General features: G+C 38.1%; 2 protein-coding genes across 2 annotated transcripts; both read left to right on the forward strand.

The window, feature by feature from the left end:
- Positions 1-369: 369 nt before the first annotated feature.
- Positions 370-41790, forward strand: timm50 (translocase of inner mitochondrial membrane 50 homolog (S. cerevisiae)). Its single transcript, XM_065281306.2, has 11 exons — positions 370-616; positions 1254-1413; positions 3761-3792; positions 12666-12687; positions 26312-26370; positions 27651-27770; positions 30829-30933; positions 31991-32089; positions 40532-40688; positions 40772-40878; positions 40963-41790. The coding sequence occupies exons 1-11, from the start codon at positions 416-418 to the stop codon at positions 41059-41061; spliced, it is 1161 nt and encodes a 386-aa protein (XP_065137378.1). The 5' UTR covers positions 370-415; the 3' UTR covers positions 41062-41790.
- A 3924-nt stretch (positions 41791-45714) lies between these two features.
- dlc (deltaC) lies at positions 45715-50657 on the forward strand. Its single transcript, XM_065281305.2, has 9 exons — positions 45715-46004; positions 46094-46333; positions 46445-46505; positions 46619-46864; positions 47226-47584; positions 47702-47918; positions 48309-49011; positions 49103-49217; positions 49326-50657. The coding sequence occupies exons 1-9, from the start codon at positions 45954-45956 to the stop codon at positions 49329-49331; spliced, it is 1998 nt and encodes a 665-aa protein (XP_065137377.1). The 5' UTR covers positions 45715-45953; the 3' UTR covers positions 49332-50657.
- Positions 50658-72089: the final 21432 nt, after the last annotated feature.

Raw genomic sequence — 72089 nt, forward strand, 5'->3', positions numbered from 1 at the left:
GAAACCGAAGTTGACATGTTTAAAGCACAGGTTTTGAACAGTACATAACTTAAAAATTAAAAATCTATGTGTGACTTTTATTTTGAAACTTATGACAGAACACACAGAATGCACTAGATTTGTTATAATATACAATTCATATCTTCTTTAGATGACTTCTTAGCATTATTATTACTGCTTTACGCCTTATTAAAAACAGCTGTTAAATAATGAAAGCAGCTGTTAAATATTTTCGGGTACTTGCTTTTATCAGCATATGGAAGTGACTTTTATTGCATTTGAGGAACCGCCCTCGCGACGTGTTTTTATAGGCTCGATTGCATCCACTGTTTCTGTCAATCACCCCAGACGTATCCAATCAAAATCGTTTGTCCTTTCCACTCGTGCTCTGTGTACTAGCTGCATCACATTCAAGATGTCGGCGGTGTCCATGTATTCCATGTGTGTCCGGGCGAGCCGGGGCCTCTTCAGACTGAGACAAGCAGTCAGCGGCACCACAGCACCCGGAGTGCTTGATGTCGTTAGGACGCTATCCGCTGACACGGCTGGCAGTAACGGTACAGGAGGACTGGCACAGGCAATTTTGCAAGAAAGACTTCAACAGCAGAAAAGCCAGGTGAGTGAATAGTGTGACCGCCTGACATTCCTGCATGATAGGGGATTAAACAGCCAGTCGGTGTTTTATGTCAAAATATTTATTCTGTGTGTAAATATGAATGTGCTGTGTTTGCCGGCAGACAAAATATCCCAAAGATTAACAACTTTAGTGTTGCTTTTCATGCTTGACATGTTGTGGTTGAATGAAGTCTCAATCAGCATGTTATGAATGAAAGCTGCAATATTGGTTGTAGTTTCACATAAGTTAATTCGTTAAAATCAATGAACGCTATAACTTATATCTCAGTTCATTTTCTTTAAATGACATTTTAGAGTCTTTATCAATTTAGTTGTATCTCAAGGTCAGGAGCCTCTTACATCTGCAGATAAGGACTGAAGACAGAGTATCTGTCAATGGGTCAGTGGGTCTTATTTACTGACAGATTTTTTAAAACAATATAATTGGTCACAAAAATGATTAAAACTATCTGCAGTGTATAATAATCTAAATTTCGGTACCATAAGAGTTGCCTCCATTGTGAAGTTATTGGTTTGCTCTCATGGTTAGCTTTAAATAGTCTCGATCTACACATGTTGTCATTTAATAAAAAGTAAGGTCTCTGAAGTGGCATGTTGCTTTGACACTTTGTTCTCAGGACCACCCTCCTATAGAGGGAGATGACTCCGGTCAGAAGAAAGATGAACAGGGTGAGGAAAAGAAACAGAAGGAAAACACAGCATATGCTAAGAAGATGGTCCTTCGGTTAGCAGGGATTATGGGTCTTGGAAGTACAGTTGGCATTGTGTACATATTTGGTGAGTTTATTTAAGGGTGACTCGAACCACTAAAAGATTGACATGTTGTTGGTTTAAAGATTGTTTTGAATGTATTTAATTATTCGAGACTTTGGATTATCTTTGAAGAATTTCAGGTAGGCCTTTTATATGTATTCTTTATATGTTTCATGCTTTGAAAGACAATTCTTGTAATGATGATGTAATTAGAAATAAAGGGACAAAATCTGAACCTGTCTATGAAATCCAGGCTAAAGTCTTGAAACCTATAAAATATGGAGCATCAAAGTTTGATTTCAATTTTTGACATGACCCTACTCAGTCAATATTAAAGATATCAAGGTTATATTTTAGTGTTTTTATGATACAGAAATCACAGAAAAATGACTTTGGATTTTTACAGACTGGGTCACAAATTCTCACATTTTATTTCATGTTATAACAAATGCAATGACTGGACAGCATATGCATTTAACAACATTTTAACTTCTTTTAATGCAACATGTCTCAAGTGGTTTCTAATGAGTCTTTCATTCTTTTCATTTTTTAAATTTAGCATCTCTGTGTCTTTGAGTAATTAAATGGGATGTAATGTACAGTCTGTCAATCATTGCTACCAACTTAGTTCAATAATGTGATCGGTACAGGTCCTTATCATCCTGTTGTTGTTATTTAGTTATAATGACCAGCTGAATGCACGTTTTACACACAGTTTAAATTATTTAATGATGTGATGAGGCTGCAGAGTAATATGAAAAACATAAAATCGGCATAGCTGTGGTATCGGAAAATCAGAGGCAACATTTGCAGTCATTATTAGGGATGCACGATATATCGGCCGGCATATCATTATCGGCCGATAACTGCTTATTTTTAATATTATCGGTTATCGGTCTGATAGCAAAATTAGGCCAATGAATGAAAGCCGATAAATGATGGATTATTTCGGTTTGTTGAACCACTTCACTTGCTCATTGCTGGCCATGTGGGGTTTTGATTGGTGCTTTCTGTGACATAGCACGAAGATGACACATTTTGTGGGCTTAAGAAGAGTATGCTAGTCTAGCGCAAAGTAGTGTTGGGCGATATGCCCCATTTTGAGATCGTCCTATCGTCAGCCTGTGAGATCGGCGATACACGATAGTATCGGGGGGCGGGGCAGTAGTTTACTCATTTATTTATTTGTTCATTTATGACAAGACTTGATTGGTGGAAAAAAGAACAAGAGCAACACCGTCATGAATGCATCTTTCTTAAAACTAATGCCATTAATCTGAGTGCGTCATTAAAGCCCAGACGCTCTTTGCGTGCCAGAGAGGGAGAACAGGACACGCGCTGGTTTTAACCCTCTGCGCGCTAACAACCTCTCTAGTGCAAGGAAATGTCAGAGATAGGGCTGCTCAATTATGGGAAAAATCATAATCCTGATTTTTAACACGATTACTTAATGACTGTAAAAACATGCACCTGCGCAGACACACGCAGCGCACATAAAAATAATTAAATGCATTTGTTTAGTGCTGTTGCAGAAGGTTACACGTGTCAAGCAGTGGTGCTCTCAGAGGTGCCTTTTTAAACACACTGGTCCAGCGGAACACAATCATATTTTAAACACGAGGGATGTATTGCTAAAACTCCTTGAAAAGCATATCATAAACAGGATTACTATCTGACTTCAAGTTCAGACAGAGCGCAGCTCTGTGCAGCGGGTTATATTTTAAACAAAAGGAATAGTTTGCCTCAGCTCGCATGAAACGCATTAAACCGCACAAATACATAAGGATTACTACTTCAGTTTATGTTTAGACTTCGGACAGATGCGAGAGCGCGTGCATGTGAGACAGAGGGAAGCGTAGCTGCTCATCCACGCGCTGGATTTAGGTGCTAGAACGAGTCCGAGACGCGCGCATTAAGTGCATCTGCGTGCAAGAAGGAACTCTCTCTCTACAAGCTCTCCGCGTAAAGTGAAGCACAAACCCTCATGCGAGGAAAAGCATGCAAAACTATGATGATGATGATAATAACAACAACCATTCGCCAACTATCGTCATGACTATCGCCATGAAAGCCTGCCATTGGCGATATGTCGGACGATCGTCGATACACGATACTATCGTCTATCGGCACAACACTAGCGCAAAGACAAGATGTCCGCGGTCTAGGAGTTTTTCATTGTGAAATTAATATGAATATTTATCGCCCTATATATATATCGGTTATCAGCCCCCAAATATAAAGAGTCACCGGTTATCGTATCACCCAAATTTCCATATCGGTGCATCCCTAGTCATTATATAAAAATGTATTCGCTGAATCTCTCACAGTTTGACATCAAGTGACTAAAATACTAAATGTTTCTGCATTCTAGGTAGCAATTCTGTGGATGAACAGGGAAATAAGGTAAGCATCACAAAACAGTATTGTAATTGAATAGTAATCTGTATTCCATAAAATCTTTAAAAAATGTTGCTGTGTTTCTTAACATTTGCACATAACCTCCATCTAATGCCCACTTGTTAAGAAAATTAATTTAATATCAGATTAATGAACTGGATTTCATTAGCAGTTTGAAAAGATCTTAATAGCGATAGTTAACAATACGACACTACAGTAGCTGCCCATCTTAAAAAAAAGAAGTCCCTTAGCAACACCGTTTCCACCTGTGGCACACTTTCTCACCTGTCCACCTATGATATTGGTCTTGCTGTCCGACAGTTCAATGAGGTATCAGTGTGAAGATTTTCACTCTGTAAGGCACACTTCTCATAGTGCTGTGAATTTCTTTAAGTGTTTCACATTTGGAGGTGACCCACTTCAAAGGACTTGCTTTTGAAATGAAGTCTCACAAAAGACCTGAGTGAAGTGTGCCTTGCTTGTTGGCGTTGCATTTTGTACCTGTCTCCCCTATGTGAGAGACCTTTATTGCTGTAATTAGAGCATGTCTGTGATGTGCAGCCATTTTGTTTTACGAGTCATCTTCTATACGTATTGTTATAATACAAATTCAATGATATATTGACTTCTTATTACATACTCTTATTGTAATAATCATAATCCCTGAAGTGTTAAAGAATACGAATAGTGATTGGCTTATTCTTGGGATCTTATTAGAAAGGGTACTCTAATATATCTTTAAGCTTTTGCCACCCACCTTTTCCCACCCTCAAAGGCACACTTCTCAAGTAGTTGCAAAAAGCACCTATTCAGGAGGCATGTGCCAGAGGTATGAGGTGTGAATTCAGGAAGGTGGTCACTTCAAAGTAGTCACCACTGCCTTTGTTAGACATCTCGCTTTGACAGCTCACTTGTAAGGGCACACTTCACAGGTAAGTGTGACCTCATTGGTTTTCAGAGGGTTGTTGGTGTCTGATCACACACCTTGTGCACTAGATCAGTTGGGTTTTACTATACCGAAGCTTTGTGATTTTATTGTGAGCACAGGTCCTTCATCCTGTTCTCGTACTGTAAATTGTACTCTGTCTCAGGAAACGGCTTTGTAGTCGATCTCGCACATTTCATCTGTCTGCCTCCTACTTATTGTAAATCAATAAAAGCAAAATAGCATTGTACAACTGATCCTGTATAGCAGATTTTAAATCTTAAATGAATATTATATACTGTAGGCATAAATATCTGAGGTCCTTCTGTAAGAAAATATTTGTAAGACAAAAAAGACCAACAACCAAATTATATAAAATATTAGAATGACTTTAAACATTTGAACGTATTTTTTGTGGAAAATTTTGGTCACAGCGGTGTGTCAGATTTGCTGTCAAGAAATAATTACGTTTTATGTATTCACCTCTAAATTAATTTGACCCCCAAGGCCTGTTTAGTTTGGTTAATCGCACCCTGGCCCGCTTGGAAAGGTAGGCCCCTTGTGATCACAAATCTTGCCAGAGCGTGTTTCAAAACATGACACATACCTTGAAAAAAGCAGTATGATCCTGTTTTCGTGATATTTGCTAATTATTGATGTATCATCATACACATTATACACTGAAGACACTACTTGTATGCAATATAATACTATACAATACAATATGCACAATGCAATGTTCAATATACCCAATATGTTTATACAACACAGTACACAGAGCACCCATATTACAAGATAACAAATGTGCATTAATGTAAACGTGTATGTGTTTACATATATGCAGTATGTGTGTGAGAAATGTAAACATTGTGCAATTAAGCAGAAAGCGCGGAGGTAGTGTAGGTCAGGTCTTGACCGTGATAAATAATATGATAAAAGTATAGTTCAAACATGTAGTGTGATGTTTTTTTTTTTTGTGCAGAGTAATGCCGAGTTCAGACTGTATGATTTTCAAACTAGTCGGGTCACCTGTGGTTTCACACTGCGTGATTATCTGGGGAAGGGTTCAGTCGCTGCTGTTTCAGACTGCATGATGGATTGGCGACAGGGGTTTTCATACTGCATGACTTTACCATAAGAAGAATCGCCGATAACTGTTTCCCGGTCCGTCTCACAACCAAACGCACGCGAGAAGTGACGCGAATGAAACAACGCGAGGTCACGCGTGCAAGACCGGAGTTCTCACGTGAGACTGGGATTATTATTTGAAATGGTCACCCGCAAGAAGTTTACCATACAAATTGCATGTGCGCTCATTTGCAGCAGAAAGAAGAAGAAATAAAAATTATGAAGGAGGAAATGTTTTGAGAGACTCCTCCCCGAACTTCCAGCTGTCCTGTATGTTGCTCTCTCATTGGATGTAGGTCATCGCCGATGTTATTGTCAGTCAAAACACATTTCACACGGCATGATTTTGAATCGCCGACCGGTCCAGATATTTAGCATGCCAAATATCTCACGGGTGTTGGCGACTCGTCGGCGATCCTCTCAGAACGCGTCTTTTATAATTCACACTGTGTGTTTGTCACTCGCGTGCACAAGCTTCGATTTGCCTGTGATTTCGGGCATTTGTCGGCGATTTCTCAAAACCTGTCGGCGAGTCAAAATCAGGGCTAAAATCGTGCAGTCTGAACTCGGCATAAGAGAATATAAATGTCCTGCTGTAGACAATGATCTTCTGCTTCACGTCTTCCATATCTGGTTGAACTGGCAGAGTTTTATCTACTTTGACCATAACCTCTCTCATGACAAGGACCCCATTTTTTAGATCACCTAGATATAGTTTGCCAATCCACATTCAGTTGCAGAGGCTCTGAGTGAATGAATACTTAAGCCCGGTATATTCTGTGTTCTTTTACGTGTACGTGAATTCTTTTTTAAAATGTGACTTTCACCATAAATGCGCTGCTACCTAATGTATCCTAACTCAATAGGTTTATGTCACTGGCACTGTTGTAGTAAAAAGTAAACAAATTCCTAAATAGTTAGTTGCAACCAGCTTGCTACAGTGTAATTTAGGAATAAAATTGTCAATGGTAGTAAAAATATTAAATAGTAAAACTGCTAGCCTAGCAAGTTGTTACAAGTATATCTTCCACTGGACTAGCACTGTGTCAGCACCGAAGTTGACACTTGAGTATAGTGTGTTTTTTACGTGTACGGGTCGCAAATGTACGTGCATGGTCGAACGTACAGCCTTGCAAATTTTATATCAACCGTGTGTGTAGACCAGTGGTTCTCGAACTGGGGTCCGGGGCCCCCAGGGGGGCCGCGAGATGGTGCCAGGGGGGCCCCAGTTTTATGACATTTTATAAAATACATTAATTTATCATGAATTATGTGTAATTAAACCTAAAAAATAAGGCGTCTAACCAGCAGCACTACTTTGTATAACTTAATATGTTTTGTTAAATTAAAATGTTAAATTTTAGAACAGTTTTTGTCATAAATTTTCTTTGGGGGGCCACAAGGGGGGCCGCATGCTAAAAAAGTTTGAAAACCACTGGTGTAGACAGATGTTTGGTGTATGCGCATTGAAACAAAATGCAAGGCATCTTCAATAAATTTTCCAGTACACGTTTGCGTGACAAAGTACGCAGGTTACCAAAAATGTGCATAACACGCACTCTACACAGAGCCTTGTGTATGCTTAAAAATTATACTATACTTCTAGCTTTACTCCGTACCAGCTTACATTTACACCCAAAAAGTGAGCTAAATGCACTACATTACGTTACTAATCACTTGTTATTATATACTGCTAGTTTTTATATTACATAATGCTGTATTATGTAGTTGCATGTTTTATTCCTTGGGTCGTTTTGGAATTTCTTTACTTTTCTGTAAGTTTATAATGAACATTAACAACAAATCTGTTTTGTATCCTATATATTCTGTGTTGTACTTCGCTTTTGTAAAATATAACTTAATACATAAACAACAAATCTTTATTTTTTTGTTTAGTAACATGCTAATGTTTTTATTAGAATAATTAGGCAACATTTTATTAATTTCAACTTATTTTACTTGAGTACTTTTACTTCAGCTAATTTTAAACTTCAGCTATTAATGAACTTTTATTTTATTTATTGCTTTGAAAGACTTTACTCGTTTTACTATGTTTTTAATATTTTTTTTTTTATTGCGGTAGTTGGGCACAAAATAGGCCTAAAGCCCTATTCGGACTGGACTAGTTTTACAGGGGGACCTCTGAGAAAATCGTGCTTCTCAGAGGTCCTAATCCCGTTCGGATGCAAACGTCTGTGTTTGCCAGCAATATCTTTCGAAAACGCAGTTCTTTTCTTTCATTCAGATATGGATGTTTTTTTTCCATTTGGTGAAATAAAATAATTAAATCAAGACAAGCTGAATATTAAACACTGTTAAGACTGGCCACTGTAATATCAGTTTAAGATAAACTCAACCTTATTTTGTTCAACTCTGTAATGTTAATGTTAATTAATAAAGATAATCAATTGTTATTAATCATTATTTCTTCATTACTTCTTTGGGTTTATTATAAGCAGCCGGTTATATAAACATACAGACGCTGTGGGGGACACGTTGAAACGCAAACGTTGTTTGGAAAACTAATTCCGTCCGAATAGTGCTTAAAATATTAAGTAGCTATTTGAATTCTGAGGATGTTCTGCGGTCTGTAGTGAAAGCCTTGCCTACTGACCGGTTCCCTTTTCAAGACCAGCATAATTTTAGGGCAGATTCTGAACCAGGGCCGCAGCGCAGCGTGGTTCCAGTTTGCATGTTAAGCTTCGGTGCCAGCCCCGTAAGGAGGCTTAGGTCGGGTTAAAATACAGCTGTCATTTTGTGCTGTATGTTCCCAAGGGAAAAATCAACTAGCACTTTGCCTTTTGCAGTTTTGGAAGTTTCAAATGCATCATGAGTTTTTGGATGTCACCTGAGGTCTCATAGCTCTGGCCTCCTCCAAAATCAATCCCTGCACATTTACAAACTGCTGTTTGCTAAATATCATACAAACTTAGGGTAAAATAGCAGATACTTTTTTTTTTTAGCTTTTTTGGAAAACGACTTCAAAGGGAGACCCAGCTCCGTGGGAAGAACCGTGGGATTTTAGACCCCACATGCTTAGGTGTTCATTTTCAGACATAATCAGTTTAGTGTTCATCGCAGAGACACTCTTCACAGCTTTCTGGGTGAGCTCACAGGTGTCGCCTCATTGTCTTTCCAACACCTTGCAATCTGCGGCATGTGCTGCATGAGGTGTGCGCACGGGAAAATTACCTGATTGCCGGTGCCACTTCTTCTGGACCGTGCTTGCCACTTATTTCAAAGGCCACACTTTAACATGTACGTGCGACCCCATAGGAGACAAATGTGAAGTGTGCCGCTCCTTCACACCTCTGCCCAGCCTAATTGGATGTCCTTATGTGGCAGGGCCAGTGTGGGACAGGGAGCGTTGCTCTTTTCCCATGGAAAAGCTGTTGTTTGTCTTTATTGGCTCCCCTGCATCATGTAAATAACAATTCATAACCATTTGCTTAACATTTTGAGACAGAAAATTGTTCATATTAGCTTAAATAGTAGCACATGGTGCTAACACTGTCGAAGGCATGAGTTTGTTTCCCAAAGTATTCATATGCTTTAAAAGCATACCTATAGGTTAAATGTACTGAAAGTTATTTTGGAAAAAACCTTTGGTCAAATGCATAAATATAAATGCTGTGTTTGGTATCATTTTGATTGTGTATTTGCATGCAAAGGAATCGATAACCCAAAAATGGCAATTTATAAGCTCATAATTAATGATTAACCAAAACAAACATCCACGAGTGCTAATTTTACATATGAATGCACATTGATAACCCTAAATCCTATTGGTTCTTTTTAATGTGCCATGAGAAAACATTATTTGATGCGATTCAAAGTTATCAATGTGTCGCCAAATTTTTTAACACAATGTAGATATTTATTAATCCACTGGCATTTTCTGGATTAATTTAATGATGGATGGATGTACTATTTGGAGCGTCAACATTTTGAGTCCCATATAAGATGATAGCATGATGGCATTTTAATGAAAGAACTGAAAGAAATCTGAGATCACTTTCACTTTAAGATGTCATCCTGCCAGAGTTGTTTGGATGTTGTTCACACCTCAATCTTGTTTAGTTGTTAAAAGTTTGCAGAAGAACATAAACCAGTTTAACCTGTAATGCTAAGAAATTTTGGAAAGTCTGTTGTTGCACTGTGTTTGTATCATGTTTGTTGTCACCTGTTAAATACTTCTTACTGGAATAGGAACGGTATCTGTAATTTCCAATGGGCATTTGTGTTGCCGTCGAGTTTGGCTCAAGGACTATTTAAAAAAAAAAGAAAGAAAAACCTTCACTGATACATCACCTTGAAAAACAGACTGTTTAACTAGGTCATGTTATTGACCAATGTTATTGGTCATTTGAACTAAACCTTTTAATCATTCTTGATGTCCTAAAGCAGTGCTAATGACTTTGAGGACACACTTGGCACAGTGTTGTAATGTTTGTGGCTCTTTCTAAAGAGCACACTTTTAGTATAATGAGCCTTTTGGTTAGCTTTTGGGCAAGTGATGTATTAACTGGGCACACTTCACATGTAGTTAAGACCTTGTTGGAGACATATGTGGAGTGTGCCAGGCTTTAGGGTGCTAGTTTTCACAGCATCAGGGTACTTATAGGAGGTGAGAGCGTGTGACCAGAGCCCGAATCCCATTCTCATAGAGGAGAGTAGTTTAGAATTAATATTAACTTATTTTTGTTTATAACTATTACAGTTTTGCCGATTGTAAGGTAATTATTAAAAATAAGACAAAACATACATTATAGTAAGCTAAAACCACCAAAAATCAAGATATTTTTAATTGTTTGCTTATTTTTGTAACATTAACATTTGTCTAGTCATGCCAAGTTGTATATATATTTTTTGGCAGAAATTGGGAGTGGTGGGAGGCATATAGTTATGGAGAATGGTGGGGGGGTCTTAAAGAGAAAAAGGCTGAGAACCACTGATGTAGAATGACTTTATGTAGAAACAAACCATAAAGGCCGCGGTATACTTTTTTTCCGCGTCCGCGTCCGGCTCGCGCGCGCACGCGTCCGCGCAGCTTTTCGAGTATACTCCCCGCGGCTACACGCGGATGGCCGCGTTCGACACTATACGCAATACAAATGATTTCTTATTCAAATTATTAGTCTAACAGGCTGTCAGGGCAGCACTGATTTGGCGACATTTACAGTACATTAAAACATTAGGATAGGAGAAGAAAAGTAACTCATCCACCATTGCAAACACAGTTTAGAACAAACAAGAAGACAACAAAGAACAGGAATCAAACAAACATGCTCCAGAGCTTTCTGTTCTTGGAAGAAGTAAAAGTTAAAGAAGAAAAACGATAGTGTGTGTGCAAATGCTGTCTATTTCCTTTGTATAATTGTTTATAGTGGAGTGCACTGTCTAAATATTTTCACGCGCATGCGCTGTTGTACGCGGACTGTACGCGCACTGTCCGCGCGGTCTCAAATTTTGGGCTGCACGCGGACGGTCCGCGCGGCCGGCCGCGGACCCTCTTGATGACGAAAATGACGTCATGCGGACGGCGCGCATACGCGGACGTCCCTAGTATACTTTCGGCTTAAGTCACAAAAAAGTGACTTCAGCTGGGTTTTCACAGGCAGGTTGCATAGCACTATGCTGTAATACAGTCATGTTACCAGCAGAGGGCAGAGCTGTACATCTTTGGTATAAAAGTTTTTTTACAGTTGTTTACATAACATAAAAATGAAAACAAATTTACCACACCAGAATACAAATAGACATACTGTACAAACAACAATAGACATTACACACAATATACAGAAGATATGTACAATAAATATACACATGTGGTAAATTGTACACTATATACATTTTAGGTCAGTTTGTTACTTTTACAGATTTTGACTCGAATGCACAGTATGTGATTGCTTTTTCAACCAGTGGAGGGCGCTGGAGTTGTCTCTGTAAAATGAGTGATAACAGCAGAGAGAAACAGGACTTGTGCATCCCCTATATCAAGGGTTTCAAACAATTCACTTGGTTGTATGACACAAAAACAGTTTTGTCCTATTCGTGATCATTAATGGCTTGAGTGGTTTTGATATCAGGTATTTTGGTATTGCAATTAAACTTAATTTAATTCATACAATGACAATGAAAAAAAACGACTCCCTTCTAAAAGAGAACTCATTTCTTTTTGTATTTCTAAATGTATTTCTACATTTTTTACAAAAAAAAAAAACTTGGTGGGACCCATCTTAAAAGGTTTGGGAACCGATGTCCTATATTATGTTAGTGGCCCCATCAGGCAGCATGTGCTGGTCCTGTCCTGTTAGAATGGGTTAGGTCCCAAATAGGGCACAACCTGCTGACAGATGTAGCTGAATATTCATTGGTTTGGTCTTAATTTTACTGCTTATTGGTGGGCAGGGTATTGTTTTAAAAGGCCAATAAGTTATACATTTTCTTTAAATATAATGTAAATTATGTGGGAGCCATGTTGTTAAAACTGAAATAAATATTTAGATCAGTTTTTTTTAGATAGAGTTCCAATGGCAATATTATAATTTTGCAGTATATAGACAATATATATATTTTCTTTGGAAACCATTTTCTCATAGTTTCATGCAAGTTTCTACAAATCTGATCTGTTTGTTTCCTGCTACCTGTCAGTCTGAAAAATCTAAGTAGTTTCGTAATTTCTCTTTTTTTTTTCTGCATTTGTGCATTTCACAGTATTGCATTTCTTGCTTGTATACAGGTACTCAACTCTTACACCCACATGATGTGGTGACATGATGTACCAGCTCTAAATAAATTTAACGTCTCTATGTTTTGTTTCCAGATTCCAGATGAGTTTGATAACGGTAAGTCCTTCTCTTATCTGTACAAATGCCTTGAGGCATTTCTTTGGAGCTGTGAAGTTGCTTTTGACATGCTTACAGAGGCTGTTAACAATTTAATAATAATACAATTAAAATGCCCACCACATTTACAACTATGCATATGTACCTTGAAAAAGAAGTCAAATTGATACAATACATAGGTTTGACAAATGTCTCGTATTGCTGTAAACTTGCTATTTAAAAAAAAGCCCAACACAAGAGACACTAGCTTAGAGTTATTACAGTCTTTTTACTTAACATTTTGCTTTGCATAGCCAAAAAGTTTGACTCTTTACATTACTGCAATAAAATCAATAGCTTAAATTTAATGGAAGTTCATACGAAACAGCATAACATGATTTGAAATGCATCAGATATCCAAGTTTCAGGGTCATTAAATTGTGACTTTTAAATAAACTGCTAATTATCTCAAGTCCAGATCATAGACAAAAGGGATTTAATCCTGCAATATACCCTAAAATGATAGCTTTTTAAGCTTTGGTCATTTGAAAGGCTTTTGTGTCCAGAGATGTATTGTTTGTCCTAATATACAAGCCATTTTAGCAGATGAGGACCCATCTGGTCTGCCTGTATTTGTTTACATGTCTGGTTAGAAAGGCAAATGATGGATATGCCATAGCAACTTACCCTATACCCAGTGCCAGGGGGTGTCACCCACTTCTTAGCCAAATTCTCCATGGTACTGGACCCCTCCACATGTCCCCTGCAGGCATCAATCTCTCACACACCCTGATTGGCCCTTAACCTTTGGTATGTGGCGCATGTGCCACATGTGCCACCTACTAGTGGCAATTGTTATACCACGTTGCTGTCTTCTGATGTGTAGCTGAATTGTACAGTTAAAGTAATTTTAAAGAAACAGTTCACCCAATAATAAAAATTAGTCATTTTAACTCGCCCTCTTATCTTATTGTGGTCAAACATCTTTGGCAACAAACCTAAAGGTGGCATGATTGATTTGATGAGCCTTTATCATTTTGAAGCCATCCCAAAAGCCCCAGTCCCATTCACGTTTATTATACATTAGATATACATACTATATATATACTTTAATATTTTACAGAACAACATAAATCATACAAGTCTGGAATGGGTGCACTGTTTGTGTATCTTTGTCTACCTGTCAGTTGCAGCTTGGGTTTTATGGCGATGCATCTTGTGTGGCTGACATGTTTATATTATCATCAAATGAAGACACGCTGGCTTCACAGAAGTCATTAGCCTTATCAAGAGAGTAAAGGTAGAGACGCCACGCAAGCGGTTAAAGCAGGCCACCTGCGTTTTATTTACTTCTGATATCAATTGAGATAGCAGGCTGTTTTGGTTTCTCTGCGCTATCACTTGGTCTCATAATCGCGTAATTAATTTTATAGATTCCCTGATGTGTCCTTCTCTGCCCCCCACCTCAATTTATTGCCTCCGAGCCCTGAGCGCTGCTGTCCGACACTAATGCTTATATAGCTTTTAATGCTATAACGAAGGCTCATGATTACTTTAGGGACCGGGGTGAAACGCCCACTCCCTCAAGGGAGTGGAGAAGCAGGTTTTCTTTCGTCCATGGGCCCATACTCGCCCTCCCTCTCCAAGCAGAAGGCTAGCGTGGGGATGAAGAACGGACCCTTGATGAGCGCTATCCTCAGGGATACGGGTCTATTCAAACAAGCGTGCCTTGCCAAGTGTAGGCATTCAATGAGCAGGCCTACATGCAAATCCTGTGCCTACCCACCCCCTTATCAAAAGCTTCATAACTTAATTTGTACAGAATGGCAATTGGCCAGTTGCATAGTTGCCGATCATATTGAATGAGATCATCTGTCTTTATAACTTGTTAATGCTTGTTAATAATGCTTGTTATGTTTTTAACATGTTTGGAATAGAATTTAACAAATTCACCCATTGCCCAGGTTTATGAAATGACAAGTGTAGTCTTGTATGAGGTGTTACAGTGTGGATTGAAATGGGCCAGAAAGGGAGGTTGTATTTGCATGCAGCTAAACACAAGGAATTCATCACCAGCGAATAAAACGACAACAATTCGGAAAATAAACATGCCTTCGGTTTCACAGATAAGCCTTAAGGCTAGTCCCAGACTAAAACCGCAGTCTCAACCGAAAATAACTTTCGATGACAGATCTTAAAATATGCAATAGATTTTTTTTTCATACACACCAATAACATCTTTATCTAAGTATGTTTTATCATCAATATAAAAAAAACTCTTGCACAGTGACGCATGTGCGCTGTCGTTCAATTAATTCTTTTTCTGGGCACTTAGAGGATTCTGCCAACAAACTGATATTTCTGAATGACCAGAGGTCACGATTACCTTATTTTCCGGACTGTAAGTCGCACTTTTTTCATAGTTTGGCGGGTCCTGGAACTTATAGTCAGGTGCGACTTATACGTCAAAATTATTTCATATAAACCAAGAGAAACCATTACCATCTACAGCCGCGAGAGTCCGCTCTATGCAGTTCCTGTATTTATGTAATTCAATGGATTCAGTGATGCGGAATGACTTCGGGACCTTTTTGAACTTGATTTGGCTTGTCGTGTTAATTTAGCCTATTCAGCCTCCCAGGTATGTTCTGTATGCTACTGTGTATCGTGTAAATAACTGTTACTTATGTTACTTTAACATGTACCGACACCTATTCAGCCTGCTGTTCTGTGCTATTGTTTAATAACTTGCCTTTCCAGACTAAATGTCTGTTCTTATGGCTTGGATTTCATAAAATCATTTTCTAAATAAACGTGAAGTATAGTCCACTGTGACTTATATAGGTTTTTTTTCCTCTTTAAAATGCATTTTTGACTGATGCGACTTATAGTCCGGAAATTATGGTATGCAAATTTAAAGCGAAAATATTTGAGAATCGTATGGTCACTGGTCCTAATATGTTCCATTTAGATACAAATAAATACTTTTTATGCTATCATTATGTACAATTAATGTACTAACATACACCTTTTGGGTACAAGCGGGTTATTTTTATAAGGGCATTGCCTAAGTGACAAGCATTTGTATCTTTTTTTCTGAGAGTGGGGGTAAATGTTACATTAGTTAGAAGTGTGTCAGTTTAAAGAGTATATGTCCTCAGCACACAAAGCCTCCATGCATCAAATAAACAAACAGTGAGCTATAGGTCATCACGAGAAGGTTAACACCGGTCTGGTACACTATCCGCCAAGTGGTTAGATCCCAGCACTGAAGGAGGGGCCAGACCTAAAGACCACTTTTCACGGCTGGAGAAAGGGAACGATTGACGGGGAAGAAAAGCAAGAGGCCTCCAAAGAAAAGGAGGGAGGAAGAAAGGCAATTAAGTAATGGCCTTTGGCAAACTAGCGAAGCATATGCTAACCCAGAGCAGGATTAAAGGAGGCTTTTGTTGCGTCCAGAGGCCTAGCCATCGATCTTCATATCGCCTGCGACTCAATGGACGGATCCCTCCGGAGAGCAACAGGCCCTCTGTGAAGTAACAATGAGGCTCCATGCCTTTTACACTGACAAACAAGGTTAGGACGAGAGGCTCTTCAAAGCAGACCCAGTTGTTTAGCGCTAGTTTTTTTCTTCTCCGGTGTCGTCTCGGATCAAGGTTCAGTTGTAACGGTTCTTGCAACTGTTCACCCTTTGTATTGATCTTGGCCTAGTGGAGAAAGATGGTGTTATATTCGGACAGATGTGTGCCAGTTTGAAGTTAAACGGTCAACTATGAGCAATGAAAAAAGCTCTTTTAGGGCGCACTCACATTATCCAAACCAAACCAAGCCCCAGTGCGATTGTCACCCCTCCCTACTCCCCCAGATGCACGCACTCACACTGTACTTGTATCGATCCGAGTCCGGGCGCGCTTTCGTCATTAAGATGCGATTGTTTTGAAAAATGCAGGAAGTAAAGCTCTCTCTTAACACTGGAACCCACCGTAATGATAAGTCTGTGTTTTTTATTCAGAGGCGTTTGGTGCGCGATTACAGACAGCCCTCTCACATGTCATCATATTGCTTAGTTCATCTGTCACGTGCGCAGCTCGGACATTCACGTAACCCCGCGGCGCGCATCAAAAGGTTTTTACGGAGGCAGATGAAGGTGAGTGGTCGCGCAACTGACGTCTTCACCTTTTGAATCGCGCTCAGGCGCGAATGCGCTCACACCACAGACTTCCACGCCTGAGCCCAAGTGAACCGCGCTCCGGCCCACCTCTGCAACCCGGCCGCGGCGCGAATAGCCAATCCGCGCTCGGGCGCGGAACAGAGCGATCACACTAGTCAAACAAACCAGGCTTTGGGGGTCAAACGCGCCCGAGCGCGGTTTGGTTTGGATAGTGTGAGTGCGCCCTTATAAACTTTAGTAGTAGTAGTTTTAAAAAACATGTGAACATCAGATGCCACAGGTGTCAAAACAAACATAAACCCTCTTGAACATTTCTTGCACAGACTTGCTCATGTAGAAATCTGAGAGTTGCTTCCTTGATACAAAGGAAGGGGTTGTGTTTGTTTTAACACTGATTGAACACTGTGTGGAAAAGAGCCAGCAAATATGAATGAGAGAGAATTTTGGCGTTACATTTTCACAGGCTGTCATGCATTGCATCACAGTGGACACACTTGTTGGACTTGTTTGAAATCTATGGGGGTAATTTTAGGCCAATATTATTGAAAATGGACAGAGTAAAAGTCATAAATAAATATTACAACTTGTAAACACAAAACGCAATCTACAAATAGATAAAAAATCCACAAACACAGTCCTTGTGATCCGCAAATGTAAAACAAGATCTACGAATCGTCTTTGTGATCCACAAATATAAAGCATGATTTACAAAAAGAAATCAGTGACTTGTACTTGAAAACCAGAATTTGAATGAATGTAAAGTGACTTCTTTGCAGATGAATATCATTTTCTATTTGTAGATTGTGTCACATTTGTTTTCAGAATTCTGACACTATTGTTTCGCTTTGGTGACAAAATAATGCCATAATCGTTGAAAATGAAGAGACTACAATTTGTAAACACGAAACAAATCTGCAAATAGGTTCCAAATCTGCAAACAAACTCCTCATGATCCGCAAATGTAAAACGAGATCTACAAATATATAAAAATCCACGAACAGACTCTTCATGACATACAAATATAAAATGCGATTTACAAATAGATTTAAAATCCGCGAACCAACTCTTTATGATTCACAAATAGAAATCATCGACTTGTACTTGACAAACAGAATTTAAATGAATGCAAAGTGATTTGTCTGCGCATGAGGGTCATTATTTGTTTGTAGATTGTGTTGCATTTGTTTTTAGAATTTTGGCACAACTGTTTCGCTGTTTTCCATTAAAAAAATCTACAAATGCCCTCCTCACAATTTGCAAACAAACACAGTCTAACTTGTATTTTCCAACCATTGTAAAAAGACATTCTTACACATTCTGTGCAAAGTTCAGCATGCAAGTGTTGAAGCTGTGTTTGCAGATCACAGGGCATTCACGAATCCTTCTGCACAAGTCTACAGATCTTTTTGGCACTATCTTTCCGCAGAGTTTGTCACTACGATCCACGCGTGTAGTCAGCCAATCAGGGGTATTGCTTCAAAGTAATGCCACGCCCCCTCAATAAGCTCTTTTCAAAATAAAAGCTGGGCTCACTGCCATTTACCGTTGCCGGTGTTACAGCGCTGAAAGGCGGCCAGAACGCGTTATCGATATTATATTAATGATATTAAAGCATTTATGTATAGCATGGCAAATATGTAGCATTAACGTGAACTAGAACAACCCCTCGTTTAAGTTATTATCAGTGCCTGACAATTCAGCCGAGGTCATTAAATCGTTAAAAACACTGCATGAAGCGGTTTTATCCTTAAAACATCAGTGTCTCTTCAACGAACATTTGCCGAGCGTCAGCGAGCCAGCTGGATGGAGTGGAGCTGCTAAGGTGACGCAGCTAAAATAAAGCAAGCGGGTGCAACGATAATATTGGATGTAACTTGCCGTAATTAACAAAAACATGAGCCTTATTTGACAGCAGCACTAATTGAACTATTTGACCATATGCATTTGATATACATACCGTGACCGGAATGCACTTACAAATCGCGCTGTTATTAGAAACATTTAACTCTTTCCAGACTGAGCATGGAGACAAACAAGCGCAAGCCGTTTATAGAAGCAGCTGCCTGTCAGCGTGTACGGAATGAAGTCAAAACGGTCTCGGTTTTTAGACCGGCAGTCTGCCTGTGCCATTCCACCCTAATCCGGACTGCAAATTACATGTTAATATTATATCCACCATTTACAATCCTTCCTTTAAGGTCTGTTCTGCTTTTAACAGCTCAAAGCTATTACTCTCTGTAGCTTTCGAGTCCGTTGTAGGCTACAGGTAAATTTTGCAGTTGTTTTAGTTAACTTTGCAGAGCATTTTATTGTCGGAAATGGTCCTGGGCTGGGTTTTCCTATAACGATTGAACTTAGCACTCAAGGGTGCTTTCTACAAGGTAAAACGATCGCTCGCAGCTGGGTTTTAAGTGCTACTAACGAGTCGCTATCCCTTTGTCGAGTGCTGAAATGTCACTTACTGAATGACTCGTAATTGTAGCAGAAGCTTGTTTAGGCTAATGATCTTCAGCCGATGTGCACTAATATTTTTTAAAATATTATTAATTATTTTTCAATGACTTATTAAATGTTTTAATAATTTGTGCATCATGAAATATTCTTTTTTCATATTTAGTTAGGACTCGTCCCACTGCGCAATGCCTTCTGCATTTTATAATATAGTTTAGATTTTTCTTTTTATTTGTTGTTTATTATCTATGTTTATTTATTATTAAGGATTATTGCATTACCCAGTTGCGAGCGATCGTTATACGTGCATCTTTGGGAAACGCACGTAAATGAACAACGAATGTTCGTTAAGTAGCTCGTAGAAAGCGCTCTTAAGTGCTAAGTTTAATCGTTATCGGGAAACCCAGCCCTGTTCGTTTGGAATGTGACTGGCACACAGCTCTAGTCAGGACTGATTAGGCTATCCATTTATCAAGTATTGATTAATTATTTTCACTTAATCCCTTTTGCATTTTACAAAAAGTAGAATAGGCAGGCATATTCTGAATTTAATCAAAATTATGACTGTGGCGTTGAAGGAACCTTCCTTTAGTGATAAATAAATAAGTTATTTTGCTATTATTATCTAGCAAATATGACAGTTTTAAACAAACTAAGTAGCCTATTTATTTATTTATTTATTGGCAAATGCAGAACAACAAGGAACATGTAGAACATAGGCGACACGGCTCTACCTTGCGATGAGAAGATTAATCATGGGGAACATAAGCTAAATGTAATTTTAAAATGTATTTAATTTAAAAACAAATTTAAACCGAAAGCGGATTGTTTATGCTTGTCAAATTTATGCTGGCTCGGTCAAAAAATTTCGTCAGGCAGTATTTGATATATGTATTTGTGTTCATGGAAAACAATATAGGCTATAGAAATTCGTGCTGAGTGACAGGAAAAAGACAACCGTGCTATTGGCACAAGAAAAAAAAGGGTCAATGAATACGAACAAATAAATCGAAAAAAAATTAAGATATTGTTGATTCTGCATTTATCCAGCCCAGCATAAATTTGACAAGCATGTGCTTTCGTTTTAAAAATGACAGTTAAGCCTTTAATCATATAAGGGAGAAAGGCGTGTAGCCTACCTTTGCTTTCTCCTCATTGTTCTGCATTTGCCAATGAATAAGTCAGTCATATTTGTTATAAAAAAAATCAATGTATGCTACATAATAATAGAACTTGTTAATTTTTTACCAAAATAAGAAAAAGAAAGTCGGTAAAAATGTGCACCCAGCTAGACACTCAAAATGAGGGCCGGAGTGGGACTCGCTGACTATTAAAATAATATAATTAAATCCTCAGTAGCCATATCTGCTATAATGTTCTCTGCAGCCTTGAAAATTCATTGTATTTTTCTAATATATCATTTCAAATTCAGTGCAAATACAGTAGCCTAAACAATTATGATTTTGCCATAATTGTGCAACCCTATATTTTAATATTATTTAAGTAAACTTGTTAAAAAACTACTAAAAGGGAACAAATGTGTTTTCCCCTATATTTCTATAAAAAAATGTAGGTCTTGTAAATACGTATGGGGTTGCAATAGTTTGGAACCTACTGATATACAAAACTGGCTAATATGTCCTGACTGGAGCTGTGCGCGTCTGCGAAAAAAAAAAAAAAAACGAAATAGGCGTCAGCTCATTTAATGTCATTGTGCTTTCAGTTAACCTGTTTAGAACTAGAAGTGTTCGCCCTGCCCTCGACTTTAAGCGGTGCGTTCAAGTTCATATACAGCGTGCAGACAGCGTGCCCGAGCGCGAGGGGGAAAAGTCCGCGGGAGAAACTCAACAGCTTTAATGTACAAAAACCTTACGACAAACGAGAAACGTTCTAACGGAAGCCTTCAGTCAAGCAGGATTAAAAAGAGGATGAGAAACGTGCAAAATATACAATGTACAGTATATGCAGTTATGTCATTAATAACTACTGCTTTTAAAAGGACTTTTAAGTTATTGTTTTTGTTTCATTTTCAAAGTTTGATACATTGTGCATAATGACATACTTGGAAAAAGGGATAATTCAACAATAATTTATAATTGTATATCTTTTATTAATTTTATGAAATACATCAACTATATTTCAATGCACATTTAGGCCCTGAACAAAAAACAACTCGCGAGGGGAGGACTAGGGATTAACCCTTAATTAACTTTAAGGAATTAACTTTAGTGTTTAGAATTCAGTTAAAAACCAAAAAAAGAATTCTGTGTGCTTTTTGTTTAAAGTGCTTGTTTTTATTTAATGTATTTATTTATTCACTGGTGGTAGGGTTGGGGGACAATGAAGGGGAGGGGGGGAATAATTTGATGTAACGGGTGGAATAATTTTAACATGTCACCTGCAGTCCGGGTGAGGGTGGATTGCAGACTGCGGGTCTAAAAGCCAAGACTGTTTTGACTCGATTTGAGTGCCTAGCTCGATTTGAGTGTCTAGCTGGGTATGCGGTTTTATCTACTTCGTTTTTCTTATTTTACACTGTAAAAAATGTTTTGTGGCTTAGTAAATTTAACTAAATAAAATTAGTCAATTATATAAAAAATAGGTTAAAAGAAAAACTATTTTTGAGTAGAAAATAATGCAAAAATGTGAGTAATTCTAGATTAACACATTATTTAGTTAATTCCTAAATTTTATCATGTAAAATTTGTGAAAAGGAAATTAAATAATTATAAAAAAATAATAGGCTGTATTAACTTAAAAATATAGTGCATCATTTTTGCATCCACTTTTTAAAGTAAATTTTACATGGAATTTTTAGTAGGCCTAATTGCTTCTCCATGTAAAACTTACTTAAACATTGCAATTGCTTAAATTGCAAAGGCTTAAATTCAATGTAAAACTTACTTTTAAAAAGTGTATGTAAAAATGATGCACTGTATTTTTTTTGTATTTAGTAAATCCAGCGTATAATTTTTTTCATATTATTTTTATCAGTGTACTTAGTTTGTTTAAAACGGTCATATTTGTTATTAAAAATCATCAATATATGCTACGTAATAATAGCAAAAGAACTTATTTATTTTTCACTAAAATAGGAAAGTTTCTTCATGCCACAGTCATAATTTTGGATAAATGCAGAATATGCGTGCCTATTCTACTTTTTGTAAAAAGCAAAAAGGATTAAGTGAAAATAATGAATCGATACTTGATAAATGGGTGACTTGTTCATTATTGTAGTATCAAGAAATGCATTACATTTTTTAAAAACAAAGCCCGCCTTTTAATCTTTCTGACTAGAGCTGTGCGCCAGGCAAATTCCAAACGAGCAGGGCTGGGTTTCCCAAAAGCATCGCTAAGTAGATCGTAAAAACAATCTTAAAATTCATCTTAGAATTATGGGCCGTTTCCCAAAAGCTTTGTAGCTTAAGTAGCACTCGAAAATCATCGTAGATCTACGAGTGCTCTGGAGTAATCGTTAATTTATAAGTGCATCGTAAGACAGCAGTGTTACAAGGTCACCTGCAGGACAACCAGCAAATTGCACTCCTGCAATAACGATAATGTGATGTTTTAAATGTAGGCTATATTTATTTATTGGGTTTTTTTTTCTTTGTTTATTGGTTTAAATTACTTTAATATAATACATTTAAAATTCAAACGAGAAATGAAATTTAAATGACTAAACATAAATTAATTAAGAAGGAAAACGTATTTGGTACAATTTTGGTAAAAGTTGGTACTAGCAAATTGATAAATGGTTCCTACCAATTGCTGCTATAATTCATCTAGGCTACAGTAAAAAAATATTTTTTTGAAGGGTATGGCATCTGATTAAAGAAACCAAATAAATATTTACGGTACAATGCAATAATCCTTAATAATAAATAAACATAGATAATAAACAACAAATAAAAAGAAAAATCTAAACTATATTATAAAATGCAGAAGGCATTGCGCAGTGGGACGAGTCCTAACTAAATATGAAAAAAGAATATTTCATGATGCACAAATTATTAAAACATTTAATAAGTCATTGAAAAATAATTAATAATATTTTAAAAAATATTAGTGCACATCGGCTGAAGATCATTAGCCTAAACAAGCTTCTGCTACAATTACGAGTCATTCAGTAAGTGACATTTCAGCACTTGACAAAGGGATAGCGACTCGTTAGTAGCACTTAAAACCCAGCTGCGAGCGATCGTTTTACCTTGTAGAAAGCACTCTTGAGTGCTAAGTTCAATCGTTATAGGAAAACCCAGCCCAGGACCATTTCCGACAATAAAATGCTCTGCAAAGTTAACTAAAACAACTGCAAAATTTACCTGTAGCCTACAACGGACTTGAAAGCTACAGAGAGTAATAGCTTTGAGCTGTTAAAAGCAGAACAGACCTTAAAGGAAGGATTGTAAATGGTGGATATAATATTAACATGTAATTTGCAGTCCGGATTAGGGTGGAATGGCACAGGCAGACTGCCGGTCTAAAAACCGAGACCGTTTTGACTTCATTCCCTACACGCTGACAGGCAGCTGCTTCTATAAACGGCTTGCGCTTGTTTGTCTCCATGCTCAGTCTGGAAACAGTTAAATGTTTCTAATAACAGCGCAATTTGTAAGTGCATTCCGGTCACGGTATGTATATCAAATGCATATGGTCAAATAGTTCAATTAGTGCTGCTGTCAAATAAGGCTCATGTTTTTGTTAATTACGGCAAGTTACATCCAATATTATCGTTGCACCCGCTTGCTTTATTTTAGCTGCGTCACCTTAGCAGCTCCACTCCATCCAGCTGGCTCGCTGACATTCGGCAAATGTTCGTTGAAGAGACACTGATGTTTTAATGATAAAACCGCTTCATGCAGTGTTTTTAACGATTTAATGACCTCGGCTGAATTGTCAGGCACTGATAATAACTTAAACGAGGGGTTGTTCTAGTTCACGTTAATGCTACATATTTGCCATGCTATACATAAATGCTTTAATATCCTTAATATAATATCGATAACGCGGTCTGGCCGCCTTTCAGCGCTGTAACACCAGCAACGGTAAATGGCAGTGAGCCCAGCTTTTATTTTGAAAAGAGCTTATTGAGGGGGCGTGGCATTACTTTGAAGCAATACCCCTGATTGGCTGACTACACGCGTGGATCGTAGTGACAAACTCTGCGGAAAGATAGTGCCAAAAAGATCTGTAGACTTGTGCAGAAGGATTCGTGAGTGCCCTGTGATCTGCAAACACAGATTCAACACTTGCATGCTGAACTTTGCACAGAATGTGTAAGAATGTCTTTTTACAATGGTTGGAAAATACAAGTTAGACTGTGTTTGTTTGCAAATTGTGAGGAGGGCATTTGTAGATTTTTTTAATGGAAAACAGCGAAACAGTTGTGCCAAAATTCTGAAAACAAATGCAACACAATCTACAAACAAATAATGACCCTCATGCGCAGACAAATCACTTTGCATTCATTTAAATTCTGTTTGTCAAGTACAAGTCGATGATTTCTATTTGTGAATCATAAAGAGTTGGTTTGCGGATTTTAAATCTATTTGTAAATCGCATTTTATATTTATATGTCATGAAGAGTCTGTTCGTGGATTTTTATATATTTGTAGATCTCGTTTTACATTTGCAGATCATGAGGAGTTTGTTTGCAGTTTTGGAACCTATTTGCAGATTTGTTTCGTGTTTACAAATTGTAGTCTCTTCATTTTCAACGATTATGGCATTATTTTGTCACCAAAGCGAAACAATAGTGTCAGAATTCTGAAAACAAATGTGACACAATCTACAAATAGAAAATGATATTCATCTGCAAAGAAGTCACTTTACATTCATTCAAATTCTGGTTTTCAAGTACAAGTCACTGATTTCTTTTTGTAAATCATGCTTTATATTTGTGGATCACAAAGACGATTCGTAGATCTTGTTTTACATTTGCGGATCACAAGGACTGTGTTTGTGGATTTTTAATCTATTTGTAGATTGCGTTTTGTGTTTACAAGTTGTAATATCTATTTGTGACTTTTACTCTGTCCATTTTCAATAATATTGGCATCATATTACCCCCATAGAAATCTGCCTTACCAGTCCTGACCAGTGTAAAAAAGGCATTACAACGGGCACGATCAGGCTCTAATCTACGCCTTTTTACTACAGACTTGTCATTGATATAAAACAGCCCGATGACTGAACCACGAGTATAGTTTGTCTATACTTGTCTATAGCCTTCAACACATGCGCATTGCGACAAAATGCAACTCCTGGGCTACATAATACGTTCTCCTGTGGGTGCACGCGCAACCTACACATACAATTACCAGGGTTTTTTGGACCATACTTTGGCCTTAATTCTTGCATAGATCTGTAGAGGCCTGATGAGGAGATCTCCATCCTGTGTCACTCATTAGTCTCGAGGGAGAGCTTATTTCATCGGAGGCTGCCAACAGGCACATGCTCCCTTGAAGAGCTCAAACACTCCCCCTTCAAACTAATCAAACAACGAGAGGAGAAAGGGAGGGAAAAATCCAAAGCGTGCAGACGAGAGGGTGTTTAAGCAGTTAGTACCCTCCCTCCCCCACTTCTCCCAATCAGCCTCCTTCCTTGTACCCTGATGTTGACGGCCCCTTGGCGGGCGCCTGCTCTAACAGACGCCCAGCGAGACGGGCCGGAGGTCGGGTAAGCTGTGTGTTGCCACTTTATCTGCCCTTTTGCCTTTTGAGGTGGCATATGGCACGTGGCAAATGCGAACCGTTAAGTGGTAAAACAAGCGAATTGCGTCAGTTTCAGTAATGTGAAGATGACTTTATTATTCGATGTTGTAACAAAAATATTATCTGGACTTTGATGCAACTTACGTCTCTTTTGCTGTATGAAGGTCTCGCCTATAGGCTCTATGCAGCCTGTTTAAATAAATGCAAATATTAAAATGTTTTGTGAGGGTGAAAAAATAATGCTTTTACTGTTAAAGAGGATTTTGATCTTCTGATTTTACAAATGTGTAATTTTTTGTACTTCTAGATGTTCCAGTTATGCAACAGCTCAAAAGAACCTATAAATACTTCAAAGATTACAGACAGGTGAGAGGATGCAATAAACATTTCTGTATTAAAGGTTTTGTTCAGGTTTGCCCTCATGTTGTTTAAAATCTTTATGAATTTGTGTTGCTGTAGCCTTTTTGTTGTTGGGGCGTTGTAACTTGTCACCATTAGGGTGATTCTCACAAAATCCAGATTTAGAATGTCTAGCATCAGATTTTTTTAAAAAGCCCTTAAAGCTCTTTTTTTGCACATGAAGAGTTTCGTTGCAAAATGAGATAAATCTGTTTTTAACATTTTTGTCAAAACATGTTTATTATTATGTTATCATGTTATTATTTTGTTTTATGGTGCTACTTAGCTGTATTTTTTAAGTTATGAAGGTCAAAACCAATTGCAGTTGAATTGATATTAATTGGAATGCACAACCAAAAAACAAGATTTCTAAAAAAAAAATGTAAAAAACGGAGTTATCTCGTTTTGCAACGAAACTCTTCACATATAAGATTAAGGTCTAAACTTACTATAACCATTATTTTTAGAGGATTTAAAACATATTTTTCTATATAATTATTTACATTTTTTTGATTATCATTATCAAAAATTATCATTACCGCAACAAGATATTACTTTAAATATATGCATTTACAAATTTCTTAAAAAATAAGAACTGCTTTCCTGGTAGCCATCTTGAGAGTCACAGTCAATTATGTCCCTTCCAACTTTTTTAAAAAATGTTAGTTCCTTGAGGGCTTAAACAATGATTGAAAATTGTTGCGGAGGATGAGAAAATTGGTCTTGGACACATTTATATTCCTTATTATTGTCTCTACATTTGACAATATCACCAAATACCACATGTTTCTTTACTGTTAATGTTTATAGGATAACATGCACTGAAGCTTTTTATTTTTTTTTATTTTTTTATTATAAATATTTCCATGTCAAAGAACCCAAATCCAGTCATGGACATGTTGCGGTAATGAAAAATGTCCCCTTAAATGTGGGAAAAAAAACAACAAAATTGGTTTGTATGATGTCATTTGAATTCATGGGCAAAATAGTACATGAAGAGATGTTTGTAACTGTATGCTTCTTATTTTGAATTTACTTTTTTATCAGAATGTTACATGACACCTCATAAGTCTACTTTCGCGAGAATCACCCATTAAGGTCAGGGGTTCGATCCCCAAAATGTATAGCTTGAAGTCGCTTTGGATAAAAGTGTCTGCCAAATGCATAAATAAATATAAGTGATATGACAAAATAAAATAAATATAAAAAAGTATGTGGTTTGAAAATATCTTTCTGCTTCGCTGTAGATGATCATCGAGCCCACAAGCCCGAAACTTCTCCCAGATCCTCTGCGAGAACCCTATTACCAGCCTCCATATACTCTAGTGCTGGAGCTCACAGATGTCCTCCTGCATCCAGAGTGGTCGGTAGGTGTCAAAGCTCAATATCTGTGTAAAGAACTATTCGCACAGGATAAGTATTATCTGGGGACCTCGTGTGATTTTAGAAATTACCAGAGTTTCATGTTGCCCATTCGCACGGGATAAGGAGCTGCGCTCCTCAGCTGCAGTGCGAGAGGTGCAGAAACCATAGACTGTAAAAAGAGATTGACGTAGTGTCCATGACATCACCCATAGGTTTCTGAAGATCGTTTTTGAAGCCAATAGTAGGCGTTGCATCACTCGCGGATATCCGAAAATGGGTAAAGAGGTGGGATGTGGGTGAAGCTGAGGTGGCTGGTTGCTGAAACTACGCCCGCCTAGCTCGACTCTAGTGACAGCAGTGGCTGTTCAACTGTCACTCTAGTGGCCACGCCCCAATTATGCAGAACGTTAAGGCTTAAAATAATGTAAACGGATGAGTTACAAAATTAGCTACTTAGACCAAAAAATATTTTTGTACCAGGCTGTAAAACATGGGGGTCTATGGGAATTGACTTCCTTTTGGAGTCAACCTCTAGCCGCCAGTTGATGAATCTCAGTTTAAATCACTTTTGTATTGGCTTCATCAGAAAGATCGGAGGATTGCCCCTCTGCAGAAACCGATAAAAAGGAAATTAAAAATGGCACAGACTTAAAAAAAATATATACAATCCTACCAAATCCTGGCCAAGTTTTGGGGATGCCACTTCACACTGAATTAATATTATCAGGACCTCTGTGTTGGGTGAAAATATGGTAGGTCATTTGCGGAGAAATCTTTACTTTACAAATTACAGATGCGGCAGAACCGCAAGAGATAAAAATCACAGAGAACATCCGCAGTTATTACAAATCACTTAAGGTCACCAGGTAATACTAATCCTATGCCAATAGGGCTCATGAGTCACATATAATCTAGTATTGTATCCAGTCCTAGAAACCAGAATTGTGTAATCCAGATTTCACATTCCCGGACGCCCACTTGGTTCCCGCAATTTCTTTTTTTTTTAAGAGTTTTGTTAGATTGTTTCAATCTGCTGACTGCAGATGCAATCTATACTTTAGTGGACAGCAGCTGCTTCTGTTTTCGTGTATACTTTATGTGAAAACTCCACATACACGGTGTGTATCTTATGCGTTCAGTTAGATCCCTCCTGCTGTAAAGTGCTACCTCTTTGATTTGCTATTAAGTGACCTTGGTTGTTTTAACAGTTTATAAGGTTTTCCCCCTTTTGCCAAATAGTCCTTATCAATTCTTGTTAATCACATGAAGCCATCTGGATGGCTGTTTTGGGCCAACCACCTGTCGTTCTCTCCCTACCTGTTTTCTCCCTCCTCACCTGGCCAGCTGTGAGGGTAGGGCCACACACAGGTGACAGGTGGAGCGTAGCCCACCTGCAACCTGACACTCCTCAGCAGACTGTTACCGTAGCGTACGGCACAGTGATTTTTCTTTAAGCTGAAGTGATGCTTTGTTTTTTTTGTTTTTTTTTTTTTTTTTTTTTTACTTAATGTTTATTAATTTTTAACAAAAATAACATACACACATTAACACATATAAAGGAAAAAAAAAAAAATACATAATAAAAGAAAAGGGGGAAAAAAATAAAAATGCTTTGTTTTTTGACTGTACTCTTACTTTTTGTCTTGTACTCGGGTATAGGTGTACCTGGTCAAAACACACATCTTTTACTCTAGACTACTTTAAAGGTCTCGTTCTTTCTGTGTTTTTGAAGCTTTGATTGTGTTTACAGTGCACAATTTTCACTGTCCTCAAAACAGGCTGATGTCTTCCTTGTTCTATGAAGTCCCTCCTTCAGAAATACGTATCGAGTTCTGATTGTGTAGTTTGTTTAGTGTGTTGTGATTCGACAGCAGCTTAGCTTGCCGTTAGCTTAGCTGGCGACTGAAGTATTCCTGTGGGTGGAGTTTAGTCAAAAAACTGTTTTACTGACGTCATTAGAGCAGGAAGTAGAGGGCTGTAGGCCAAACGGGGGCCGTTTGCTGTAGGCTTTGAAAGAAGAATTTTATTAAAGAAAATATATCGCCTAGCAGTGAACTTAAAGCTTTATAATTTTCAGGTATTATTCATGCTGTGACAGCAACATTAGACACTAACTAAAGTTTGAAAAATGGGATCAGAAAGAACGCGACCTTTAACTTGGCTGTTTAGTTTATTTACCCCAGTGTAATTAAGATGGATAACACAAGTGGATGCTTTATTTTGCTTTGTTTTCTGTTCTGAAGACTGGAAAACTGGAATAGCCTGGCTCTTATTTACTGGTAATGACTGAGAAAGACCTAACAGCAATTATCTTTTTCAATGTAATCCTGATGGATCCTGAATAAACACAAAATATTGGCAGTCTGCGTGCTTAAATTAAATTATGGCAACTTAAGAAGTCAGTAATGTCACCTGTAAGCAAACTTACGTAAAAAAGGGGCAACATACTGCTTGATTTGCCTAAAGGAAAAAATCTGTTGCATATTAATCTGCTTCCTAGAAAGGAAATGACCACATTTAAAAGGAATGTACTGTGCTTTATATTTGTAGTCAAAGGTTTTATAGATATTTATACGTATGTGTGTAAAATATGTATGTATATGTGTGTGTATTTATTTATTTATTTATTTATTCATAATTAAAACAAATTATGACAATATTTTGTACCCGTCTCTTAGACCTACACATTTATTCACTTCTATATTAAAGTTTTGAAATGTTTTATAACTTTTTGTGAAGCAGCTGTATGGTACATTTTAAACATCTAAAAACTAAATGATATAATGTAAATAACAAATAATTATGGGAGTTATGTTGTTAGTAAAAATCTAAAATGAATAGCTAAAGGACACTTCAACTAATCAATCTTAAAATCTTTGATTCACCGCTGTATTTGGTGCCCAAACATACTGCCAGAAATCAGAACACATGGGTAGCTGTAATTGAGACACACGTGGCGATTATGTAATCGTCTCACACGTAATTGTAATGCCGATTAGTTTTTTGTGTATAAAGTGTGTACATTGTGTGTAAATAATGATTTGTGGTTCTTCTCTCCAGTTGGCAACAGGCTGGCGTTTTAAGAAAAGGCCTGGCATAGATTACTTGTTCCAGCAATTAGCCCCGCTGTATGAGATAGTTATCTTCACATCAGAGACAGGCATGGTAAGTCACTTCAGTTTACTATTTACCACAATAATGCCAATGTGATGGGCTGCTTGTTTGTTTTTCAATACACTAACTGGTTACGGTTGCAAAAAAGAATGCTTAGCACTGAACTCGCCCACAATAGTTGTTTATGTTTTGGGTACTGTGGCACACCTTCACATTTGTTGATTCTACAAACAAATAGTACATACTTGTGTTCAAATATAACATTTTCTAAATCACCCAGTCAGTAGGGCCTTTATGCTGAACTTCAGTGTTTGTGTGTGTCTGCTGTTTTGTTGTGGCACCAGTGAGTTTTTTGTTTTTGTCCTTTTGCATGATTATCTGATACTTGCCACACTTTTAAAGTCATGCAAATGAGCCTCATTTCGGTTGAATCTCTTTTGTTCGGAGTGCTGCTGGTCGTTTTTGTTGAATTGAATGTAAATGTAAATTTCGCTGTAAAGAGTATGTCTCACTTTAATAGGCCATGTACTCTCTTCAAAATTTACACACAAGTTTTTGAAGTTATGGCTTTTTGATGACGTTTAATGGGTCAATATGAGACACATATGGTTTTATTTTAGTTGTAATAAGTATGTATCTCCAAATCGGCGACTTTCCAAACGCTTTTGAGGAATGGCCTTATTGGCTAACATTTACTTGCCTACTATTGGCTACAGAGAAGTGCCTCATCTTCTTTCCAATCGCATGAATGTTGCGAAACAGCAGCCGCATCATCTCAATGAATCACTTAATTTGCATCAGTGATGCGCTGGTTGATCCGAAATGAGCGTGTGCCTGCGGTCACCTGCGGTTACGAGTCATCCAAAAATATTTTTAATGATATTCAGGCCGCGGTCGGTCAGGTCGTTTGAGGTTAAGATGCTAATTAACTATTTTAAACAATCACTACTTGCGGGCGGGTTAGTTGAAAACGTCGGTCGGGTGTGGGTTGTTTATAACAAACCTGCAAATTGTCTGGTCATTTAGAGTCAAGCATTCCAATGAGTCTTGTAATAAAATGATTTAAATGTTTGTCAAAAATATGATTGTTTGCAATGTTTCCTTGCAGACGGCGTACCCACTGATTGACAGCATTGACCCTCAAGGGTTTGTTATGTACCGGCTCTTCAGGGATGCCACACATTATATTGAGGGCCACCATGTAAAGGTAAATTATTATTATTTGTCAATTGATACTCATGCTTTACTAGTGGGCTCATAAAATAACTCCCAGGATTTAGGAAACTAAAAAATCCTGTTCCTGTAAATTTTCTGTTCTTGGCTGTAGCTTACTGTAAATTTGGGACGTCTTTTATTTCGCCACCACTGAGTCACAACAGACGTTTTTTCAAAGAAGCTGAACTCTGATCAGTGCCACATATCAACAGTTAATCATTAGGTTTCTCATGCACAGCTGTTTATATGAACCAAAGTCCAAGCATGTGTTCAAAGGAAACTCTTTTTTATAACCGCAACATTGCAAAACGTTTGCGGTCTGAAAATCTTTACTAAAATGTTTACTGTAAAATGCTCCAACATCTGTGCACATGGTACGGTGATTGCTCAAGAACTCCATATGAGTGTTTGATGCCTCTTCCCAATCCTGGTCATTCTTCCCCCACCCTATGGGTCCCCTTTCCTGTGTGACCCGGGCAACATTATGGCGCGATGCCCCCTGTGTCTCTGCTGCATGCCGTCCTTCTGTTCGCCCATTGATTTTCCCCACTGCTATGTCCTTATTCTTTTTTTCTTTTCTCAACTGCCCAAGACAATAGCAGTTTCTCCACCTCCTTCTGTGTCTCTTCATGGGCCTCATTAACCTTCTGCCTCCTCCTTCTCCTTCATTAGGCCCTCCGTCGTTATCTAAGCTTTCTCCTCATTACGCTCATGAATGGGACAGAATCGAATCTTTAAACTTTACTTACCCCAAACCCATTGCAGCGTACAGAATTTACTAAATTAGTTGTTGATGCTAATGCTAAGACGCTTTGCTTGTAAACTGATTTGTTGTATGATTGTTTGTTAAAAAATAAAGCAAGCAATCAGTGTTGTACTCAGACGCTTGAATTGCCATTTAAAAAGCGTTTGGTTTACCAGCAGTAAACCAACGCACAGCAAATGTTCTTAAAAGGAATAGTTCACCCGAAAAGGAAAATGACACTGAGTACTTCCCTTAATGCCAGTGTATATGACTTCCTTTCTTTAAGAAAGAGTTATATTAAATAATTTCCTTGCTCATGCTATCGATTGTTGGTTGTCTCGTGACTGTGTGTTTTACACAACACATATGATGACTAGTAAACTGTTTCATGGTATTTATTGTTTGCGGTCACAATGCATTCACAATTTTTCTAAAAAATGTAGCTTGAAAAATTACATCATTTATTAATATTTGTATTGTATTGAAGTAAACTCTGCATGTTTGTCACAAGTGTAGTATGAATTGTTATCCAATTATGCTATCATCATGCGAAGTTTATCATTCGGTTTTAAAATAAGACTAGATTTCCAAATGTCACAAACATGCTATTCGTTTTAATTATGACATTTGTAAATATAATGTCATATTTGTTATTAAAAGACATATTTATTAGGGATGTGACGAGATCTCGTGCGACGAGATCTCGCGAGATTAAATGTGTATCGCGAGATTTCTTGTGTAGGTGAAATTCTGGCCGTTTCTCAAAAAAAAAAAGGCTGCATCCTTCGGAGGTCGCATTTTTAAACTGCATTTACTTCATAAAGACTGTCTTTTTAGAGACTAACAATTATAAAGTTTACTAATAATTTAGTTAATCGCAAATTGTTGTAATATGCTCACGACTTGCGAATGTAATGCTCAGTTAATGATCTGAAATAAACCTTAATGACGTATGCAGCCTGCATATGCGACCTCCGGAGGAGGCAGTTGCAGGCGCCTTTTTTAAATGATATTCTATGGGCATGGAGCGTTTGCGCGCTGTTTATGCGCGCTGAGCGCCTTGCGGTTTTTGCCGGCGGCCGCAGCACGCGCCTTTGAAGGAACGCTGAGAGCGGAGAAGCGCCCGACGTCATTCGCGTCTTTCCATTGTCCACTCGAATGAGGGGAGATGCGGGCCTTACGTTGTGGTGAGGGAAGTTTACAGTTGCTTTGAAGAACCGGACTCCACTCGCTCACTCTCTCCTGCGTGTTTGTGCACCTCTCACCCTCAAACAAGGTCAGATCAAGCATCCTCTTTTTAAAGTTTCTGCTAATATGACAGTCAACAGCAAAAGAGCGCACGCTTCAATATTTGATTGACAAGACAGCTGACTAGGTGGTTGCCTAGCAATATTAAAAGCCGCGTCGACACGCACTGCTCTTTTTTTTTTAAAAGGCAGTGCGTCGCGCCTTGCGTTTCCAAGCGTTTAAAGCGTGGTTGGTATAATTAGCCTCTTACAGTGCATGCATTATATTCTGTCTTTTACTGCATTTGCTTTTTTGTTTGGGTTTCCAATAATGTTCGTTTGGGAGCTCGTATGAAGTCTGAGACGTGTTGTGTTTTTCTGTAGATCAGTGTCAGATGTGAAGTCTCAGCAGATTAAACCATCACAGAGTTTACATGATTTAATGTCTGCATGTTCATTTCTATTGTAAAGAAATGGACGTATATTAAATATTCAAATGGATTTAAACATTGTTTGGCTAAAAAATAAGCGTTTTTTTTCCGTCTAAAGTGAAAGTGAAAGTGAAGATAGCATCCGAGACGAGTCTACTATCGCCCCCTGCAGGCATTTGTTATAATATATACATAATGCTATTTATTTATAGACCACAAATGTAATGTGTTTGTTAATGTAATGTTGTTTAATGTAACTTGGTTTTAATACTTTATTTGAACCAATTATTATTGCATCTTCGTTATTATGTAATTTTAAAGGCTACTGCTCACTTGGGTCTATTTTTATTACCCAAAAATAACAAATTACTTCATTATCAGTTAGTAAAATAATTGTTAGGGGCAGTCCTTGATTAGTTAAAACATTTAAAAATAACATGATTTCAGTTTCTTATTCATTTATTTTATCATCGAGGGTTTCTTAAAAAGTGTAAAAATATCGTCTCGTTCTCGTGAACCCAATCTCGTGTCTCGTCTCGTCTCGTGGATTAAGTGTCTCGTCACACCCCTAATATTTATATATAATTTTTGTGTAATATTAAACTGTACCTGTCAAAATGATTTGCAGCATCTGGGTTATTGTGTGTTATTGTTTTTTTTAGTGGTTGTTATCTGGGAATAACAAACCTGCAAATGGTTATATGTGTTGTGCAAAACACACAGTCACGAGACATTAAAGAACCAACGATTGAAAAGTTTATTACACTGGTATCATTAGCTGCGTTTCTATTAAAGATTTGCTCAAAACTTTAGCTTCGTTTTCGAAATGTTGGCAAACACTCGACTTTGTTTCCATTAATCTATACTATAGGGTGGGCAATAAACTGGTAGATATGATTAACCTGTAGAAATGTGTTAACCAGTAGAGAATTTGGACTATCGTCTCTATCAAGGTTACTTGCCCATGTCACATTTCCAGAAGAAAACCACAATTTTCTCTTACTAAATTTCACATAGCATCTTTAAGTTATAATAACATAATAACAAAAAGAATTAGATTTTTTTATATAAACTTTTTTTTTCAAAATGCTATAACTTTATTGAATCAATTCATCTTTGCCATGTTATTTATATTCATTTAGTTTACTAGTCATATACACTGATTAAAAATAAACATTAATGGCATTAATCAAACACTTTTGTCATATTAAGAACACTGTCATTGCTGTGGTCATCCTTGTGACATCGTCGCTGAACTTCCTGCTTGATTTTTGTTAGGTTCGAGTAAAATAATGGAAAGTTTTTCATAAGATCTGCTGGGGTCAATGTGTTAGCATGACAGAAGCTGGATGCTGTCGCGTGAGAACCAAGCATGCCGCACAAGCCCTGAAAAGTGAAGCCAAAACGTCTCGATCTCCCCCCAGTGACTGGTCCCAGTATAGGTCATAAACCCCGCCTCCCTATGTTATTCAATTGGACTTGAGACCAACTAAAAAAATTAATTACACTTCAATGATCTTTTTTTCGAAGCTGGTTTCTGTCATTTATTGTAGTTTTTATCACACTGATGTAAATTCAAATGTTTGTTTTTAAAATAAGTTTGTGTTTAGTTAGTTATTTAGTGATATAAAAACGGTGGTGTCACGTCATGATTGACAGCTGTGATATCATGTGATATGCGCATTCTGCGAGAGCGAGGGCGGGGTTTTGACTTCGCGGCTTCACTTCCTGCTCACTACTGCGCATGACTGGTCCCGAAATCGCTTCTGCGCAGACTCAAGACCCAAGATGTCAGCGCCATATCGGGACACTGGCTGCTTCACTTTTCACCAATGGAAGGGAGCGAACAGGCGTCGTCCATCTTTTTTTTACAGTCTATGGTGAGAATAAGCAACAGCCGGCATTTTTCCGTCTCCTGAGTAACTCTCACGTAAAATTATTCGATTTTGATAGCTTACGTTTCTTTCCCGCCACAGAAAACCATCACAGGTTTATCAATGCCATCAATAGTGGATTTATTGCATTGTGCAGAGAAGGAGGACTGGCATTTTTTATGGCTTGGGAAAAAATGGAGAAAAGATGACAGAATAACAAAGCGGATATCGGATTTTGCGTAAAATTAAAAATGTACTTTTTAATGACCACATACAATACTGATTTTGGCGGTAACTAATTGTTTTTTTTAAATGGCGTTTATTGTGTTTTGGAACCAAACTCTTCATATACACATTATTATTTTTTATCATTCTTTCATCACTGACTGTCTTTCTATAGTGAACTTGAGTTTTGTCTTTACCTTCTTTTTATGCTTGTAAAAGTTTGTTTGTGAGAATTAAGAAAATTCTATGGCATTAAATATTTTAATAACATAAAATCCTTATTAAAAGATAAAACATCTCTACAGTGATGCATATCTTTATCATGATATAAAATGAATTATATCGTGATTTAAGATTTTGGTCATATTGCCCACCCCTATATGCGAAAGTGTAATTTTGTCATTTCAAAAACCGAACAGGTGTGTTCAACTTCATGTGCACAGTGCCGATCGACATGCAGATGACATCAAAATATCGCAAGAGCGACTCAAAAGCATACAGAGCAGTCAACTCTCGAATTGCTCTCTCGTCATTTTGATGTCATGCGCTTGTCGGATGCCACAAAGTCATACACACCTCTTCTGTCTTGTCCTACCAAGAGTGATCATGTGACTTTTATGCACTTCAGATGACCCATAATTGCAGAAATACTGTTTCCGTTGCAGTTTTATAAAAATATTACTTTTTCGAATTGCATGAACACCCACTTCACCCAAGCGTAAACACTTTTTTAAGATATATTGGACTTTATGCGATATTGTGGCAGTTTTCATTAACACAATATGAAGTTCGTAAGGTCATGCTACTTGAACGTAGCTTAGTGGTCATGCAGAACTAGATGTATTTGTTCACTCCGGTCACATTTCACCACAGCCTGTTTGGCTTCATTCCCCAGACCCCATCAACACTCTCTCTCCATCCACCTTCTGCCAACCCGTGTTTTACCCTCCCGCACCTCCCCTTCTCCTCTCACCCACCCGCACCTCCCATCTGGCCACCTCAAGCAGTGTGGGGGTGAGCATAGGCGATTGGATCAAAAACGAGGCTTGTTATGGAGTAATCTTCCAAAAAACTTTATCTGAGAAAAGTGAAGGAACACTTGAAAATCTGCAGATGTAAACTACACATACTTGGGCCAAAGCGAGAATCGGTGACTAATATCGTTTACTCCACTCTTGGCCATCTGACAGATCGGCACTTAATATAGATACCACAGCATCATGATTCACTTCTAGCCAACTTGAGCTTGAGCACTTTCAGATGCGTTTGTTTATAGAAGTCAGAATGGCCTTCCTGTAAACCATTTCGTATTGATATGGCACCAGTAGATGCTGCTTCCCTCCCCCAGCCGAGGTATTGAATACGGGGGGGTGGGCTGGTCTGAGATTTGATTGGCAGGAGCGTAGCGTGGCACGTGCGGATGGCAAGAGGCACGCTTCCTCCGGCTCGTGCTTCAATGTTTCACCTGGGGAATTGAAGCGACTCGGCAACATGACACTCTCGTGCGCAGCTGCGTTACACGGCTCCGCTTGCACACATTTAGATCAGATACACAGTAGCTACGCAGAGAGAAAAATCATCAGCACACATTACATTTCCTTTCTTACTGTACATAATTTGGATGCGTAATGTGAAGTTATGGTATAATCCATAAAAATCCCATTATTTATACATGCACGCTTATAGACTCGATAACAAATACACTACGATACACGCGCTCCTGCTCCCAGCGGGGTTTAGGCGTGTCTCGTAGGGAAGACAGATGCCGCTAATTTATTGTAAATGCTACGGAGTGTGCCGCCGTCCAGAGAGGTTTCCTTTCGGGGCCCCTCCATCTCTCCCACTCATTCGCCGCACACAACTTTTTCAGCCCCTCAGGGGATGCTGATGACCTCAGTGATAGAGAGAGTGCAGCGTCCCTGTCCATCTGCTCAGCAGGACCACCGCTGAGACATCTGGCCCGGAGAGAGTGCGTGTTTGTGTGTCGCCGAGCACCGGGGCTAATGGGCTGGTGTTAAGTCTTTGCACCCCTCTACAAATGCATAGGTGTAAATATGGTTCACATCAGTGTCACGCGACATGGATGTTTGGGGGTGGTGTGAGAGGTCACATTTAACCTCAATTTGTATGTATAGACACTGTGATAAGTAGAATGGGCCTAAATGTCAGGCCTCTATTAGGCAAAGGGAAGCAGTGCACTGCAGTGAGTTGTGCGATATGTAGTCAACTTTCAAGAAGTTTAATGAAAAATATATTTTTGGGAATAAAGATATTTGTAATAAATAATTATTTTAGCAAGTAATAGTTTAATTTGACACCCGTCCTCTTTTATATTAATTGACTGTATTCTGTAGTCTCAGTAAAAAAATATATATTTGCAATAATACCTTGTATTATACATTTTTTATATATAATTTTCCTGTTTAACATGTTTTCTTTTTTGATATAACATTGCAACACTGTAATAAAACACAATAAAAATATTCAAATTTGTGTAATGTAGTTTATTATCTAGACTGTAGGCTGCTTGTGGTTGCCAATGCGTTTTTGCATGTATGCATTTATCAGGTATTTTACAACTGCTTTGAATGTCGTTCATCCAATCAGAACTTACAATTTAGGGATACGTTTTGAAAACAAATTTGAGATATAAATGTGATATAAATATAAAACTTGTGTGGCAGTTTCTCAGACAGGGTTCAGATTAATCCAGGGCTATGCCATAGTTAGGAAATTTTAAGTAGTTTTTACATACAGACTTTACAAAAAACAATACTGGTGTGCATCTTGGGACAAAAACAATAGCAGTGATATATGTTAAAGTCACAAGTGACACATTTTCTAGCTCCCTTAAAGTAAAACATTTGATTTTTACCGTTTTGGAATCCATTCAGCCGATCTCTGGGGTCTGATGGTACCACTTTTAGCATAGCTTAGCATAATCCATTGAATCCTATTTAGAATCCCATTAGCATCGCGGTCAAAAATTACCAAAGTGTTTTGATATTTTTCCTTTTTAAAACTTGACTCTTCTGTGGTTACATCGTGTACTAAGACCAACGGAAAATTAAAAGTTGCGATTTTCCAGGCAGATATGTCTTAGAACTATACTCTTATTCCTGCGTTATAATCAAGGACTTGCTGCCTTAACATGGCTGCAGCAGGCGCAATGATATTACGCAGTGCCTGAAAATAGTCTCCTTGGTAACTTTCAATAGCAGGGGACTACTTTCAGGCACTGTGTGTTTTTAAATAGGAAAAATAGTGAAACTCTTTGGGTGCAATGCTAATGGTATAATCGGATTCAATGGATTATGCTAAGATATGCTAAAAGTGGTACCGCCACTTTTACTGTTACAAAACTGTAAAAATCAGATGTTTAACTCTAGGGGAGCTGGAAAATGAGCCTATTTTTTTAAAAAAGTGGAGTGTCCCTTTAAGATATTTAATGTTTTTAAATTAAGGCAGCTCAAACATGCATTTAAGTCTGGGACTAGGATAAGCCCTGTCTGGGAAACCGCCCCTTAATGTTTATTTTAAGCTCTGCACTGCAAACATTTTTCAAATTCCTCCTTAAAATTCACCCAAAAATACCTTAAGTAAATAACTTGTATACATTTATTTTTTTCGTATTTAAGAACCTTTAAAACCAAGCAGATCTGGGGCACCACTGACTTGAATAAAATCATACATTAGAAGTGAATGGTGCCCCAGATCTGCTTGGTTACATTCTTAAAAATATCATCCTTTGTGTTAAGCAGAACCAAGAAATTTATACAGGTTTGAAACAATTTGAGGGTGAGTAATTCATGACGATTTTTTGTGAGGTAAACCATCCCTTTAAAAAGCACCTTCTGTAGTCAAAATTCTGTTCAAACGAATGACGCACACGCTTGAATGATATTCGCTAATGACACATTCTTTGTCCTACAGGATGTGTCTTGTTTGAATAGAGACACCTCTAAAGTCATCTTAGTAGACTGCAAACGGGAAGCCTTCAGCCTCCAGCCTTTCAATGGTTTGGCACTCCGCAAGTGGGATGGTAACTCTGAGGACCGCACACTATATGACTTGGCTGCTTTCCTGAAAAGTGAGTGAATAGAAGTATTGGGCAAATAGGTATTTCCATGTACAAATCATGTGTTATCATTTGATCTCTTGTATGGCTTGCAGCTATTGCCATCAGTGGAGTGGAGGACGTACGTGGTGTGCTAGAGAACTACGCCCATGAGGAGGACCCTATTGAAGCCTTCAAAAGAAGACAAGCGCAGCTCGCCCAGGTAATTACATTTTTTTTTAGTTTTGGCACATTTTTTACATTCATGACCATATGCTAATGATCATTTTTGTGTGTACATACACAGGAAGAGGAGCAGAGACTTTCTGAAATTGCTCAACAGAAGAAACAGGGTTTTTCATTAGGTTCCATTGCAGGTCGTTTCCGGTCCCGGAAACAGCAATGATGATTCATCCTAGTCACAACCATCAGTGACGCTCCAACCGTAGTCAAACAGGTGGACAGCGTATGTGGACGTGTGAGAGGGAGGGGAGGGGAGAACAGCAGCACTGGGCAAAACATCCAATCCGTCTACACTGAATGATTGCAAACTTGTTGGGTTAGGGGTTGGGATGGGCCCAACTCCAAAAGACAATCCATTCCTGTGTATGAGATGACAGTTCATGGACGGCAGACACACAAATATGGTGCCCTGATGTACGATCTCACTTATGATTTAAAAACTGTTTAAAGGGAGTCACATGCCTGCCTGGTAGGACCAATGCTTGTCCATTTCTTGGCTCCATTGTGTCTGCAATAGCAAAGGATGGCATAGCACCACATAAACTGATGAAGTGATGCTGATACATTTCTATTACATAGATACATATTACTAAATGCTAAAAGCCTGATATTAGACAACAATAATGTTTGTTCGGTACATGAGTGCATAAGTGGTTAGTCAGGAAAAACCGTGTATGTGTCCTCATGCTGCTTGTGATACTGTCTTGTTATGGTGAGGAAAACCTCTAATGTAAAGTCAAATAAAGAGAGCTCAATCTGGTGCTATTTCTCTCCATGTCAGAAATGGCCCTTCTTGTCTGAAGATACGCTTGTTGAATGTTTTTGTATTGCTATTAATGTGAACAGTGACCCACCTGGAATATCTCCAATAAACAGACCATAACTAAGTGTTTACTGTTTTATGCTTGAAATGCTTATATTATCCAGCACAGAGCAAATTTCTTGTGTTTATCCTTTGATTCTGACTTTTGAAGATAGCAAATCATAATCTGAATATAGTAAATTATACCTTCGAATTCAGATTTTGTGCATAAGGTTAATTCAAAGAAATTTATGGAAATGAAGTGCAACGTACTTCGTTTGCGTTGAACTTCCAGAGACATCATTTCCTTTCTTTTCGTAATACAGAGCCACTCAACATGACCACACAAACATTTTTTACATGTTTAACAGGAAACAGAAAGCAGCTGTTAGCTATGAGTCTGCTTGGCTTTGATCTGATGAATAAATGGTTCAAAATGAGTCTGGATGACATGTTTTTCAAAAGGAAATTAATTTGTTGCACTACAATGGTTGGGGGGGGGGGGGGTCAGTCAGTGTTGACTTTTTCATAACTTTATGAAAAAATCCACTAAATACTATTAAAAGAAAGCAACCAGCTAATGTGGGTTATATCATTTTTGTGACTGACACTTGATGGAGTGAGAATATTAGTCGCGTTAATAAGATATCTTTATAATAAAGAGTAGACCTAATAATGGGAATAAAAGTTTCAGTACTGAATGACACCCTTATGAAAATTAACTTTCAGAATTAACTTATACATTTTGCTCCAAAAATTATGGATAAACCATGGTTTTGCCAATGATAATCCATACACAAAAAAAAAACATGCCTACAAAAAGCCATCGTTTAATTTTTGTAATGGTTGTTTTACTGAATGGATCAATGCAGATTGGCGTTCTTTGCGTTTATATGAATTCTAATTAGAACCCATGTCTAATTCGAATCAATTTATCTCGATTATTACGTCAACACTCGAACCAGTTCTCTGCGTAATTACGCACTGGACGCACTGAATGTCGATAACCTCTGACCGATCACCGACCTGCGTTCCAGTAGGACGCTTCAGAGCGCAGACAATTTGAGGCAATTCAGATACGCAAAATGCGAGGTGTTAATATTTTGTTATTTTCACACCTCTGCGCTTAACAGACGGGCACGTGCCATTATGTCCTCCTGGTCACCTCTGCTTTGTTAGCATTAAAACGTCTGTGCGAATCCAAGCGATGTTATGGGAAACGCAAAAACCTCTAAAAAAAATTGGTAACTCAATTGTAGCTTAATTGGAGTAGTGCTGTAGCAGCCATGGGTTTGATTCCAAAGAAGCATAGCCTATGGGCTATTGATGAAAAATAAATCGTATGAATGCGCTTTGGATAAAAGAGTCTATACGCATAAGTTAACACAACTGTAAATAAATAAACCATATCTTAATAAATGTAAACAGATCCCTATATTTTAACACGCATATTAAAGAATTTGACCATTTCAGGGCTGACCCCAACCACAAACTGTTGCCCAAAGGTGTGAACAAAAGCTGTGCGAATAAAGTGACACCTTAGAGCATCGTACACGTGCTGGGAGCATGAGAACCATGCAATCTGCGTCGAGAACTTCGCACCTTGACATAGGGCACCCATTCACATTTATGGGTGCGCTGCGCCTTCTGCCACCGACCAACACCTCTCCAAAAGTGTCGCCATGTGTCTATTCCCCCTCCATGTGCCAATCCCCCTCCCCACATTTCACTTGCACAAGTCTCAGGCACGCTTTATCGCAGCAAACGTGATGGCTCTTACACCGTTTGGATGTTAAGACACGTGGATGGGAAAGTGTTAACTTCTGGCGCGCAAAACAAACAGTGACTCCATAATAAAAAATAGTCTGTTTGGTAACGAAAATCAGGCACTGAAACCATAACAGTGGTGACTATTACGTTTGCCCCGGATGTGAGTTTGATCGATCATTCACCTATATCGGGAAACATCAGAGATGCGCCACGCGCGTCTTCGATTGAGCCAGATGGTTATTGATTTTGTGACTTTTCTTCGCTTTCCACTCATCACTCTCTTAGTGGAGGGAACATTATGGGCACACGACACCTATTTTGCTGAACATGTAGCCCACAGAGAGCATCAATCTAAACGTGGGCGCGCAGACAGGACCTGGTCAATAAAGAAAATGATGTTAAGTTTACGTTGCAAGCTGTTTCGCCAAAACAGTATTAAGTTTAATGATAGGGAAGTTTATTCTACAGTGGATCTACAATGAGAAGTGTTGCGTTTATAAAATTATACATAAGGAAGGTCCACAAAATCAGTTAAACCATGATTACCACAAAATACTTTGGATTTGCTACAGTAGGCTAACCACAGTTTATCTGTGGCTTTACAAATTGTAATCAATACGCCAAAACATGGTTCAATTTTTACTACAGCCTAATAAAAAATTACCTAAGGGTAAAAACACAACTGGTGTTTGGATAAAATATGCTAGGTTATGAACTGATCTGACACCATGCATTATATAGTTTATACGGATAATTAAACAGATAAAACAAAAGTTAATCAGTTAACTTTGGTTTGCGTGTTGCTGTTTATCAGAAGCCAATAAAGCAGACTGTCCGAATAATTATCCGACAATAAATTAACAAAAGCAATTCTTCTTAACCCCTCTAATCATATGGAGATGTCCGCTGGGCAAAGCGTGCCTGATGTAAAGATGGGGCCAGCGGAGGCACGCGCTGCTCTCATTAGAATCACAATAGAACTAAAGCACGAGCAACAGTTTGGTGCGCTGCGCATTGTTCGCGCAGTCTCCTCTGTTTACTGTAATAACATCACAATGTATAGGTTAAAATTTAACATTATACATTAGATGTATGAGACTGTTTTTTAAGTATTTGCATTATATGTAGGTTAGTGTTTTATATTTTGTGACACACACCGCAGTGAAACCCATGGATTCAGGCATTTAAATTGTACAGGATTATATTTAGTTTCACATATAAAAAGCATAATAAAAGCAACCTTATACATTAAAGCATTAAAAAGCGTGACATACAGAGATAAGAGTGTTGTTTAAATAAATACACCACTTGGTTTTAATAATACAGTGGTGGCGTGTACCATTTATGAAGAGAGCGAATGTGCGCAGGTGCCGACATTATCATACAGCTGTAGTAAAGCCCCCCTCCCTCCCAGGCACACGCGTACACTCTCTTACTCCAGAAAGCAATTATCGGCAATCTTAAATGTTCTTCTGTGCACCCCCACTATTATCAAAGACCTACAATCCAAACCCAAGATAACAAAAGAGCCCTCCGGATCTTTCCAGGGCACAATAAAGTACCCCTCCGACGCTCGCCGGTTTAACGACTCACACGCGTCAGAACAATTACAGATTTTAGGGTGAATTAAAGAGGGTGTGCAAATCCCTCAGCTACCCCCCTCCTTTCCGCGATCGCTATCGAACACGAAAACAAATAACTTGGAGAAACGCATGGCACGCGACACCCAAGAAAACACCCAAAAAATATTTTGCTGTGAGAGTAAATTTGCATTAGTACATATATTATACAAACATTAATTAAACAGATAAAACTGACATGTTTGATACTGGTACAATTATTTCTTTTTACTTAGCTATTTATACAGTGCTCCTAATTCTGTTTAAAAAAAACAAGGCCATTATTTATTATTATTATTATTATTATTTTATAAAAATTAAAGTAAAACTCCTTATTATAATATAAAAGCCCTTGCAGTTTGAATGAATTTAAACGAATGTATAAGTTCATATTTAATGAATGACTTAAATAGTTGACTAAAAAATGCAAGCACTGTCACTATATTCAGTTTACATGTTTCCCAAGTTATGTCGTTTGTGTTATTATGTAATATCTATTTTACTGTGCTTTTTAACATAAAGATGAGAATCGCATTTGGGGACTCGTCTACAGAATCCCCCTGCTTCATTTGCATAGCAAGCCACGCCCCACTGTCCCTATATATATTTGCTATGCGCTCGTCACACTTCACGAAACTTAAGTGACTGGTCCAAAGTCCTTTTACCCTGGAGCTAGAAATCTGTTTCTCTTTGCTTTCTCAGCTTCAAACGAAGCTAAGATTTTTTTTTAAAAGGGAATTGAACTCCTTTAACCTTTTATTCAAATATTTCTTTTTTTCTTAAATTGTGGACACCACTGCAAACATTCATATCGGATTATTTTCGCAGTCTGCTATCGTTTAGAAGCAGACAAGAGGATACAAAATGGCAAATTTCTTAACGACGTGTTTTTTAATGTTGATATCAACGCAACTGGTGAGTATCTGGCACATGCGTTTGAATGTAACCTGCTTCTTTTGTATTATAGGTTATGTGCTCATAATACCTTCTGTTTCTTCTCATAGGCGCAGTCCTCTGGTGTGTTTGAGCTGAAAGTGCACTCTTTCACAACAATAAGCGGTGCATGTAAACTGTCTACAGAATGCCAGATATTTTTCCGTGTTTGCCTGAAGCATTCTCAAGACGTCATATCACCGGAGCCGCCGTGCACTTACGGCACTGGAATGAGTGAAATATTCAACGCAGATCAGAACTCAATTTCCAGCAGCGCGCCTATCACTGTTCCTTTTAATTTCAAGTGGCCGGTAAGTAGCCCCCAAAAAATGTGTCTTTCACTAGTTATCATAGTTGTTTTTTATTTAATGTGCATGCTTTCGTTTTTTTTACAAAGTTTTAATGAAGCGTTGTTATAACAGGGAACTGTCTCGTTAATCATTGAAGCGTGGAACGCAGAGTCCTCATCTGAGCAGTCAACAGGTATGCCCACTATTTAGGCTCTTAACCTGTGCTGTTTTCAAAGTATGTGTGAACACGTCCACTTTTTTATTATAGAGTTTTGTTTTAAAATCATTTTATTTGATCGATTTCAGAAAATGTAAGCAACTTGATCATCCGTTTGGCCACCAAAAGAAGACTAGCTATTGGCGAGGACTGGTCCAAGGAAGAGCAAAATAAACTGAGCTTCTCGTACCGCGTAGTGTGCGATGAATTTTACTATGGCAAGGAGTGCTCTGATTTTTGCCGCCCGCGGAACGATACGTTCGGCCACTACAACTGCGATGCCGCCGGCAACAGAATCTGCCTGCTTGGATGGAAAGGCGCTTATTGCGCGGAACGTAAGTGCTTTGTTTTTGTGCATATATATGCATTTTGTGATTTAAGCGGTGCATTAACGTTTATAGTGCACATATAACTTATCTATGTTGAAATAGTTTGTACATAAAAATAGCCTACTTTGTTTCTTTGACAACGGACGCAATAAGCATGGATTAACAAGGACACGCGTTGATGCCTAATATGCTCTGTCTTCCGTGAAAAAGACGGCATGTGTTTCTTTTGTGAACGTCCCAGCTGCTTAGTTTAGTACTTAACAAACACTTGATGTGCCTGAGCTTCCAGAAGGGGGGGTAGGGGGTCGTTTTTTTATGATACGCGGTCATTCTAATTTCCCCTTTCTCTCCGTCTTCTTTTTAACAGCCATCTGCTCGCCTGACTGTAGTGAGCATGGTTCTTGTGAGGCCCCCGGTAGGTGCAAGTGTAAGTATGGGTGGCAAGGGCCTCACTGTGATGAGTGCCAAAGACACCCGGGGTGCATACATGGTACCTGCAAACAGCCCTTCGAATGCACTTGCAAGGAGGGATGGGGTGGATTGATGTGCGACCAGGACCTGAATTTTTGCACCAATCACAAGCCCTGCATGAATGACGCCACGTGTAGCAACACTGGCCAAGGCAGTTACACCTGTACCTGCAAGCCCGGTTTCAGTGGAACAGACTGCGAGATCGAGACCAACGAATGTGACAGCAATCCGTGCAAGAATGGAGGCAGCTGTAACGTAAGCAATCGCTTGATCTTCACATCTTTGATCTGAAAACGTTCACAGATGTTTTTTCAGGGTATGCCATCTCTGTAGAGTAAAAATTAAACAAAAGTTTGTATTTCTTTCTCTTAGGATCTAGTAAATGGTTACTCCTGCTCGTGCCCTCAAGGCTTCTATGGAAAGAACTGTGAGATCAGCGCTATGACCTGTGCCGATGGACCTTGCTTCAACGGAGGAACCTGCATGCCAAAGGGGACCGGCGGATACACCTGTCAGTGCCGTGCCGGATACATGGGCTCCAACTGTGAGAAGAAGATCGATAGATGCAGCAGCGATCCCTGTGCTAATGGTAAGTATTTACTTATTTTCCCATAAGCTCGGATAAGTAGATTTGAATATACCACAGACTGTGGGGGTAAAAGGCATTCCTCACTGTCACCACCTAAGGCAACGTGCTGATTTGTTCTCTAGCAGTAACTAGGTCCGGTTGCTTCACATTTTTTGTTTTGATATGCATCCACTGTGCATGACATTATCATCCGTGAAAGGCGTGCCACTCAAGCGTGCTAGAAGACGCCAGTGTGGCTCCTAAACTGATATGGAAGGCAAGATAGAGCTGTCATACACTAATATCCTTCGCTAGTCTAAACAATGCATAGGAAGCTAAGTTACATTGGAGGTTATAGCTATGAATATGTGGTTGTGGTGGTATTTTAACATTTAAATTTTTTTCCCCAAGGTGGCCAGTGTCTTGATTTGGGTCACAGACTGATGTGTACGTGCCGCCCAGGCTTTAAGGGATCTTATTGCGAAATCAACATAGACGACTGCGCACGCAACCCGTGCCAAAACGCCGGCACCTGCGTGGATGGCATCAACGACTACACCTGCTCGTGCACGCTCGGCTTCACGGGCAAAGACTGCAGCATTCGATCTGATGCCTGCAGCCTCACGCCCTGTGAGAATGGAGGAACCTGCTACACACACTTCACCGGAGCCGTTTGCAAGTGTCCACCGGGGTTCATGGGTACCCGCTGCGAACATGAAGACAAGCCCACACGTGTGGCCAGCCCCGCTTTTCCTGCTGCCTTGGCTGTTTCATTCACTTTGGGTCTCATTACGCTCAGCCTGGTGATATGCGCTGCCATTGCCGTCCTGAGACAGATGCGACGAGGTCGCAAAGCAGCCTCAACCACCGTACGCAACGACTTGGAGACGGTTAACAACCGTGTCTCTTTAACGCCTCTTTCAGCGTTGGGTCTAAAAGAGAAGGAGGCCTTTCTTATTCCTGGTGGTCCCTATAAGGTGTCCAATAAGGAAGTGGCTCTCAGTTCAAACACCATGGACACTCATTTAAGTGACAAATCGAATTATAAGCAGAAGATGATGGATTACAACTTGACCATCGATGAGAAACACCACACAAAGAACAAGCTAGACATGTAAGTTCTACTTCTCTTTTTTTTTTTGTTTGTTTGTTTTTGACACAAAATGTGCAAACACTCACGTATTTATGTATTTCTATATTTACAGGAAAAATTCTGAATCGACATTATTGGTTCCACCTTTGAACTATTCAAAAGAGGGATTATATCATCCTGTATACATCATTCCTGATCACACAGAACAATGTGTCTTTGCTACTGAGGTAAGCATCTTTTTGTTTTTAAAACAAATTTTTGTTAGCATGCTCTCGGTGGGTTGCTTATTAAGGTCATAACTTAACAGTTTTCTTCTCTCGCTCTTTCCTCCACAGGTTTAACAGTATCTGGAACTCCTCAACCACAGACAGGCCTGACCCAAATATGTTTACAGTCAATAGAAAGAACTGAAGAAAATATATATTATATCTACTTTATTATTTATTTATTCATGCTGCTCTACTACTTCAGGACTACTTCCTGATACGGACAATGATTTTGCGAAGACAAAGCAATACAATGGACTCGAAGACTTGAGGAATTGCATAATTTGCACTATTTTCTTTTCTTTTTTTATCGTCCTTATATATATATATAAAAATATATATCATCATATTTAAGATGTACATAAAGAATGAGAACTCTCTAGAAGAGCTAAGGAGATGCGATGATTATGAATCACTGAACAGCAGACCTTGAAAAGGAAAAAGCAGACATCCAGATGTTCATCTTTCTCAATGTATCACAAGAAGGCTTGTTGACCCAATCAAGAAGAAGATGCATCTAAAGGATCTGAAAATCTGACCGTGGAGTATTTTTTTGGATTTCGAAATGCTATTTATGAACAATTACGGATCTGTGATGAAAAACAATCAAAGTTATTGAAATGATGAGCCATTTTGTCTGCAAACAATGTGAACAGTCTTGGGAACCTGCTGTTTAAAATGGCTGTGTTTTACATTTTTGCACAGTTTTTAGTGCCTACTATGGATTTGACTATCACTGTAACCAAACCTAATTTTTATCAAGTGCCTCGTTTTTTTAATCGGCTTTAGTTTAAAGAAAAGGTACTCCTCAGCAACACTGAACAAGATGTTTTTAATTAGAAAGTATACGTGAAGTATGCCTGTTTAAAAATCTTACAAGGGGTATGTTTTTTCAAAAGAAGTGTTTGTGCTTGTCTTGGGGGGAGCAAATTGTTTAAACAGCAGTACATGATGGATACTGTTGTGTACAACTTTCATCCGGTCCACATTAGCTGTTGCTAAGCTATTTCCGACATTCCCAAGGCTGGAAAGGGCCAGTTAGTTCAAGCTGAAGCCTTATCTTTGTCAAGATTTCCTGGTTTTGTGAACCTCTGCATTGGGGCCCTTAAAAAAAAGATTAAGGTTCTCAGCAGAGCAAATTTTTGTTGTTGTTTTGTATGTGGCATTTGTTTCTCGATTATTATTATTTTTTACAATCATTTAAACCAAAATAGATGATACTTTTATATTTTATACCGCCATTCTTAATTTAAAAATGCAATATTGTACAAAACCTACTATTTAATTTGATTGTAAATAATTTGTATTTATAAGAGAGAAATGTGTATATGTTTATGTATGTGCTTATCGTCACAAAGAAAATCTATATTTTTCTTAAAATAAATCCTGAAATAATTTATACAGTCTCATCTTGTTACTTTTGTGTTTAACTCTTGTGTCGTCACATCTGTGTAAAAAGCTTCAGTGATTATTAAGTAGTATTGGTAACACTTTACAATTAGTTCATCGTGCATGAAATAATCTTAACAGTTAAAACTTTTGATAAAATATATATATTTCATCAAATATATATATATATATATATATATATATATATATATATATATATATATATATATATATATATATATATAATTATTATTATTCATTGTAACCTAATGCATTAAATAATTTTAACAAATACAACCTTATTGTAAAATGTTACCTTAATATCTCCATGAGACACGTTGCATGTAGTTATAGGCAATTAGGAATGCAAATCCCTTAGAGCAAAATGTTTAAATGTATTTAGTAGCTATAAAGACCACCCATTTTAATTGATCACTTTCACTGCCACCCACCCCCTTATGGACCTGTAATGTGTAAAATGCATCATAAAGACATCCAATATGCTCTTGCTAATGTATTTAAGTTAATTATTATATGAATGCTCAGAACAGTACACATGAAGGCAGAGAAAACCGTAGCGGGTTATTAATGGCCCTCAGACAGGAATCACCTGCCATTCACCCCCCATTCTTCATTCTCCATTCAAAGCGAGAAGCTTACGATATGAAAGCGGGGGAGGGAGGCCTGTCCCGCTCTCTATGTCTCTTCTCTCCTGGGAGCGTTGACATGTGGGCTCTGCGTGGTCTGACACCTGTCCCCAGTTTACTCTCGCCGTGTACAGTTATTATTTATTCCCCCTTCAACAGCTCTTTGCACATGCTAATAAAACCATGCTGAGGTTAAGTGTATCTAAACTCTTGTCACGGGGATGGTAACTTTTTTAAAAGGTTCTTTTGGTACAGATATGTACCTTTGAAGTAAACAATGTGCACCTTTAAGGTACAAAGTGTGATTTTACAACTTTTGTACCTTTTCTCTGAAAGTGTATAACAGGAGACTAGGTTATGAGCATTTCACTTTTTAAGCATAAATACAAGTATATAGGCTTTTACTGTTATGTTAAACAAAATTTGCTAGGGGGAAATATTTTAAGTTAACTTACAGTGCATGCACCTTTAGAAAAATGGTACAAAAGTGATCACTGGGATGGTAACATTTAAAAAGTTCCTAATATGTAACATTTAGGTACAGATATGTACAGTACTGTGCAAAAGTCTTAGGCCACCACCACTAGACTTCTTGTTTTAGAAGTTTTGATGTCCATCCATCCATCCATATTTATTTTTCAATCCATTTTATTAAGATACAGGACAGAAAATACAGGAAATATGTACAAAAAAAAGTACTTTTCAGGACTTAATGTCTTCTTTAGGCATCGTATGTGTTTAGTGTGACCTCTCTTGGCACTAAACACATCTTGAGCGTTTTTGAGCAGAATTAAGTAAAAATGCAAATTTCTTTAAAATTAAGATGTAATTTTATTTAGGTTTAAGAGATCCTGCACTTTCCTGCTATTGCTCAAGTGGAAGGGGAGTTTACCCTAAAACTTGACACATCAGTTTACATTTTCATACAGTTTTTAAAACTATATACACATTCCCTGTATTTTCTGGATGTATTATATTAAAGAACCTGAGAAATAATTATGATCACTATAACATTGCAAAAACAACTAATCTAATTCTGGCATGGTGGCCTACGACTTTTGCACAGTACTGTACATATTTCGTGCCAATATGTACCTTTGAGGGTACTTTATATAGGTACAATGGTGCACCTTTTGAAAGGTTACTTTCATACCTTTATTTTTGAGAGTGACAGCTATATATTTTCAAGATTTTGATTTATTTTGTTAGCATATGCATTCACTAGAAATCGAAATATTGATGTTGATGTTGCTAGCGCCACGCTGTGCCCTTTGAGCTACAGGAAACCATCAGTTTCAAGGTAGCATAGATTAAGCCTGTTCCTGTAAACTTGCTGTTGTATACAGTATGTTTACAGTAAACCTGCCCGTTTTCAAATTAGAGAATAGAGAAATGTCGATCTCCACGTTTACACCCATTTCATACCCATCCTATCTCTTTCTTGTTGTATCACTTTCTATTTGAGGTAGTCCTATCTACTAAATCTTAACCTGTTTGTTTTCTGTGGCCCTCAGATAAGCAGGCACCTGCAGGTAAGCTGATTGGTCACTGTGATGTTAGTTTGCAGGATATGTTCAAAATGTGTTCAGGATATATGTATGACCTTATATGTAATCGCTTCCATCATCCGTTGTCAAACTGAAAGAGAAAGAAAAGCCAGCAGCAGACAAAAGTTTAGGACACGTAAAACTTTCATCACGTCATTGTTAATGATTAATTTGGTAACTAATTGGTTTTGTTTTCTCTTTCATGTTTGTAAGGTCAGGATGTCTGTCAACGTGTTGACTCACACTCTGCAAATTATATTTGTGATGATGATAAGTCTGCATGTTAAATAACTTGGCATTATTGCTTTATGATGTAGTAAAAAACAGGTATGGCGGCTACTCTTACCAGCGAGCTTTCCTTGCTCAACCAGCCTCGCACACGACCAGCATTAAAAACTAAAACTAGCATAGCATGGAAAATCTGCTGGTTGTTTTAGCCGCAGGTGAGTGATTTGTTCTTATGAGTCAGCGATGTAGATTTGTGGAGCTAACAACCTTTGGCATAAAGAGAGTTTGAATCAACAGATTTGAACTGGCTGTGACAAGGCAAAACAGGATACAGTATGCACCCTAACCGTAAGACATGTGGCTGGTATTTGTGATAACCTCTATAACACAAAGGTGATATGGCCCATGCATTGAGTTCCTATGGCTGATGTCTGTTTGCAGCCACTGGCACTGTTTGACTTTGATTAGATGATAAATGACTAATATATAGTATGTTCAATCAATCTTTTCCCTAGAAATATGATATATTGTCTATGCAAAACAAAGTTTCTTTAAGTGCAGTTTTTCTTTAAAAAAAGCAAAGCTGTGATTGATCAACAATGGGATTTTAATCTCTTCCTTTTTCTTTGTTTCCTTGAATGCAAAGATGGCAAAGTGGGGTTGTCTCTGTCTAACCGAATGAGATAAAATAACCATTGGGTGGAATGTTGGCACCTGTAACATCAGTCTGATATCATGACTTGGCTATGTACCACAGTTATTATCTCTCAGAGGCAAACAGCTACAGTACATAGCATTGTTTTCTTATACCCAGAAATACCCAGTTCCAACTGACTCAGTTACTGTTAAAGCTTAAGAACATGATGTTACGACACATACGGCATATAACGATGCATTCACTTCCTTATTAAAAGAACATCAATTTGTTCATTCCTGTCACGGCCTTCATTCATAAGCAAACAGAAATATATTTATTACTGGAAAGCGTGCAGAAGGAAGAAGTGGAGACTACAAACGAAGACAGAAGAATGATGAAAAAGGAAAGAGCAGTAAAAAAAAGAAGCACATACAGATTAAAGGGACACCTGTCATCTCCACATCAACGTTGATTTCACCCCTCTTCCTCCTGTCTGAGACCCTGAGGGTCTTTGTCTGCTGTCTGTCCTGTAACAGTAAGAGGAAGCACACATGACAGTTACAAATCCCCATTAAACTCATGAGCTATTTTGCTTTAAGCTTGCATATGATGATCCGGTTTGAACACACAACGCATGTTGGAGGTAAGACAATACATCCATAAATCACTTCATATTGAAGTGTGTATTTCTTTTTTATAATGCTATAGACATTATTTAGTACCCTGATGAGCTCCACACAGTAAAATAAGATCACAGAATAAAAAATGCATAAGCAGAGACGAACTTTAATTTTGGCAGTTTCTCTGCCAACAGGACAGGGGGCGTAACTTGATGTCCAAATCACACAGAACCACGCAAGATGTCAAAATGAGATGTTGTTGAAATGATGGCCTCTTGTATAGACTCAGTGGTACAAATATATTCTAAGTCACTTTAATATCGTACTAACACATATTGGTATTGTTTCTGGAGTTGATAATCAGTTAAAATGTGTGACGTTTAAAAACGTTTAATTTACGTATAATATATGATGTTCTACATCAGTGACTGCCGGTGACTTCTTTTTCGAGGGCGCACGATGCGAAGCTCATCACAACATGTATGTAGCCCATCGTGTGTGTGGTGCGTCATGTCACAATATGTGTTTGGCGCGTCATGTAAACTTATGTGCATCACATGTCATGACGTCAAAATAAGTGTCTGCTACAAACGCTTCAAAGGGGTTTATGATAAAAGAGATGCTCACGTTTGCCAGAAACTTACATAATCTCATGTGTAATCAGAGTTTAGTGTTAGGTTAGAGTATTTTGTGAACGTGAGCGTGTCCTTTATCATAAACCCTTTCGATGCGTGTGCAGCAGGCACGTATTTTGACATGATGCATGATGCACATGGTTAACATGACACATCGAACACATATTTTAAATATTTCCCCCACAGAAGACAAGTCACCGGCCACCACTGTTTTACATACATCCCAAGAAAAGTCTGGTAAACGATTAATTAATGGACAACACTGAATAAAAAAGTATTGCGCATTGTCGTGCTCTTTTTTTCTAAAATAAATGAGTGTTCTTAAACATGCATTACATGGTATGCTCACCTTCATGCGGGTTTGATCTAGAAGGGATACAGCAAACGCCTAAATCCTGTGAGATGTTGGGTTTAGGGTTTGGTGTGAGGTAGGATTAAGATAAAACAGTGCTCATCTGGTGAGATTTCATGACATTTCACCATTTGCTGTGTCGTTTTAACATCTCGCGTTGTTCTGTGCGATTTGGACAACATCAAGTATTGCCCTGCTTCAAGTTACGCCCTGTCCTACAGTATTACGGCCTATTTTACATGTTTACATGACCTTCCACGTTATCAGTTATGAGGGTAAGACTATGCATGTAAACGCACTCAGTGTATCAATACTAAATTTAATACTTAAAGGAATATTCAATTTTCTTAAAAGAAAAATCCAGATAATTTACTCACCACCATGTCATCCAAAATGTTGATGTCTTTCTTTGTTCAGTCGAGAAGAAATTATGTTTTTTGAGGAAAACAATGCAGGATATTTCTCATTTTAATGGATTTTAATGGACACCAACACTTAACACTTAACTCAACACTTAACAGTTTTTTTCAACGGAGTTTCAAAGGACTCTAAACGATCCCAAACGAGGCATAAGGGTCTTATCTAGCAAAACGATTGTCAATTTTTGACAAGAAAATTAAAAATATGCTCTTTTAAACCACAACTTTTCGTCTAGGTCCGGTCCAGCGCGACCTAACGTAAATGCGTAGTGACGTAGGGAGGTCACGTGTTACATATATAAAACGCACATTTGCGGACCCTTGTAAACAATAAACTGACACAAAGACATTAATTAGAATCAGTTGACATACAACAATGTAGGAACGGTCCTCATCCTCAACACTTGTAAACACTGGGGCGGAGTTTCGCGTTCGTCCTCTGTGACCTCTTGACGTCATGACGTATTGCGTGAGGTCACGCTGGCGCATCACGACCGGATCTAGACGAGAAGTTGTGCGTTAAAAGTGTATATTTGTTATTTTTACTGTCAAAAATGACAATCGTTTTGCTAGATAAGACCCTTTTGCCTCGTTTGGGATCGTTTATAGTCCTTTGAAACTCCGTTGAAAAAACTGTTAAGTGTTGAGTTAAGTATTAAATGTTGGGCTCTATTAAAGTCCATTAAAATGAGAAAAATCCTGCAATGTTTTCCTCAAAAAACATAATTTCTTCTCGACTGAACAAAGAAAGACATCAACATTTTAGATGACATGGTGGTGAGTAAATTATCTGGATTTTTCTTTTAAGAAAATGGACTATTCCTTTAAAGGGACACTTCACACATTTGCATAAAGCTTTGTATAGTTAGAACCCCAGTCATGTTTTTGTATGGTCATGCATCATTTCCTCAGTTGCCGCTGATACAGGAGAAATACAGATTTCAGTGTTGCACTTCTTTTTTTCAATGATGTAAAAATCATCATTTTGCATCATTGAAAGAAGGAAGTACAATTTCTTTGTTGAGGGAGTGAGACTTTTCTCTGTCAAATAGGCACCAAATTCTAAATGTATGCTACATTTCTACTACAAATATGACACACTTTCAATAAAGATTAATGTTTCTACGGGTGAAATGCTCCTTTTGCACATTATCCAAACCAAACCAAACCAAACCATGCCCCAGCGCGATTGTCACCCCTCCCTACTCCCCCAGGTGCACGCACTCACACTGTACTTTTTTATTATTATTCGTCATTAAGATGCGATTGTTTTGAAAAAAGCAGGAAGTAAAGCTCTCTCTTAACACTGGAACCCACCGTAATGATAAGTCTGTGTTTTTTTTTCGGAGTCGTTTGGTGCGCAATTACAGACAGCCCTCTCACATGTCATCATGTTGCTTAGTTGATCTGTCACGTGTGCAGCTCGGACATTCACGTAACCCCGCTGCGCGCATCAAAAGGTTTTTACGGAGGCAGATGAAGGTGAGTGGTCGCGCAACTGACGTCTTCACCTTTTGAATCGCGCTCAGGCGCGATTGCGCTCACACCACAGCCTTCCGCGCCTGAGCCCAAGTGAACCGCACTCCGGCCCACCTCTGCAACCCGGCCGCGGCGCGATTATCCAATCCGCGCCCGGGCACGGAACAGAGCGATCACACTAGTCAAACAAACCAGGCTTTGGGGGTCAAACGCGCCCGAGCGCGGTTTGGTTTGGATAGTGTGAGTGCGCCCATAGAGGCGATTTCACATAGAGGGCTTATCCTAGTCCCAGACTAAAAAGCATGTTTGAGCTGCCTTAATTTAAAACCAACTTGCACTGACATTTCTTAACATACATCAGTGCCACTGTATTGCCCCAAGTTGCACACCAGTATTGTTTTTTTGTAAGGTATGTTTGTAAAAACTACTTAAATATCCTAATATAACTAAGGCCTTGTCCTGGATTAACCTAAACCCTGTCCGGTAAACTGCCCCTTAGTGTATGTTTGTCTACAGCCATGAATTTGTTTTCTGGATTTTATGCATATTGCTTTATGAGTTCTCAGTTTAGATGAAGTAACAGTTGAGTTAAGATGAAACGAATATTAAACTTGCAGAAATAAAAAGCTGAAATTCTCACATAAAGGAATTTAAGGGGTCAGAGCTTAGTCAGTTTTTGCCGTGCAATGGCCAAGCCTCATGAATGAAGGATGGCAATAAAACTTTAAGTAGATCAGTTTCCTGAACCATTATCAGATATAAACAAGTTATGGTAAAAATACAACTTTAGGGAGATACGTTTCCTGAACCATTATCAGATATAAAGAAGTCACTGTAAGAATGACACTCCACCTGCTATTCTGCCAACATGCCTGATAATTATCATTGTGTGGATGGAACTGCATTCACCTTTCACACTAAACTTCTGTCTGCTGCGTCAGATATGCATGATTGAAAACTTCAAGGAAGGTCTGCGCGGTCCGACTGTTTAAGTACGTGTTTTTAGACGAATGTATACGTAAATGTGCATTCGTGGAGTGAGAGAGGTCAGGGTTTTGGAAGGAAGAGTACAAGGGGTTTGTCTATCTAGGATTAAAGTTTGCCCACAATTCCTTCCCTGTTGGCTTCCTGTTTTTGGTGTATTTATAGGTCTTGACATGGGAAGGGAAGTAGACCTTATTCTGGCACACTCATCACTCCTGGTCCCCTATTCTTTCCTTTAGTTTGAGGAGGAAACAGTGCATCTTCCTGACCACACACCCTTAGGGCCACACGTACGCTTATTACATTACAAGTTGCACAATGCTTTAGGGCTGACTTTCAAACTATCATGTATCAGAAATCACGTGTTGTAAACTTTACAAAGACATTAAGCTGATGTCTCCAAAAGTACCCTACAGTACTGAAAATAAAACAGCATTGCTGGTGACCAGCATGATATGCAGGTATTGAGTCAGCAAGCTGAGTCTTTCTTTTGGTGCATGTCATGGCACTCTTGGGAATAATAATGTAGTGTCTACTACACAGTTTAACCGGGCAGTTTGAGAGGTCACGATTTGACACCACCCTCCACAGCTCAGCTGCCAGTGGCCCTACAGGTCACAGGTCAGAACAAATAGGAAGTGCCCAACACAAATATAGGTCCGAATGACGGAGTGGCTTTTTCGGATGGGATGCAGTGGGAGGAAAGGGAATGTGTCGGGGTGGGGGCTGTGACAGCGGGCAACAACGAAACAGAGAAAGAAAAAACATGCCAGAGCAAGAGTAAACAAACCTAATTTCAAAAGAAAACAAGACGGCCTTCCTTCTCGCTGCAATTAGTCCCGCAATCTCTACACACGCTTAGCTAGTGTAACAAGTGTATTGTCTCACATCAGACTTATGGAGAAAAACAAACAGGTTGGTGGATTTCCTGCTATTGTCCAAAGGGAAACTACGAAGGCTTGACTCTGGTGCCTCTTTGCACACTTTTGATACAGATAAGCGGAGTAAAGAAGATGTGCAGATACCTACGATCGGTGTATCATCGACCGCATCAGTGCTGGTATTTTCCCACATAACAAAAACAAAAAGTGCATTAGCAAAAATGATCATAAAGAGGTCCTCTAAAATATATTTGGACGCTTAACTAATTTCTTGGGATAAAAATATGTTGTAAATAATATAAACAAACGTTCACCATACCATGCTTCTAAGCGCATATACAGGTAAAGTGGTAAAACACACCCGTGTGGTTATTCTGCTTGGGTGCCTACATGCGTGACCTTCATATATCCACTAAAATAACATACAGACAAAAGAGAAATGACATTGACTTGATGTTTTGTTATTTAATACAATGACCGTCTTTCAAGCCTGGCTTAATACTCGAATACATGTTGTACCACTGTGCATGCTTGTATGCTCTTATATTGTGTCTTCTTTAGAGTAAAAAACAGCCCGAGAAAAACGTCTCGAGAACAAACAGCAGCAGCATAAACTCCCACACATGAATAAAAACAAGAACAGTGGGATACGGATCGGGAACATCATCCCCCGTGGCGCCTCCTCTCTATGCCTGATCTCCAGAGAGGAGCTTTAGCTGGGGATGGAGGGGTTCGTAAATCAGTGCATGTCAGTGTTAAGATGAAGCTGAAGATGTTTTGTGTGTGACTGAGGAATTACAAGCCTAATTTTTTTGCGATATACTACTGTGTGTATATATATATATATAAGTAGATATATTGTATGCACGTAAATGGTAAATATGTGCAAAATGTGCAAGGCACAAATCGTTTCCCAGCATAATGTGCAATAAAAATATGAATAAATAACTCTAATGACCCTTGGAAGTATTGCCAAGAAGCAATTTCTGCAAGATCTATGATTTTGTGTCTAAAGGTTCTGGTATTTAAAACCATAATTTGCTGAGAGTGCAATGACTGAGATTAGACTTGCATACTTAAAAGAAACATTTTGGCTGGAGACTTTTTAGGGGTGATCAGAAGAGCCATCGTTTAGTAAAAGCGGTCTTGGGGGAGGCTCGCATCCGGCAGGCTGCTCCCCTCTGACCCCGGGCAGCGTGGGAAAGGGAGTACAGGGAACTGGCGTGACCAGGGACATTAACACAGATGACTCTAGCAGACCTGGATGAACACCTGTCCCCCTCCTCTCTGCATCAGACAGTGGAGCTTCAACGAGTCCCCTTTTCTCTCAGAGTGGGGTGTTGGGAAGTTCGGAAAAGAGAGGGGTTAAAGGAGCCACACACTCGAGGACCTCCTGTCTTCAACCCATACTGTGGGGTCCAAACGTCTAGGACCACACTGAAAATCTGTGCGTTGTTGGAAATGATAAAGAATGTTAAAGGAGATCACATGCCAACAGACATGAAACGTGCTGTCATTCAAGTAAATGGGGAATTACCAAACTTTCAGAAAATGGAAAATTAAGTTGCTGGTTATTTTGTTTATGATGAAACCGGTCACACAAAAAAAGCACAAATGATGTGAATCAGATGGTACATTTTTAAAAGGTCCTAATATGTATCGTTTTGGTGTTCGGTTACCAGTAGGTACCTCTAAAGTACAAATATGTAAAGGTACCACCCTAGTAACAACTTTTGTACTTTTTTGTAAATAAAAAAATTCTGAGAGTGCAGAAGCTTTTTTACTTTTGAACACTATTGTAAACATTTTCAGACACCCTTCCTTATGTGATAAAAAATAAGACTCCAGGCTAGGATCGACGATATGAATTTTTCAGTGCCGATGACCGTTACAGGCTGCCGATTTTCTTGAGCCGATATTTGGAGCCGATACTGCTTTTGTTCACTCAATTTACATCATAAAAATGACACAGTGATAATGCCAAATGTTACAAGTCTCAGTTTAAAAAAGTAACATTTGGTTAGTTTTGTCCTAATTTCTTACAATTGTCGCTTCGGTTTTGGGTTAGATTTACATAAAATGACATCCTTACCCAAACCCAACTCTAACGCTGGGCGACAATGGTTTAAAAATTTGAAAATATAGAAAAAAGTTTATCTGAAAAAATAGTATAAACCAATACTTAAAGTGACATCCTAACGCAAACACCAAATCTAACCCTAAACCGAAGCGACAATGATTTGAAAGGAGGAAAAAGCAGTTGAGCAACCAATACATGACAGGGACACGTAAACAGAAATGCGTGATACGGTCAAGTATAAACGTCGAAAAACTTAACAGTGTCACAGAATAGAATCAAAAATGTACCTGACTATAGGTACATAATTTCGTGATACAGGTTTTGCATTGGGTGTAGAGCTCAACCGATCACCGAACACCAAGAAAACAAGTCAATAGTGAAGTCACCATTATTTGTTTTGTGAAGGCACATTTTGCATCTCTTTCTTTTTCTTTACAAAACACTTTGACTATGAAATCAAGATTATCTTACACTTAACCTCTAAAACTGGATAAATGCTGACCGAGCCTTATTCAATGGCCAAGAGGAACTAAACCGGCACGATTATAAAGTATAAGTTATTACAACTCAGACAGATCCATCAACTGCACAATGGGGTCCGGTGTGGGAAAGGAGGTAGAGGAAGGAAACGGGTTTCATTCTCACTCTGAGAGAGAAAGAGAGAGAGAAAGAGAGAGAGAGACATGATAAGCATCTTCTGAGTGAAGCTTTTCCAAGAGCGTGGAGGGAATTAAACCGAAGAACAGCTTGGGCTGAACTCTGAAACTGGGCTTTCCACCCTGACCAAAAGTCTGAATAAACAAATATGAAAATGTGAGGTTTATCTTATCAGTTAATCAATTACAAAGATGTATGAGCATGCAAGTCCTGTGAGAAAAAATGCTCCAAAAATTCTCCCTAGCTGTCACTGGGGCGGTACCCTTTCAAAAAGTACACCTAAAGAGTTCTTATTAGTACCTCAGATGTACATATCGGTACCACAGAGTGCATTTTAGTACCTCAAAGGTACATGTTGGTACCAAATAACTATTAGGACCTTTTTAAAGGGTACTGTCTCAGTGACAGCTTGGGACCATTTTGGACCATTTTTTTTTGACAGTGTGACTCACTGATATGAAATTTTGGCTTGATCTCAGTTGAATTTGTAACTATTTAATGAGGTTGGTACAGTGTGAATCATACAAAAAAATAAAAAAGCAATAATAAACAACACTTAAACCTATTGCCAGTGGCACTAAAGCAGATCCTAAACTAAACATATCGGATTAAATTAATTTTTATGAATTAGCTTAGATAAAATAGTTATGAATTGTCACAAGATTGTGTTGGACATTTTGTACTATGGTGCCCACTTAACTGGATTACAGCACAAGTCTTAAAATTCTCTAGAAAGAAAAAGGATACGAGTTGGTTATTATTTGAGACCGTCAATCAAGTCACTTCTTGTTTCTGGACAAACTCCAAGAAAATTATATGCCACATCAATGCGGCAGTCCAGTTTGTCACATGAAAACACTTACTGGTTCCTTAAGCTGTAAAAAGTTACCCCTAGCTTCCCTTTCTGGTCTCACTCTATTGGACGCCCACCTCCAAACAACACAAAGTCAGAGGTCACTTCCATTATAGAGCGGTCACAGAAAGTCACAGTATATGACAACAAACACCATTCCCATACAATATCATCTTGTCTTGTAATGGCATGATTATGGTTCTGGATTGCTCAATGGGATGCAGAGATACATAAGGACTAATGATAAGAATCATAATTTTTTTTTTGTCAAATGAATATGTTGATAATCGAAAAATACATCCGAGTACTGATGCCAATGTATTCCAACCTTCCCAAGTTCTAAAATCATGGACGCTGGTGGATGATCACGAGGGGGTTGGTACTTGGTAGAGGTCTTGCCTTTGCTATATTTGGGTGAGAGGTCAACTAAACCTTCACAGACATTTTGTCTGTACAGAAAGCGCTGTTCCCATGAACATGAAAGCCAGAAGTGAGTGTGAATTAGGGGGGCCTGAGGGTCCAAAGTCATTTCCCATGCTGGTGGTTCTCTCTTTCCTCAGAGTCACACCTCAGCAGAGGTGTAAAGCAAGTGTGCCGGCTCAAATGCCCAGACATCAAAGGGTCTGTCCCAGCATCTGAGTTAAGCTTCACTTTTGTCTCTGGATATTTCCCAGCACCATGCGAAAGTGTGCCAGAGTTCCCGAGAACATCGATTTTCCTATTAAATCTGGGTTCGATTGGAAATCTGACTCTTTGTGTTTTAGAGGTATGCATTTGTATATTGTTTCCTGACTGGCTTATCTCCACTTCAGCTTTGATTTGAGTGAATCAAGGTTTAGATTTATGGAGATCGGCGGCCGCAGCATTTCGCAATTTCCCCTCTAGGCACTGTGCAGGAACTGTCATAGGGACTAACCATTTTCAGAAACACCTTCCTCAAAATATAATAATCTATCTATCTATCTATACTCTGAAACATGCAAGTAAAGGTCTTTGCATACAGATAGCTATGAGATGAAAGATTTGCTCACTGACAATGTTTTAAATTATTTGCATTTTTGCTCACTATATGTTATTTATAATTAATAACTAAATATTTCTCCTGTCTACTCAGATGTATTGAATATTCATGAATATTCATGTTGAATATTCATTTTCAAATGTTCTGTCAAGAAGAGAAATTACATTTAAGAGAAAGGGAAGTGTGATCCAGATGTCAACATTTAAATGTAACCAGTACAGTGTCTCCAGTTATAGCAATGGGAGGGGTGGGTAAAATGGGTTACAAAGGTGAGGAAGAGGGGAGTGGAGCACCTCTTGTTCATCTCAAAAGATCAAAGGATTCATTCACTGTAAAGTTTCCCAGGCTAACACATCCTAGTAGTTCACATGCGTGATGAGATAAGCGTTGGAGCTTTATTACTGAATACTACTGTATAGTGAGGTGTCAATAACATATAACATCCTACATGAACAAAAGTACGTGAAAAATAAAGTATTAAAGTAGTATGTGTTTGTATGGGGGATTCAAGGATGAAATCCTATAATTTTGTTTGCATCAATGACAGTCTTAAACAAAGAAAACCAAAAATAATATGTTTTGGTTTGATTGAGTACATTTTTATGCATTTCAGATGTTTTTATCCAAAGCGACCTTTACAGTGCATACATTTGATCAGTAGTATGCGTGGGTTCCCTGCAATTTGAACACACAACCTTTTGTGCTGCACTACCACTTGAGTTACAGGAATCGTGGTGTGTGTGATATGTCAGTGAAAGCCACGCATAACATTAAAACACACATATTTTTTTCTTTGATGATTATTATCAGAGTAATAACTGGAAAGTTTTTTTTTTTAAATCTTACTGCTATAACATTTTTAAATAGTAAAATGAACATTTTGGACTTAAAGTTAAAGTTACACGAGTTATGCATACACACAAACAACAGTACATTGGCCCAATCAGGTAAAAGTGCAGCGGCTGACACATCACCCAACTGGAAAGGTTGGTATTTTCAGACAGGAGAGAAAAACAAAGCATTGATGTGTCACAAACCACATCATTATCGTATATACAAATGGAAGATCCCACTATCTTGTGTGACATTGCCAAATGAGAAAATATGTATTACTATTCACTCATTGTGTTCTCAGCTGTGAGAACAAAAAAAAAAGCTGTGGCCAAATCAGACACAATGCAATAAAATAACAAAAACATTGCATGTGATACAATAACATGCAAAACTTTTTAATGTATAGACGGTTTTTATCGTGCGGTGACGCGAAACGCGTCTGGTCCGAACTTTACTATCGATTTCACTTTTTTTGACTAGTTGCTAAACTGAACTCTTGAACAAATATCTCGTCGAAAATAACAAATGTTTTGTTTCCTATATAATCTATGTGTTGTTTATTTAGCTTTTAGTATAAATAAACTATGTTTAAAGTACTTTGTTGTTATTTATACTTTAAGCAGAGTTTACCGGAAGTTACGTGTGGACCACGAAAGTCGCTTGTTTATGTTGTTACTGCTGAAACCGTCTATACTGTCTACGAGACTTGCATGTGATTTTACCATGGTCACAACAAGTCAGAAAGCAATACCCGTCATTTCACTGTGTATAGACCCGGGAGTCCGGCTATGAGTAACGCCAAAATAAACTTGAATTTGCAGGTTTTTTTTGCCAAAATAACTTGCAAGATGTTTGATATTTCATCATGTAGGCATGTAAGTCAACAGGGAATGTGGTTTGATTTATTCATTTAATTTAATTTCTTTTTGGGCTATGGTAAGATGTTTATTAAATTTTCACTCAGATTTTGCCTTGTTTTAGATGTCTAGACGTCTTGGTTGTGTTTGGACCACTATTAGACGCCTTTTAAGTTGCTTGCTGGGAATGTTACGTTGCTTGTTGCAGTATTGAGTCTTGACAGACAGAAATGTGACACTGTCTGTGAAATCCAGTCGAAAGTCTCCAGGCTATAATCTATAATTATGAGATTAGAAGCATGTTTATTCAATCATTGGTTTCACATTCATTTCAATCTTTGACATGATCTTACTCAGTCAATATTAAATATCAAGGTATTTTCACAGAAAATGCTTTACATTATGTAGGATGGTTTTATGTAAAGACAGTAAATCACAAAAAAAAAATGACTTTAGCTGGGATTACATAAGGGCATAGCTCCTGTTTGATTCGAGGTGGATTTCTCTATAGAGAACAGGACAGCTGCTGATTTGTTAAACCAGGAGCTGACTGTGAGCCCTGTCACCTTTAACCTCTTGCCGGGGCGCTAAGCTGCCAACTGTCATCAGCAGTCAGAGCAAACGATTTATCCCTTAGGGTCAAAGACCTTGCAAACACAGCAGAGGAGGGTGAGAAACTTAAATATAAAAATGTTGTTAAGAAAGAAATTTGTTGGTAAAAAGCCAAAAGTGTGATTACGAGCAGGCAAAATCCCATGAGACTATAAACATGAAGAGGAAACAAGAGTATGTTGGTTTGTGTGGTGGAGCCCCATTAAGCCATAATAAACTTCCTTTCAGTAGCATGTGGTGGAAACTGAGCATAAAGTCATTTTTAATGAGTCATCTTTTAGGTTATGTAAAGGTACTGTAAACAATTACTTTTCATATTCAATTAAGTATGATGTGAAATTCTAAACAAAAACTTCCTGACTGTAATACTTGGGGAATTTTACCTGTTAAAGGTCCCAAAACAGGTTTCAGTCTTGTGTATTTCCTAATGAAACCAGAAGCCTATAGGGTAAAAAGGCTTATCGCTCCCATGTGAAAAATAGCCAATATAGGTTTCGGTTATACCACAACCATAAACCTACTTACTAAACATTATGAAGAGGGACATTTTCATTCAACAGACAAAAATCTGTCTATAATGAGCCAAACATATTTTTGGTCCATTTTCCAAGAAGGGCAAGACTGTATATTTTAAATGTTCTATTAAAATTTATCATCCTTATCAAATATGCTTTTAAAATATAAATAGCTTTTGACAAAACAAAATCTCATGGCAATTTAAAGATCCCCTAACCTAAAAAATGCACTTTTAAATGTGTTTCTATCAGAAAATGAGTCGCCAGTGTGTGTGCAGAAACATCTTGTTATGATACAAATCCATCTATTCTTCTTTTTGTCATCACCTTTAAACCGCAACAGTCACACAAAACAGGCTGTTAAGGATTCCCTATCAATGTGATGTCACATTGATCACGCCCCAACCATAACCGCTCACAGACTCCGCCTTATGAGCTCATATTTCAACTTTCTGCCAGAGACGCATGTTTAGATGAAGTCCAAAGCACATGTGTAAGCGCTCTACACCCTACTTTGTATACGGGGAGGGGAACAGAAACTTTCTTTGCATTTAAAGAGACACACACAAAACAGCGCCTTTTTCATTACAGCCACAAATGGCCATGTTCAACATTGTATAATGAAAGATCTGTGGTGTATTTTTAGCTAAAACTGCACAGACACATTCTGGGGATACCAGAGACTCAGTGGCGTAGAAAGTCAGTCCCGGGCCCATATGCAAAAAAAATTTATGGGCCCCCTTAAGCCAAAGCCCCCCCCCCAACCTTGCCCGTTGGCACTGTTAACTGTGGTGCGCAGGTCTGTTAACAACATATACTTTTAATAAGGTAGTCAAATATTTTTACTTTACTTTTTTACTGTAGCCTCTTATGGAACGGCTGAAAATCCACAAGGGGGCGCATTTGTTCCTCAGATGTTGCACAATAAACCTGACATCCGAATATATTCATTATAAATCGTGAATGAAAAGTGAGATTCGAACGAATGTCTGTTAGTGAACTTATTGTTCACTAACAGACTAACGACTAACGACTACGATACACTATTTATATCGTAATTCGGTCAGAAACGTCAAGATTGTGAGATGAACAAATCGTTTTGGATTAAAAGGCTTGGATATTCCATTTCCTTGGACTTTTGGGGATTTATGAACAATTTGTTATGGACAATTTTACCGAAGCGGATAAAGGAAAGATTTTGAAGGTAAGTAAATATCCTAAATCGGCGCCGCCCGGTTCAGGTAACTAACAACTAGATTACAGTTTTATGACTGCTAAAAATCATATTATGCTTTCTGTGTGCGCTTATTGGAATCCCGAAAGTCTAAGCTTTACAACGATGTGCCGCATGACCGTATATTTTGAAGATTTAATGCTTCAAAGTTACAATGACGTAATGCAGCCTCACGTGCAAGGGAGGGGGTGTGCCGTGTACGGCACAGTGTTCCTTATCAGGTTAAAGGGTAGATTTAAATAAAGAAAAACTTTTCTGCCTTCTCTTTTCTCTATAAGGCCCCACTTTTATGTTTATATTTGTCCATCCTTAAAGAGTAACTGAACCCTAAACCAACTTTTTTTAGTTAATGATCTGTAAGAATGATGCTTTATTAGTGCTGTTCATTGATTTTAGTAAGTTTTTTGACATTTGGATGTAAAGTGTTTTAATACTACAATATATGGTTTAAAAACGTCTGAGTGCTGCCCTCTTCAGGTTGAACGGTGGCTACTACAGCTGAATTTTCCTATTGGATGGTGGGTCCAAAAAATGACTCGTGAAGTAAGCAGATTCAAGCTCACCACGCCCTTGTTACGATCTCATCACACACTTAGTTCATCCCCTCTATCTCCTTGGGATCTGCCCACTTTTCTTGCATTTTTCAAATATTGCCAGTGGGTGGAGTCAGGCTCTGACCAGGGGTTTAGTTACGCTTTAATGTTCATGTAGATAGCCGCTATAGTAACCTCTCACACTTTGTTTTCTTTTTTTTGGCGCGGCAATGCGTCATGTAAAAAAATGATGGCGTAGTAGTCTACGGCAGCCATCGCGTGCAAAAAAAATAAATAAACTCAAACAAGAAATGACGGAGAAATTAGACATTACAGAGAAATAAGAAATCACTACACATGATGTTCATACAAAAATATATTTATTGCGGCCACAAATAAAATGTAATTTGAAAAAAAATTTTTTTATTAAAAGCTGGGGCAGGCCCAGGGACGGGCCCCCTATTGGCCCGGGCCTATTTGCACGTGCATACCCTGCATGCCCAGACGCTACGCAACTGCAGAGACTATTTTATATTGCTGAAAACACCTAGGTTAGTGACCCTTTAAACTTACAAGATTACTAATTTGTATTCATTTTTCAAAAGTTACAGTCTCCTGGACATAAGTTCATGTTGCGTTTTCCTTATTTGCACAAATAATGGAAAAAATGTATGGAATGTCCTTTTGGCAAAAAGGTCCAGGCGTCTGGTGTTGATGCATTGGCACTGTGCCACCCCCTTTATCGGGTCCACTAAGTGGAGCAGTAAGACTGCCAGCTTTCTGTACTCCTGTTTAACTTGTACAAACAGGGAAAACAGGATGCATAGGGAAAAACAGCAGCAGGCAGCAGATAATGAGAAAGAGGGGTAGGATGTGTTAATGATAAGGATTTTTGGGATTTTGTCTTGTGATCATATTTAATGCCTGCAGATCCTTTGAAGGATGTTGCTGTAAATCATTATTGTTTTAGATACGGCCAGACTAAACTTCCAACAAATGCATCCTGATGGTATGTAAAGGATATGGACTTGAATGTGATGCGTATCAATTGTTTGCCAACATATCTCAAAAAAAATGTTAATACAAAAGCATGTGTAACCTGGTGCAAAATAATTGAAGTCTGTGGGTGGATTGAAATTCATTAAATGAAATACACTGTCAGAAACAAATGGACATAAACTGATCCCAAGTTGTGACTGCATGGGGCAGTACACTTTAAAAAGTCCTATAACGTGGTACAATTATGTATACATTTGGTAAAAAAAAAATGTCCCTTTAAGACAATATTATGAACTCTTTAGAAGCAAAGATGTACTTTTTGAATGGGTACCACCCTAGTGACAGATAGGGACCATTTGTTCTGACTGTGCAGTTTATATAATAAAAGTTTAAATGGTAGTTGTCCATAGACTTCTTAATAAAAGCACACCATTTGGGACACACTTATTTGAATTTTGAATACTATTTGTGACCCTTGACCACAAAACCAGTAATACGGGTCATTTTTTGTTTTGAATTATAGAAAAGCTGCATAAATAAGCTTTCCATTGATGTATGGTTTGTTAGGATTGGACAACATTTGGCAGAGATACAACTATTTGAAAATCTGAAACATCTGGAGGGTGCAAAAAATCTAAATATTGAGAAAATTGCCTTTAAGATTGTTCAAATGAAGTCCAACACATATTACTAATGATAAATATATTTTTATATATTTACGGTAGGAAATTTACAAAATATCTTCATGTAATATGATATATTTACTTAATATCCTATTGTACAATTTTGGGCATAAGAAATCACAATACATTACAATACTCGAATGGATAAATGAAGGCACTAAGGCACCTGATACTGATCAACAGTGGGCACACCATAGGGGTTACATTTTAGTGGTTAAAATGTAATATGTGTCATTATTAATTTATTTAGCAGATGGCAAAAAAGTCTATATCATAAATGTGCAATGCAAATAAATGTGCACCTTAGCAAGATTTTCTATGGTAGATCATGTAGGCCAAAATACAAGAAAAACATTCACAATGTTAGGTACTATATGGGGACCAGTACAGCAAAAACTGTCATGGAAATTTTATGATATAAAATACAAAAAACAGACTACGTAGATTTAACAGAGATTCAAAAGTATCTCCAACCTCCTGGAAAACATGTCCCAAATATGGCCGATGACTTTTAATACAAATCCAAAAGAACTCTAAATATGTGGACATGAGATTTCTGTTTAGACATATGTTTGTTTAATTCAAGTTAAAGTGTTGACCTCATGTCTCCCAGTTACCAAATAAGCATCTGCTGTATTGCAATCATTACAACAAATGCAAACAGGAAAGACTAATGACCTATAATGCCTACATTCATCAGCAGTGAAATCTAAACAATGGTTAGTTTACTTTCAAGTGAGGAATAATAGTGTTTATGGCAGTGTTTTGATCATTTAAAATCACATGAATGTTTTTTTGAATGAACAAACCATGCAAACAAAACAGGATGTTGTGTAAATGAAACCCTTATCACACAGATATTATGAGAAACACACTGAAAAAGCGTCCACGATTTGTCCGGGAATCAAACTTTTTTTGGTTCTTTCACACTGCAAAGCATTTTTGGAATCTGTGCGTGTATTTATAAAGATCCCATAAAGACACGTGACGTATTCAAAGTATGATAGTTTATTTTTGCAGCAGCGTCTGAAGTTTGCTGTTAATCCGTGATTTTTCTCTCGAGAAACTTAGCATGTGCATTTTTGTTTACGATAAGATCATAAAAGAGTGCGTGACTCGCTGTTCTGTTATGCTGCTGGATGATTTCAGCATAGTGACGCTCCCTGATTTATACTTCAGTCTAGTTTGCAGATATATTACGTCGTGAATGTTAATGGCGGGGTGCATGATTTTTGAAAAATGCTCTCTGAAAGCCAATATTGACATTTGAAATCAACTAAACAAACACGTCCCTACCCCAACAGAATCTGGACCTTCTTTTGATAGACCTGCCCCATACATACGCAACCCAGGCAACTATGTAAATTGGTAGTCGGCCCGACTGCCTTTTCCAAAGTGTTTTTTCAAAAATCATGCACTCCGCCTTTAAGTAGCACAGGTATACAATATCCCAAAAAACACTTTATGGGGCAAAATTATAGATTTTACTTTTATGCCAAAAAATCATTAGGATATTATATAAAGATTATGTTCCGTGAAGATATTTTGTAAATTTTGCATCGTAAATATATCAAAACTTTATTTTTTTTAGGGATGTAGTGTTAAGGACTTCATTTGAACAACTTTAAAGGCAATTTCCTTGATATTTTGATTTTTTTTCCCACATTCAAATATTGATGATAAATCTGGCAACATAATGCACACATTGAGGCGAGAATTTCAAAGGGGTTTTGTGAGAAAGGCTGTATGTTTCTCGGAAATGCCTGGCTAATCATTCTTAGACTAAAGAGACACCTCCTAGATTTGCTCTGCTGATATTATATTAACTGATCTACTGTAGCCTAACTGTACTTCTGTTCTGAATGGAAGTGTCGTGCAGCAATGAAACTGAAAAGTATTAACACACAGACAGACACCTGCTGAATAATGACCAGCTGTCATCAGTGTTTAGTTAATTGTATTCAATGGTCTTTGAGTACTTTGTAAACAAAGAAACCAATGAAAGGTTCTAGACTTTAAGTACACTGTACGTTCTGTCTCCTATCTATGTGACCAGCACCACGTCCAATCAAATCAGTGCTATGCAGAGCAATTATATCATTATCAACTTTATACAGAACTGAAGAGCAGCTTTCAG

This window comes from Paramisgurnus dabryanus, chromosome 8, assembly GCF_030506205.2.
Source record: "Paramisgurnus dabryanus chromosome 8, PD_genome_1.1, whole genome shotgun sequence".
NCBI lineage: Eukaryota > Metazoa > Chordata > Actinopteri > Cypriniformes > Cobitidae > Paramisgurnus > Paramisgurnus dabryanus.

Coding starts and splice junctions, on each gene's coding strand:
- dlc (XM_065281305.2), top strand. CDS start 45,954: ATGGCAAATTTCTTAACGACGTGTTTTTTAATGTTGATATCAACGCAA. Junction 47,585..47,701: donor AGAATGGAGGCAGCTGTAAC/GTAAGCAATCGC, acceptor TCTTTCTCTTAG/GATCTAGTAAATGGTTACTC. Junction 49,012..49,102: donor ACAAAGAACAAGCTAGACAT/GTAAGTTCTACT, acceptor CTATATTTACAG/GAAAAATTCTGAATCGACAT.
- timm50 (XM_065281306.2), top strand. CDS start 416: ATGTCGGCGGTGTCCATGTATTCCATGTGTGTCCGGGCGAGCCGGGGC. Junction 30,934..31,990: donor TCACATCAGAGACAGGCATG/GTAAGTCACTTC, acceptor GTTTCCTTGCAG/ACGGCGTACCCACTGATTGA. Junction 32,090..40,531: donor TTGAGGGCCACCATGTAAAG/GTAAATTATTAT, acceptor TTTGTCCTACAG/GATGTGTCTTGTTTGAATAG.